This window comes from Anolis carolinensis, chromosome 4 (genome assembly GCF_035594765.1).
Source record: "Anolis carolinensis isolate JA03-04 chromosome 4, rAnoCar3.1.pri, whole genome shotgun sequence".
In the NCBI taxonomy this organism is placed as follows: domain Eukaryota; kingdom Metazoa; phylum Chordata; class Lepidosauria; order Squamata; family Dactyloidae; genus Anolis; species Anolis carolinensis.
In genome coordinates, this window is record NC_085844.1 from 46611722 (window position 1) to 46674657 (window position 62936).

At 40.5% G+C, this 62936-nt stretch overlaps 2 protein-coding genes across 5 annotated transcripts; one reads left to right on the forward strand and one right to left on the reverse strand.

Annotated features, from left to right (window-relative positions):
* Positions 1-264: 264 nt before the first annotated feature.
* Positions 265-29988, reverse strand: tgs1 (trimethylguanosine synthase 1). Of its 2 annotated transcripts, none has more exons than XM_062980355.1 (13): positions 29242-29988; positions 18280-18344; positions 17547-17734; positions 15688-16513; positions 15118-15217; positions 14576-14662; positions 12676-12850; positions 9380-9710; positions 8942-9109; positions 8117-8260; positions 7561-7779; positions 6582-6658; positions 265-550 (listed from the first exon to the last, which is right to left on the reverse strand). In XM_062980355.1, exons 3-13 carry the CDS (start codon positions 17604-17606, stop codon positions 434-436), a joined length of 2304 nt encoding a protein of 767 aa, XP_062836425.1. In that variant the 5' UTR covers positions 17607-17734; positions 18280-18344; positions 29242-29988; the 3' UTR covers positions 265-433. The 2 variants fall into 2 exon arrangements, with proteins under 2 accessions (XP_062836425.1, XP_062836424.1); XM_062980354.1 differs by lacking the exon at positions 29242-29988 and adding an exon at positions 21380-21729.
* A 90-nt stretch (positions 29989-30078) lies between these two features.
* On the forward strand, positions 30079-47331 carry LOC100557438 (monoacylglycerol/Diacylglycerol O-acyltransferase). Of its 3 annotated transcripts, none has more exons than XM_008116180.3 (7): positions 30079-30286; positions 32759-33147; positions 35972-36136; positions 38926-39119; positions 41040-41100; positions 41655-41794; positions 43809-47331. In XM_008116180.3, exons 2-7 carry the CDS (start codon positions 32826-32828, stop codon positions 43908-43910), a joined length of 984 nt encoding a protein of 327 aa, XP_008114387.1. In that variant the 5' UTR covers positions 30079-30286; positions 32759-32825; the 3' UTR covers positions 43911-47331. The 3 variants fall into 3 exon arrangements, with proteins under 3 accessions (XP_008114387.1, XP_062836426.1, XP_008114386.1); XM_008116179.3 differs by lacking the exon at positions 30079-30286 and adding an exon at positions 30374-30520; XM_062980356.1 differs by lacking the exons at positions 30079-30286; positions 41040-41100; positions 43809-47331 and adding an exon at positions 30364-30520 and having other exon boundaries at positions 41655-41793.
* Positions 47332-62936: the final 15605 nt, after the last annotated feature.

Here is a 62936-nt window from a genome sequence, read left to right on the forward strand (position 1 = left end):
TTAGTTAGTATTCCCTTTCCTTTAATCTTATCTCTCATGAATTCCACTCTACTGAAACATATTCTACTTTTTAAAAATAGCCAAAAATAGAATTTAATGTTAATACATTCCACTTTTTAAAAGCCAAAATCAGAATCTAAAGTATCTATTGTTGCCATAGATAAGCCAATCTCTCAATTTAAGAAACATTTCAAAATGCAGACTCTACTTATAAACCAAAGTCTATTTATGTCTTTACCACTTCACTGAACACCACAGAAAATATGTGTTATTATAAAACGTTTTATTGGCATTGCAACAAATATTCCAAAACCATCTATTTTTTTAAAAAAAATATGACAGCCATTGATTTTAGAAACAGATGAAGAGATAAAACTCAGAATTTTCAGATCATCAATTTTGCATTGATAAGTGGTTCATTTATGCAAACCCATCATGATGCATTTTGTCTGATCAGGTTTCCAAAATAAGCAGTTATGGTCTTCAACCTGTTGTTCAGAAAATTTTGTTCTATTTCAACTTTGCCTCCTGGTCCAGCTAAGGAAGTCACCTGAAAAGTAAAATAGGCAGTAATAAACACACATATATTTTTAAAATCCCAATGTAATATCTAACCATATTATGCTATATTTGAGAGAAAGGCACAGCTGTAATAATAAACAACACCCTAAATTAGTGTTTACTGTTTGGTGAGAAAAGTTTTTTAAAACTCATGTTACTCTTTCCACCAGCAGTATTATACAGGCAGCCCCTGAGTTACAAACATCTGACTTAACTCACAGTTAAGAACCGGGGGGGGGGGGGGGTGAGACAACAGGAAATGAGAGAAATCTACTCCTAAGAAGGGAAATTCACTCACTGAAGAGTTATCATGGAGAAAAGATGCTGCCAGTGAAGCTTTATCCCCAATCTCCTGTCCACAAAGTCTCCACTGATTAATATTTAAATTATCCATTAATAACCTATAATAATTTTGCTGGATCAGACCAATGGTCCATATAGTCCAGCCTTCCCTTGGCAAGCATGTTAATGCTCCTCCAGTAGTGCACAGGGATGCGGACTCTTGTAATAGAGACAATCTGTAGCTATTGCAGTTAGTACCATGTAACAGCATGATCTCTCATGAATATACATTTACAGTTGTCCAGATTTGCAGCCATCTTATTACTTATATATTTATTTATTTAAATATTTATATCTTGCTTTTCTCCCATGGGTGGGACTCAAAGCGGCAAGCAATAATTAAAATGACAAAAATTACATGACACAATAGAAAATAAAACCAATAAACAGATAACAGTTACATAAACCATAGACAACTAAGTTCATAAATACAGTAGAGTCTCACTTATCCAAGCCTCGCTTATCCAAGCCCCTGGATTATCCAAGCCATTTTTGCAGTCAATGTTTTCAATATATCATGATATTTTGGTGCTAAATTCGTAAATACAGTAATTACAACACAACATTACTGCGTATAGAACTACTTTTTCTGTCAAATTTGTTGTATAACATGATGTTTTGGTGTTTAATTTGTAAAATCATAACCTAATTTGATGTTTAATAGGCTTTTCCTTAATCTCTCCTTATTATTCAAGATATTCGCTTATCCAAGGTTCTGCCGGCCCGTTTAGCTTGGATAAGTGAGACTCTACTGTATAACAGGTTCCACTACAATTCCCTGGGCCTCAGTCCACTGAAGTAATCTATAAGAATTTATATTAAAAATCCTAAAGCTCTGTATGCTTAGGCTGTGTATACGTTGTCAGGTCCGAGATAGCCTTAACAAATATGCCTTAGCCATTGCAGCCTGATCATTTCCTATTATGGGATATCGGGAAAGGCCTGCTTCCCTAGGAAGGCTTTGACCTGTGCTCGAAAGGCTAGTAAAGAGGGGATACTTAGGTTAATAACTTCCAGTTTCAATTCAAAACTGTTGCAGTCTATTTAAAGTCCTGGTCATGACAGAAGGAGCCACATTTCCTCAGTCATGTGTGTTCATCTTGTATATGCAAGGCAGCTATTTTTACATAAAAATGACTTGCTGATTAAGAAAACATCCTTAATATAAAAGTTGCCTTTGAAAAGATATCAACTTATTTTCCAAAAAAGAAGGAATAGTAATTTAGATGGTCTTGCAATCTACAAGCATATTTCAAAAGATTTAAAAAATATATGCCATTCAATAATTATTTCCAGGGAAGTTTATTTAAAAAGAAATAATGAAAGGATATTTTAATATTGCATTCATATTAGCATAAAGGATTTAATTTGATGACTGTTTAGTTTTTAATCACTGACAGTAAGACTGATTTATTTAAATAGTTAAAGAAAATATTACATATCTATTTGTCATTAGTCGCAGAGAAAGAACCACAAGTCTTGCCTAAACAAACTCTACTAATGTTTCTATTTAGGAATTGAACTGGTTAGACTAGATATATTCCACAACTACAATGCGACTTTATTTTATTTACCTTGCCTGCACTGATAGTACCTGGTAGCATCTGTACACACTGGTTCTGCAAAGAGCAGGGATGGCTTATGTTGACTGCTATATTTAAATCAGTTATCAGTTCCTACCTATTGTATATCAAACCATCTCTACTTTCTTTGTTTTCCTTTGAAACTTCAGCTGCAAAAACACTAGTTCAAACACATTTCACTTCCTCTATTTTTAAGCTATTAATAAATACTCTTCACTTACTGTAAAAAAGGAGGAAGTAAAGTAGGATTAATAATTTAAGAGATGAACCTCTTGTATGCCAAAGTGAAATTAGACAGTCACCCAAAGCTCCCTTTCTTTTAAAATGTGTTCACAAATAAAATAAAATGTTTTGAATGGGGAAAAAAACATTGAACAAAAAGAAAACAAACTGGGAATCACAAATCAGGAGCTGATTATAAAGGCAGCAAAATTACATTACTATATGAAGGTAATGCACATCCGTGGAGTTTCTAAGAGCAATACCATAGAGACATGGGTTGGATCTTTCAGTTATAACTTTATGTTCACCAAAGATCAATCCAGGCCTAAGAGATCCAAAGCCTATAGAAAGGCTTGGACAGATTAGGACTGAACTAGGCAGCTGAAAGAGCCAGAGCAAAACAGGTGAGTCAATTTCTTTGCTTTCACTCTATTTCTGCCCCATCATCTCTTTTCAACTTGTTTTCTCTTCATCTACCAGTCTTTCGGTGAGGGGACCTGAACTGATAAGTGCACAAGAAGTCTAAAATTGGGCAGAGGACCCATAGTATTAAGCTGACTGCCATCCTTGCTATGAACTTTAAGAGGACATTGAAAAGTAATGAATTTTTCTCATCCCAGCTCTTCAGATTCTTGCCAGATAAGAGAAAAGCTCTCCAGTAAGATGGCAGGGAGGCAGAATACTGTTTAAGAAATTGCTATCTTATCTATACCATGCAAAATCACTGCTCAGCAGTTTCAGCTTCTGTGTATGTGAAAATGACAGGGAGCCACGACCCAAATATAGAATGTTTTTTTTTTTTTTTGGCAACTATGCTTCTCAGTTTACTGAACTTTGACAGTGAATCAGGGGAATAACTGTATTGCACAAGTCTTAACACTAATGGTTTTTTTCCCCTGAAACTGCATTTACTCAGTTCCTGTCCACTGCAATGTATTTCCATTCACTTGGTCCAGTATGCTCTTATTTAAAGTAGATGGTACAAAAATTAACATATGGTTTGAAATATACAGGAACAGGAATACTGTGCTAATAATGGGATTATAATTACAGACATACTTAGGTACAGTCTAGTCCACTACTGTCACGCTGTCTATATATGGAGGTTAATGGCACCTGTTCCTCACTGCCAACCCTTTATATGCAAGTAAGCAATAGTTTTGTAGGGGGAATAAAAGGTCATGACTCCACTTCATAGAATAATACAGTTGGAAGACACCTCATGGGCCATCCAGTCCAACCCCCTGCAAGAAGCAGGAAAATCACATTCAAAGCACCCCCAACAGATGGCCATCCAGCCTCTGTTTAAAAGCCTCCAAAGAAGGAGCCTCCACCACAGTCCGGGGGAGAGAGTTCCACTGCCGAACAGCCTTCACAGTGAGGAAGTTCTTCCTGATGATCAGGTGGAATCTCCTTTCCTGTAGTTTGAAGCCATTGTTCTGCATCCTAGTCTCCAGGGCAGCTGCAAACAAGCTTGCTCCCTCCTCCCTATGACTTCCCTTCACATACTTATACATGGCTATCATGTCTCCTCTCAGCCTTCTCTTCTGCAGGCTAAACATGCCCAGCTCTTTAAGCCGCTCCTCATAGGGCTTGTTCTCCAGACCCTTAATCATTTTAGTCACCTTCCTCTGGACACTTTCCAGCTTGTCAACATCTCCCTTCAACTGCGGTGCCCAGAATTGGACACAGTATTCTAGGTGTGGCCTGACCAAGGCAGAATAGAGGGGTAGCATGACTCCCCTGGATCTAGATGCTATACTCCTATTTATGCAGGCCAAAATCCCATTGGCTTTTTTCACCGCCATATCACATTGTAGGCTCATGTTTAACTTGTTGTTCACAGGGACTCCAAGATCTTTTTCACACAAACTGCTATCGAGCCAGGCGTCTCCCATTCTGTATCTTTGCATTTCATTTTTTTCTGCCTAAGTGAAGTATCTTGCATTTGTCCCTGTTGAACTTTATTTTGTTAGTTTCGGCTCATCTCTCTAATCTGTTAAGATCATTTTTAATTCTGCTCGTCTTCTGGAGTGTTAGCTATCCCTCCCAATTTGGTGTTGTCTGCAAACTTGCCTTCTAACACCTTTATGGTGTTTGTTTTGCTGTCTGTGCCTCTGTTCAGAAGATTTTACCTCACTCTCTCCCTGTGAACATTGGATTTTGAAAAGGTTGGCTTGTTGTGGAAACAAGGATTCTTGATAAAGCTTAAGTTTAGATACTTTCCCCCATGATAACTCTTTCAGGAATAAATTTCCTTCCTGAGGGGTAGATTTCTCTCACTTCTTGTTGTTTCACCCTCTTTCCTAACTAGGAATTGTTTGTAAGTTGGATGTTTGTAATTCGGGGACAGCCTGTATTTATTTTTGCCTGCGCCACAATTGGAAAGATCACTGGGGCCCCATCTACTCTAGGCAGGTCAGTTCAGTGTAAAACTGTCCATACATGTTAAAATCTGGGCCAGTATCCACCTGGATTGGAACCACACTGGCTCCACTAAACTATTAGATTGTGCCACAAGTTCCTGCAGCCACTCCCTACCAACCAAGTGCCTGGCTGTCACCTGTCATGTCTGTTGATGCCAGAACAGGGCAGCTGCCCAGTGAAACCTTTTCCAGGGAGTTAGCTATGTCAAGAAAAAAACACAAACCACCCAGAAAATAAAAAGACTCTATTAGTGTGTCTGAACCTGAGACTCCAGACTCCAACCTTGTTCTCCAGACCCTTGATCATCTTAGTTGCCCTCCTCTGGACACATTCCAGCTTGTCAACATCCTCCTTAAATTGCGGTGCCCAGAACTGGACACAGTATTCCAGGTGTGGTCTGACCAAGGCAGAATAGAGGGGCAGCATGACTTCCGTGGATCTAGACACTATACTTCTATTGATGCAGGCCAAAATCCCATTGGCTTTTTTAGCTGCCACATCACATTGTAGGCAATGTTTAACTTGTCCACGAGGACTCCAAGGCCTTTTTCACACATACTGCTGTTGAGCCAGGCGTCCCCCATTCTGTATCTTTGCATTCCATTTTTTTCTCCTAAGTGCAGTATCTTGCATTTGTCCCTGTTGAACTTTGTTTTGTCAGTTTCAACCCACCTTTCTAGTCTGTAAAGATTCCATGTCTTTCCTTTGTTCCAGGATATTTCTTACAGCATATAGGCACAGAAGGACACACACAATTTCGCATTCCCATTGTTCACATAGAGTGCCATAGGCAGAAATTGGTGATAGGGGCAATATATTATTCAGTGCATGGATAGCCCATGCTGCTTCTGTGGGGAACAGATTCTATTTAGTCCATAAACCTCTCAGAATTTAAAAGGAAAACTATTTTGTTCCCTTGCCACTTGCCATAACATTCACTGTCTTTCCGCCCCCATCCCAATAAGAGTTTTTATTCTTCATCTGAACCAAAAATTGTGGTTCTGTGAGTATGCACATTTTCAAGACCATAAGGCAACCCAATCCAAGTTAATGTAAGCATGTGAACCAATTTTCATTTAAACCGAACTTGCACAATATACAGTGCTACTGCATCTCCTTCGTAATCTAAATCAGGACTATAAAGATAATGCAAAAGTTTTCTCATCTCTGACTAGAAAGAGTATTAACACATCAAGATATACAATCGGAAAATGGCAAACTGCCATGAGATCTTTCACATTTCAGCATGTTTTGAAATTTCAATTGGAATTTTAAAAAAGTTCTAAATGATTAAACATTTTCATTACTTGACTATATACAAACTGTTGGAAGTTTGTCACAGCTATATCTACCTCTAAATTAAGACCAGCAGGCAGAAATGAGTTTTGAACTAAAGAATCAGTATTGTTATCACTATGCTACACTACATCTTAAATTACAACTCACCTGATCTATGTCTGCATTGCGGGGAAGAAAATACACAATGTTGTTGGTAATCTTTTGTGACAGCTTGAAAACTTCGAATGTACAGAGAGGTTAAGGAAGAAAAAATACATATTGCTTCAATACTTTAAATAACATAGGAATAGGGACTCATTTACAAGGCTGGTTCCATGTTTCTCTGCCAACTTCCTGTTGGTCCAATGATATTGGGTGCATGAACAAAACAAAAGACTCATCATTATGAACCTGGAGAGAATAATTATTAATATGCTATATATAGGCTGAGTATCCCTTTTCTGAAATACTTGGGACTGGAAGTATTCCATATTTTGGAATTTTTAAGGTGATATTTGAATGCTTGTTCATACATCTTCAAAATATCTTGAACTTCCTAGGTAGTTCTTCCTAAGATTCATTTGTCAAAGAAGACAACTTGCCTCAGAGTTTATTCATAATCAAATACTGTATCTCTGGGTAATAATAAAATCTTTAAAGAATAAAAAGAGCTTATTTTATAAGAAATGGCCCGTTACTTTGTTATGAGAGAACATATCGAACAGGAGGCTGAAAATGAAAAATACCTGTATACCAGCCCCATAATCCTTTCAACTATCCAAATCTTAAACCTGACCTCATCTAAGCATTTTTTATGTTTTCAGTAACAATGACAAATAGAAGCCAAGACTATTTTTTCAGAACAACTTGGCAACCTGCAATTCCAAACTGAGACGAACAGTTAAAACTGAAAAGATGTTGTAGGCAAGAATTCCCAGAATACATAATATACATATCAGGCATGGGCAAACTTCGGCCCTCAAGGTGTTTTGGACTTCAGCTCCCACAATTTGAATATTTAGTCATAGGAATGGTAGAAGTTGAAGACCAAAACACTTGGAGAGTCGAAGTTTGCCCACCTCTGATATATAATGTTAACTTTCTTTTTGTAAAAAATGACCAGTTACTGCTTAACTTGGAAAAGGATATCCATCAGGACAAATCATTGTTTGAACATCAAAAACTTCAGCAGTGGTATATTCAGGGCCACCCCATGGAGGACTCAGAAACACAATGTCTCCTTTTAAACTGGATGCAAGCTTCATGAAATCCCCACATATAAATTCTATTTGGTCAGCCACTCCATACACTTCCGCATTATTGTGCGCGAGACGGATCTTCACAGGATCAATATCAATAGCAATTACTGAAAAGCAAAGCATTTTAAGCACAGAAAGACAAAGACAGACAGAACAAGCTAGGTCAGGGACAGGGAATGTAGTGAAAAATTAATACTAACTCTAAAGACAAACAAAACTTACTTAGCTTTAACCACTGAGTTTTCTTTGCATATGTATAGTTATCTGACTAATTTACAATGTAAATTCAAAGCTAAATTTAGGGAGGTTTTATTTTTTAAAAAATAATTTATATAGTAGCAATCTTTAACTATAATCCATGTTTTTTCACAACAGATTTAGCAAAATGAAGAAAAAATAGAAAAGAAATTAAGGGAGAGGAAAAAAAATAAGGACAATTTTTACCTCTTTTTCCTGCAAGGGCAAACTGAATTGAATTTCCTCCCACACCACAAAATGCATCCACTATGATATCAGACTTGAAGGACTGCCTTACACGGTCTGCAATATGCTCTGCAATTTTCTCAGGTGTAACAGAAAACCATCCCTCTGATTAAAAACAACAACAGTTTGTCAGATTTTTAAGTTAAAAAAAGAACAAAAAAAATCAAAAAGCAGAATGTTAAAACATGTACAGCCTATTTCAAGCCATGCCCTGAATACATCTTGACATGTTCTGTTGATAAGAAATAGCAATTCAAATTATTGGTTAGTAGGGATTACTATCATATCCTTCTTATTGGTTAATTGCTGTTATTGTGTGAATACTATATACATCCACACCTTTTTAACAATGGAACAAAGGCTGTGGAATATATGCTCCTTGAGATACTTTTCTTAACACAGATCCTATCATTCCACACCACTGGCTATGTTGGCTATGATGGGAGCTGTAGTTTAATAATGTGTGAATGGATCCTGGTTTTGAACCAACTAAGGGTTGTTCAGTTTGCAATCAGGATCCCGGGGTCAGATATCAGAATAAGTTATACCTTCTTGATTACTTTTACCTCTATCCTAAAGCAGGAGCAGATAGGCAACATGCATTAGGGCACTGTTAAATTACAGTAAACTAACACAATCTTAGCTATTGTGATGTATTAACACGGCCAATGACTAACATCATGGAACAATGTATGCCTATAAATACTTGATAGCCAAATTTGTTAATCATTTCAAGATAATGTAGGTTTTAATTCATAGGTCTGGCTATTACTATTATGAACCTACCTCTGTCTAAGTGAATCCCTTCATCAAACCGAGAAAACAGCCTGTACCTCTGTGCCCAGTATTTAGCCAATTCTGGATCGGCAGCTATTTCAGGGGGCAGGGACGGTACACTTCTATTTTCCTTCTTGTTCTTTCTATTTTTCTTCTTTTTCATAGGTTTTACTTCACCTGCATGAAGAAAACCCCAATGCCTCAGAAGATAATCACTTTTGAAATAACTTAAAACGTTTCATCTAGAACAGTTCTCATTTTTATCTTGTCTTCAACAAATTTATCTTCTTCATTCACTTTTAGTACATCAAGTAATTTTGGGATGGTTGTCTTGGATGTTACAATCTCACAATAAATATAAACAACAATTTTTCCTTCACAAAATGTATGTTTTATGAGTATGCATAAAATAGTACATACAATTTATTTTAAAATCTTATCTCCCACCTTCTGTTTCCATCTGGAGATAGTCTGGAATATCCAAGGGAAGCAGCTCTCTTCCCAAAGAACATGGTTCTTTTTCCACCTCTTCAACAGGCACTTCAGAATTACAGTCCCTTGCTGCTATTATCAGCTTCTCCTCTTCAATGCTGTTTCCTTTATGTCTACTAGAATTTGAATCAGGGAGAACCAGTTCATAGTTTTGGACATCTGGATTATTTTGTGAGCAAACAGAATTTTCCTGTTCTTCTGAATCACTACTAGTGGAAGCATGAACTGTTTTGTCTTGAGATGTCTCTTCCTGAGGTTCATTTACTTGCTTCAAGAACCTTTCGACCTAGAGGACCAAGCATTTTGAAACCCACATTTGAACAAAAAAAATTACAAAATACAGAAAATACTCTCTTGCTACTTCCATTTTAAAATAATATAAACTTAATTTTGTGGTCAAAGTACTTTTAAAATGTAAACTATATTCCTGCAATCAGGATCACCCAGGCACTTATGTACACCACCCTCATATCAAATGGGCCACTTCTTCTCATTTTCAGTATGGCAATAATTTTCTGTATCTCTAAATTGTTGGAAAATGTTTATTATAGTGCTTCTGACAGTTTGACATTATGATTTGAATTAGAAGCCTTAGCAATGACAAGACAGGTAAAATAATGGTTTTGCATGTGGTTCTTGGATATATATCTTGCAAGTTTTTCCATTTTTAATAAAAAATATCAGGGCATGAACATGAGACAGTCATATAAAAAACCACATCAAATCACCTTTGATAATGGATATATGCTTATATGTTTATAAGTGGGACCTATAACAAAATGTTGCCCCTGTTCAGAACTCCAGTCACTCTTTTCAATACATGCTCACACACAGTCCTCTATTTCCTTACCAAAAGTCAGCCGTTAGTTCTCACTGGCCTCCTCCCTTAGAGCAGCATTACTCGAAGTGGTGATCTAAGCTCCAGTACTGGTCCCTGAGACATTAGCTTTCAGTTCACATAGAGTATTCACTAATGGCACTACCTTTTTATGGTGGGAGGGCTGCATTCTTCTTCGAGAAATCAGATTAAATTCACTAGAGAGCCAGTGGCCAGCAGCAGTAGTGGACAGAATGATGGTGATACTGGCAAAGGATCTGTCAGAGCTAACAGCAGTGGATCCATAGCTAACATTTGTTGCTACTGTGCAGGAGGAGGCACAATAACCCCTATGAGACGACAATTCAAAAAATAGTGCCAGCATGTCAGAGGGTACTGAGTAGCCTACTGGGATATAGCAGACAGAAGGCAACAGTAATGCTGTAACAAATGCTGCAACTGGACTTAACTGAAAGGATGTCAAACCATTAATATGCAAAGCCTTTACTGTGTAGATCAGTGGTTCCCAACATTTGGTCCTCCAGGTGTTTTGGACTTCAGCTCCCACAATTCCTAACAGCTGGTAAACTGGCTGGGATTTCTGGGAGCTGAAATTCAAAATAACTAGAGGACCAAAAATTGGGAACCACTGATGTAGATGATGAAAGAGTATATATCACCCTTAAAGAAATGGAACTGATTTGTGTCCTGATATGTAATTTGTACTAACAACAACAAGGTGTAATCAGGACAGATTACAGAGAAACAGAATAGTTTCCAATTCACAAGAGCATAAAGCAAGAGCTGCATTTTATCACTTTATCTGTTTAACTTGTACACTGAACATATCATGCCATAAATAAAGCAGAGTTAGACTAAGAGGAAGGAAGTGTGAACCTTGGAGGAAGGGGTATAAGCAATATAAGATTCTGATGACACCATATTATTAGCATAAAATTGCAAAGACTTGGAATGATTACTGAAGAAACTCATGGAAGAGATGGCAAATGCAAGTTTACTGCTGAACAAAAAAAAAATGACCACAGATTATTTATGTAACGTTAAAGTTACGTAAAATGAATACACTGAAATACTTCAAGATTTTCTAAACCTTGGCTCAGTCACTTGCTAGGATTTGGAAGGGTAGTTATAAACTAGACATGATTCTGAATAGTAAAGATATATCACTGAATACTAAAGTTATAATAGTCCAATTTCTATGTATGATCATGAAGGCTGGACAGGGAAAAAAGCTGATAGGAGGAAAATCAACTTCTTTGAAACATACGGGAGAAGAGTGCCACAGACATCATGAACTGCTAAAAAGACAAATAAATGGGTCCTAGAGCAAATCAAGTCCTAGGGGCCAACATGATTAAATTGAGACTGTTGTACTTTGGATATGAGAATACAGCAATGCTCAGTGAGTAGAGGGAAGTAGGAAAAGGGGAAGATCACATTTCAAATAGATAATTAGAGAAGCCACTGAGTCTGCAAGATGTAAACTGCAGCTATTAATGATAGGCTGACTTGGAGGTCTCTCCTTTGTAGAGTTGTCATTCATTGAAAATTATTTGATGGCAACTAGTAACAACTACAGAAAGTTCCTAGGAAAGAAAAAATGTAGTTAAAGGGCATGGAAGCATTACCTAATGTACTTTCCTAGATATTTGCCAACTTTGGAGTGACCAATACTGCCCTCTTCTGCAGAACTAGTGCAAAATCCAAACAAAGTTCATGTTTTGATTATCAAAAGTAGAAACTGGTAAGGAGAGTCCTTTTCTCACAGCACTACTTTCATCTATGTAAGTATCCCTGCTGGAACAGGAATGCAATGACTGCATATTTTCTGAATACTGCAGACACCTCTGGTAAATTTATATCAGTTAATTCTTCTAGTATAGAAGAACACCCTATCTGTAGTTACCTCTGATTTGTGGGACTATTAATGCCTAATATGTTCAGGCTGCATACTCTCTTATGGTATAACACCATATGGCTAAATGTCTCCCATTTAGTGAGTCATTTTTAATTGTGTAGTGTAGGTATGTTTTGTAATATCTTGTGTTTTACCTATTGTATTTTTTATTATACTTTTTCTTACGGGGGTTGTTTTATTACATAACTGGTTTAAAATGTTAGTTGCCATGAGATATGGATGCCGAAGAAGCATAGAATACACATTTTATGTACATACAGAAGCAGTATGAACCCAATGCTATTTAAGAACCATTAGATACACAGACGTCTGTCATCTCAGACGACATATGCTAGAAAGTGACTTTTTTCTAGGTAGATCTGCAGTCCGAGGGAAACATGAAAGTTAGCAAATATCTGACACCATGAAAGAGCTGTCTAGAAAACAATAAGAAAAGGAAAACTTGCTACACTTTCTATCGAGTCTATTAATTTATGACAGACAAGCAACCATTACCTTATTCAAAGTTTCACTTGTCTTAAATACTCCCACTTCAGGTTCTTCTGTAAAAAAGATATGCTTATTTTTGGTCTTGATTGTTCTCCGCATATCCAATAACTTTGATTTAAATTTCATGTTTCGATTGAGATGAGTCACTCTTCTTTCACTGAAACCAGGAATTTCTCTGTATCTGGAAGAAAAACACACTTAACATTTCACCCCGTTTTTCAATATGGGAAACAATTTGTACATACTTAAGGGAAAAGATTTACGTGACATTTTGTGTTCTACACTTGAGAGCCTCCACAAAAATGGGTCCAAGCAAGAGTTTTATTTCAGGAACCATCTTTAGTTTTAAATTGGAGTAATTAACTAGGTCAGGTTCGAAACCCATTTTTCTGCCTCAGAACTCTCCAGGCTGCTAAAAATGCCAAAATTCAGAAGTAACAATTGCAAACCACTTCTAGTTTTGACAAATGATGCAGTGCTCACTCTTAGACAATCTGTTCAGAAATTAGATTTTGAAGACATGTTACAGTTTTGGGGGAAGCCATATTCTGTTATTAACTTTTTGGTTTAATCTTAAACTTTAAAGGAGATACTAAGTTAGACTGCACTCTTTCTTATGAATAAATAAACTGAAACATCCAAAAAAATGGAGGTCAACAATGCTGATTTATGCAAGTAAAGCTATCCTAAGAATGAATATATGATTGTATAATAATACATACTGTTAAGATTAACAAGGAAAAAAACACTGAATGCCTGTGATGATAATGGACACCTGAAGACAAACAATATATACATTAAGATGATTAAAGATACCCAATATAATATAATAATAATAATAAATTTATTTTTGTATGCTGCCTCCATCTCCCCAGCAGGGGACTCGGGGCGGCTCACACAGGGAACAAGCCCAATATAATCACATAAAATCATAGAATAACAATTTAGACATCAGACAACACAATTGAAAAACAATTTAAACAGATCATACCCAAGGGACAGAACTCTATACAGGTACAAGTGACAGTCCTGAATGAAATGTTTGTATGATGTCTTAACAGAAATTATGGAATTATCAGTAACTTACTGATGAGGAGGATGGATAAAAGGCTATGTTTAGAAAGATCACAGAATAGGAAACAACTGCATGGGACATCCAAGAAAAGCACAGTCATACACCCTTGACAGATGGCTATCTAACTTCTGTTTTAAAGCCTCCAAAAGATCATGCTTCCACGTGTGTTTATTATTACCAAGACAAAGAGCAGAATAGAGAGCTAATCTTCCTATGAAATATGCTTATGAAAGTGAACATAAAGAAATCTATGTGATGTAAATATCTGTAATGCATGAGGCCCTACAGGCAATGTAATGGAATTTAATTAAGCTAAGTGCCCTGTTTGTTTTCCCCTCCTAAAATAAACATTATGTTTATATATTTAGAAATGACTACAAATGGAGCTGGGGTAGTTGATGATAAAAAAAAAAACAGCATGCACCCCAGGTCACAGTGCAAGGTTTGCTTTGATATATTTGTGGTGTACCAAAAAGATTTAATGAGCTTTCTACCAATTCTTTTTTTCCAAAAGGGGTGACTTTCATCCCAAATCAATCCTTAATCCCATCTCTACAAACTACTGTAAGTTATTCTTGTTTATACTGAACCCACATATTTTCCTGCTTCTTGGCAGGGGGTTGGACTGGATGGCCCGTGAGGTCTCTTCCAACTCTATGATTCTATATCTCTGCACATATAATACTTTTTATAAGCAATTAAAAAAAATTATCAAAAAATTTTCTGGAGAAATTGAACCCTACGTTCATTTTAACACATAGGAAAGGTTAAATGATACATTAAAAACAATGAATATTTTTTAGTGAAAGCATAGTTTACTTCACCTACTACCTTTGTCCTGTGCCACGCTTGAGCCCCAAGAAACCAAAAACTTCATCAGGATCTGCCTGAGCATCTTCTTCAGCGTCTAATTCATGGCTTGAAAGAAATCACAACCCTTGAATTATAATTCGTAGCAAGATGAGGGGAAAAAACAGTGAATTTCATTGCCTCATTTATTCTTTGATTTAAGGGTAAACAATATTAAATAATTATTAAAAAGCTAAATGCATAGAAAAAACTCTTTTCAAGTTCTTCAGTATTATCTTTAACATCATCTCAAATAATGGTCTTTTCTTTAGATATTATTTTGATATCTATCTTCTGATGTTCAGTTAATTGGCCACAGATCCTTTAATCTCAAAAAGCAAGGCTTTGGAACAGTTTTGATTATGCTTTTTAAGCTATAGAGTATAAATTATGGATAGAACCTAAAACATGCTGTAGTCTTGTAAATGAAAGCAAACTATTTTCTGTATAAACAGGGTCAGTAGGCATGCCGTGGGAGGAAAAAACCCAGATATTAAAAACGTAAGATGAAACTGATAACTTGCCTTCTCTTTAATCTGACAGGTTTCTGTTCAGGTGGCTGTTCATCACCATCACTGTTATTATGCGATGATCCCCCACCTCCTGTGGAATGCACCTGTGAAGCTGAAATGGAAACAGAACATGATAATGTATTTTGCTCGAGAAATAATCATAGGCCTCATCTACACTGCCATTATTAACGCAGACTGAACTGCATTATATGGTCATATAATTCAATTCAATACAGTTAACCTGCATTATAAAGATAATGCTGATGGGGACACAGAAACATTATTTCTAAGCTTTTTTTCTGCTTGAAAATGGCCCAATCCAATTAATTGGCCACTGCAAGGTAATTCCACCTCCGGCATCCACCTATCAAGTCTGAGTTTAAGCAATACATTTTACTCATCAGAGCTTCAAGCAAATTTTCTTGTTGCTCTGTCACTGATATGTGTTCTGTTGTCATCTCTGATCTGAATGAATCTTTTACAAAAAAATGTGAATTTCCATAGATTTGGCTTTTCATCTGAGGGAAAATTTCAAAGGTATATGAAAGAGTATAAGGGAAAGTTTGATACTGGTATACCAACCTGCTGGGTTTGAACATCCATATTCAGAAGTCGTATTTTCTTCTTTTGGTCCCTCATCAGATTTCTTAGACTGGCTAGAATCACAAGGACAATGCCTTTCCATGTTTGTTAAATAGAGTCCTTGACTATCATTGCTATCAACCATCGTTTCCGATTTGCTATCTTCTGCTTCTTCTGAGTTCAAATTTATTTTATTGATTTCTGTAAGAATATCAATATTACACTGATTGTCGTTTTTAATGGGATTACATTCACAGCTGGCAACAGAAGCAAGAGGACAGAAATTTGAGTCCGGAACTTCTCTGTACTCATCATCTATTTCAATATTCTGTGTTTTTTCTTCCTTTGTTTCTAGGTTACCTTTATTTATTTTTGGACTACTATGTGCCACATCAACAGTCCAACCTTGATTTGCCCAGTACTGAAACTGTTCCCAGTAATACCAGTACAGTTCATTATAATGCTGCTGCCATTTTTCCTTCATTTCAGGATTATCCCAAGGTTCGCTAATAGATAAAAGCTCAGAATCTACATCCTCCTGTTTTTCCTGCCAACTTTTCCAAAGAAGTCCTTCTCCATATTCGCCCCAATATATTTCCCATTTCTCATTCATCTCATCAAGTTTGACTTCTCCATTTTCACATTGTTCATCAACTTCCTTGTTAATTAAGGATGGGTCATCAGCTAGAGAGTGGCTGTCTTCAGTCTCATGATCCTCTTCCAAAGTATCCTTCATTATTTCAAGAATATCTTTTTGCAGCATGTTTTTTTTCTTCTTCTTTTTCTTCATTACTTTGTTATTCCTTTTATAAGTATTCCCAGATCGCTGAAAAAGATTAATACATGAATTTGTGCATAGAACATAACAAGTTGTGATGCAACAGAACGGCTTCATTCATTTCATAGAGGTTCACAGCACTGCTAGATTGTTAACACAAACAGGTGATCACAATATCACGCGAGTCTCATCATCTGAAACTTGATACAATCTTAATTGAGCAGCCCAGTATGATTTCCTTCTTGGCTATGTTTCCATTCAAACATTTAATTTTAGATGTCATTGCACAGTATGGATGGAAATCACACATTTCAAAAATAGCAGCCCTGGCCAGAATTGAGGAAGGCTGAGAGCTATGGCCGAACAAAATCTGGAGGGCCATGATTCCCACTGGAAGTAACACTGTGTGGAGGCTCTTTCAGAAATAGTAAGACTAATAATAAGAAAATGTGACAGAAAGTATGGTTTCTGTGATTTACCGAGTAGCACAATATACTAATCCTATGAAATGTTCTAAATTCTCTAGAATAGATTTTGAAAGCATGTTCTATGATATTTAGAAAGGTCTCAGCCCTTTTGAAGTGACAAATTAATTTAGTCAGTAAAAACCATGGCAAACAAACAAAATTCTGTGCGGCTTTTGAAATTGTGTTTATTAATTAATTCTTAATTGTCACCAAATTAACCCACCATTTCACTCTCATTTAGAATATCTTAAAGGATACTGCATTTAAAAAATAATGTCAGTAGTCTTTCATTGTTTAAACTCCTCATTAACCCATGGGGAAAAACTCTCATCTATAGTTCTCTGTCACGCCAGAAGCTTTCATACAGAATTTATGAACTCACATAAAAGTTGTAAAAGCCATTCCACAAATTTGGGGGGGGGGGGGGCAATTTTCTCTCTGGGTTGCCTGTGCAAAAAATCAGTGTGAATTCGCAAGATCATCACAATTAAGCACAATAAAAATACAAAGGATCTGCCAGGCCTTGTTTTGTAACTGCTCAAGGTTATTTTTAACTTCTAAAATGTAAAAATACCACAGACACATAGCAGCATAAAAATAAGCAGAGTTTTTACCATAATAGTCTTATGGACTGCTGCTCCACCAAATTGTAAAGGCAAACCCATACTCTTCATAAGTTCCGTTTCTGAATCTAGTTCAATGTCTTCAACCTCAGGGACACGGCTGTCTGATGGTAAGTCAGCAGTATTAAAAATATCATGTTTTTGTTCTTTTTCCTCATCTTCAGATACTTGATCTTCCCCTGTTAATACAACAAGTTGGAGTTACATTTTAATATAAATTTTAATTTATTAGAAGGTTCTGGTGCAGATAAACAATACCAGGATTTCTTTTCTCAGAAAGCACTCTAGCAGTAATTTTTAAAAAGTTTGTAAAAATCTCATTTGAGCATGCCAATATACAATTAATGCATAATGAACATTTTCCATACTGTGTTTAAACCTAGATTAACTTACCGGTAATTATTTTAAAACTAAGTATTTTGAAAACCTTGGGTATCATTTGAAAATAATTGCAAGGATAGTATCAAATACTGAGCCTTTACTTGCTCTGCTCTAGAGAGGAACTGCAGAACTTGCTTTTTATAACAGCAAAGGACTGAGCATGGGGTGAAATTCCTAAAACTAACAAAAACACCTAATGGATTTAAATCTGTCAAAGGAAACCAATGTTGCATAGAGGATTTAAAAATATGCATGTAAAAACAGATATTAAAAGTATAGTGATGCTACGGTAACAGATCATATGGCTGCAAAATATTTATTTAAAATCCCAGGCACAACCTACCTGTGCTGTTTTCCTCCTCTTTGACATAAAATCCTTTTAAACCTAACTTATACAGTTTTCGATCCCTGGAATAAAATGCAAATATATTTATATAAATGTTATATAATAATGAAATACTAGTCTTTTCCACACTAGTGTTATATATATTTTTATACTGTCATTTTAGCATTCTCTTAGTTCTTCATTACAGGACCCTCATGAATAATCTTTGGAATAAATAAAATGTATCTTTTCTAAAGAAAAAAAGAAAGGTCTGCTAAATTTAGAAAATGAATGAAGTACAGCCACTAAATAAGATAATAATGTCCTACTAGTAACTTCAATTCCAAAACAAAGACTAGGAAGAGAAACACATCACTTAGAATTCTTTGGTAGCCCCCTCCCCTTGTTTGAAAATACAAATATCATAAAGATACAGATAAGATGCCAGATAAATATATGAGTAGACTATCTGAAGGTTATGCCACCATCACTTAAATAAACATGAAGCAAAATCTTCTTACAAGTACTATAATTACCCAAACTTTGGAGAACACATGAAATCTTTGGTAAAGGTCTCACAGCCCTTCAGACGGGTACAGGTAGAGATGCCTTGCTGATAAATTATGAGATCCTTTAAAGCAGTGGTTCTTTACTGCCTGATGCCAAACATTGTAACAGATGAATATATGTGACCACTGGATAAAGCTATTTCTTTTTCTCCCAGAAACTCACTACAGTTTAGCAACCAGTAAAGGTAATGGTTCGGCAACAGCACTTCCCTCCCAATTCCTCAAAACATAGAGGGAAACTTCAGGTTTTCAGAGCAAGTTAGCAAGGCAGATCCTAAAATGCACTTTCCTACTTTCATCTTGGATTCAGATGTAGCTGAACTGAACTCTCACTGGAACCAATGGAACTTAGGCCAGATCTAAACAAACAAGTTCACCCGCTGGATTCTATGTGGGTAAATATTATGAAATTCATAGGGATATAATAAGTCAACAAGTGACTTGAACAGAGACAACAATACATATGACATGCTGTGTATACATGCAGCAGATCCTATGAATAGCTCCCAGAATTTCCATATTCTATACCAATATGAATGTATTAGTTGCCAACCACTAGACTGATGGGATATTTCACATTAGGAATTCCAATTCCACTTCAATGACATGGTGATTCCTATGGAGTTTGGTGTTGTACTACTAATCTCTGGCAAAGAAGTATAAATAACCTCTTAAACTGTAAATCTGAGGATTCAACACAGGAGTAAAATTGGAATCATAGCACTATAAGTGTGAGATGAATAAAAGGTCGTGATCCCTATTGTACATCAATTGGAGGCCCTAGCCACTGCACTGTGACAGTTTTATTCTTCTTTTATCATAAGACTGTAACTGTATAGCATTCAAACGCGTGATAGACCCTTGCTGCAGAGCAACTACAAATCCCAAAATTCCATTGGATTTTGCTATAACAGTAAAAATGGAATCATAGCTCTATAACTGCAGTGTTAAAAGAAAAGGGCCTGCAAAACAACTATGAATCTTATCACTCTACATCAGACATGGGCAAACTTCGGTTCTCCAGGTGTTTTGGATTTCAACTCCCACAATTCCTAACAGCCTTTCCTGCTCTACACTGTTATTGTGCTCTTTTTCCATTTAATAATCCTGTGTCATACTTGGAATGTAGTTTACTAAGAGCCAAGTGTTCTTTGGCTGATAACACTATACAAACTGATTTCTTTTTCTGGTCTGAAAGTGTTATTTCCTATTTAATTGTGTAGTACTTACTTTGAAAGGAGTTGTTATACTCCAGAAACGTAAGTTTCTGTGGCTGTCACAAACTAGGTTTAATTGTTTGAGATACTCATTGAAAAACTAGCAAAATGTGCTGCAGAGTGTACCACAATAAGAAAGATTTTGCAGTATAATACATTTTCCCATGTTTTATATGACAGAGCCCATTAGGAAATGACATTTATAACCCAGGAACAAAAATCGTGTTACATAGTATAGTTCTAAATGTGCTTCCCAAACTGCAAATCCCAACATCCCATATGATGCTGCTATGGGAGTGGAACCACAGCACCAAAACAGTGTAATTTAGGCAAATTGAAAAAAATGAAATGCAAAGATACAGAATGGGGGACGCCTTGCTTGACAGCAGTACGTATGAAAAAGATCTTGGAGTCCTCATGGACAACATGTTAAACATGAGCCAACTATGTGATGTGGCGGCTAAGCCAATGGGATTTTGGCCTGCATAAAGAGGAGAATAGTGTCTAGATCCTACCCGTCTATTCTGCCTTGGTCAGACCACATCTGGAATACTGTGTCCAATTCTGGGCACCACAATTGAAGGGAGGATGTTGACAAGCTGGAACGTGTCCAGAGGACGACGACTAAAATGATCAAGAGTCTGGCCATGTTTAGCTTGCAGAAGAGAAGGCTGAGAGGAGACATGATAGCCATGTATAAATATGTGAGGGGAAGTCATAGGGAGGAGGGTGTAAGCTTGTTTTCTGCTGCCCTGCACACTAGGATGCGGAATAATGGCTTCGAACTATAGGAAATGAGATTCAGCAAAACACTAGGAAGAACGTCCTAACTGTGAGAGCTGTTCAGCAGTGGAACTCTCTGCCCGGGTGTGTGGAGGCTCCTTCTTTGGAGGCTTTTAATAGAGACTGAATGGCCATCTGCCGGGGGTGCTTTGAATGCGATTTTCCCACTTCTTGACAGGGGGTTCGATTGGATGGCCCATGGGGTCTCTTCCAACTCTATTATTTTAATGTGAAGGGGGGTGGGGTGGGGGTAAGCATAGTCCCTCATTGCAGAGTAACTTTCCACAATGCATGGTGATAGTGCTGTTATTTCACTTTAGCTGCCATGGCAACCTCCTGTGAAATTCTGAGGTTTGTAGTTTTAAGGTGGTCCAGGAATTCCAGAAGGTGCGAATTCCAAACACACTTTCTAAACTGCAAACCCCCGGATTCCACAGAATGTCACCATGGTGCCTAAAGCGGAACCATGGCGCTGTAAAGAGTGCGTAAAACAGGCCGCGATTAGAGAGTCATGTCGGTGAAGGAAACGCCGAGGCTTTCCCGACTCACTCAACGAACGCCCGGCTGCAGAAGCAGAGGATGCTGTGACCGCTCTTCTCGGAGTCTTTGCCTTCTTCTTCCTCGTCGTTCCTCAGAAAAAGCAGCATCTTGGCCACCAGCAGGCTTTGCGGCACTTCGCGGAGCATCGCGGCCTCGCAGAGAGCTTTTTTCTTCTGTCGAGAGACCCCTTCGCGCCTCAGGAAGGAGCTCCAGGAGAGGGCACTTCCGGCGGAAGTGGGTCCGTGCGCGTTACATCCTGAGAGGCGGGCTTCTGAAAGCGACGTTGAGGGCTCTGAAAAGTCTTCCCGTGGCCTTCCCGTGTTTTTCTTCTCTCTCCTCCGCATAAGTGTCAGTGGAGTAGTAAGCCCTGTGCCATTTTCTAGAAAGGGGGTTTCATGGCCGGGGAACCGTCTCCTTTCCCCCTGGAATGGCTCATAAACTATTATTAGGTTGGGTTGCTGTGAGTTTTCCGTGCCGTATGGCCAGGTTCCAGAAGCATTCTTTCCTGCCGTTTCGCCCACACCTATGGCAGGCATCCTCAAAGGTTGTGAGGTCAGTTGGAAACTAAGTGAGGTTTATCTGTGGAAGGTCCCATGTGGGAGAAAGAACTCTTGCCTGTTGGAGGTAGGTGTGAATGTTGCAATTGGCCACCTTGGTCAGCATTTAATGGCCTTGCAGATTCAAAGCCTGGCTGCTTCTTGCCTGATTAAATTCTTTGTTGGGAGGTATTAGCTGACCCGGATTGTTTCTTTTCTGGAATTCATCTGTTTTTGAGTGTTGTTCTTTATTTACCGGCCTGGTTTTAGAATTTTTAAAGACAGGTAACTAGATTTTGTTCATTTTCATGACTTCCTCTTTCTGTTGAAATTGTCCACTTGCTTGTGGATTTCAGTGGCTTCTCTGTGTAGTCTGATATGGTGGTTGTTAGAGTGGTCCAGCATTTCTGTGTTCTCAAATAATATATTGTGTCCCTGGAACCTCATCACACTAGAGTTTGGATCCACTTTATACAACTCAGCCAGATAGGTCCTGGGCCTCACCAAACTACAAATCCCAGAATTTTGCAGGAGCCAGAAACTGGTTTTAAAGTGGATTCATGCTCTAGTGTGATGATTTGATTGATTGATTTAGGCGATCCCTCGTCGTTCGAGGACGATGGTCTTCCAACCTTGGTATCTTGGGCGTGTGTTCTTAGGTGACTGAAGAGACCGATTCTTGACCCGCATATTCTCCCGCAGTGAGGACATCGGTTTCCAGGTGGAAGGCGGTCCCGGTCGGGGTTAGCTTGACGCTCCTTCCTCTTGGCACGTTTCTCCCTTAAGCCCTCCGTTCGTGCCTCTTCAAACTCCGCAGCACTGCTGGTCACAGCTGACCTCCAATTAGAGCGCTCAAGGGCCAGGGCTTCCCAGTTCTCAGTGTCTATGCCACAGTTTTTAAGGTTGGCTTTGAGCCCATCTTTAAATCTCTTTTCCTGCCCTCCAACATTCCGTTTCCCATTCTTGAGTTCAGAGTAGAGGAGCTGCTTTGGGAGACGGTGATCGGGCATTCGGACAACGTGGCCAGTCCAACGGAGTTGATGGCGTAAGAGCATCGCTTCAATGCTGGTGGTCTTTGCTTCCTCAAGCACGCTGACATTTGTCCGCCTGTCTTCCCAAGAGATTTGCAGGATTTTCCTGAGACAACGCTGATGGAAACGCTCCAGGGGTTTGGTGTGACGTCTGTACACAGGCCACGTTTCGCAGGCATAGAGCAGGGTTGGGAGGACAATGGCTTTATAAACAAGCACCTTGGTCTCTCTACGGATGTCCCGGTCATCAAACACTCTCTGCTTCATACGGAAAAATGCTGCACTCGCAGAGCTCAGGCGGTGTTGTATTTCAGTGTCGATGTTGACTTTTGTGGAGAGGTGGCTACCAAGGTAGCGGAAATGGTCAACATTTTCTAATGTTGCACCGTTAAGCTGTATTCCTGGCTTTGCAGAGGGATTAGCTGGTGCCTGTTGGAAGAGCACTTTGGTTTTCTCGATGTTCAGTGAGAGGCCGAGCTTCTCGTATGCTTCTGCGAAGGTGTTTAGAGTGGCTTGTAGGTCTTCTTCTGAACGCGCACAGACTACGTTGTCATCAGCATATTGGAGTTCTATAACAGATGTTGTGGTGACCTTGGTTTTGGCTCTCAGTCTGCTGAGGTTAAATAGCTTGCCATCTGTCCGATAGATGATTTCCACTCCGGTGGGAAGCTTCCCATCAACAAGGTGAAGTATCATAGCGATGAAGATGGAAAATAAGGTGGGGGCAATAACACATCCCTGCTTGACACCTGATTCAACCTTAAATGGGTCACTTTGGGAGCCGTTGCTGTCCAAGACTGTTGCCATCATGTCATCATGGAGGAGCCGCAGGATGTTCACAAATTTGTCAGGGCACCCGATTTTTTGGAGGATGGTCCAGAGAGCGCTGCGATTCACTGTGTCGAATGCCTTTGCAAGGTCAATGAATGCCATGTACAGAGGTTGGTTTTGTTCCCTGCATTTTTCTTGGAGCTGTCGAGCAGTGAAGATCATGTCCACTGTTCCTCTGGAGGGGCGGAAGCCATTCTGGGATTCTGGGAGGGTGTCTTCTGAGACAGGGAGAAGGCGGTTTGCAAGGATTCTTGCGAGGATTTTCCCGGCGGAGGTTAGAAGGGAGATACCACGATAGTTCCCGCAGTCTGTTCTGTCCCCTTTCTTGAAAAGGGTGATGATGGTGGCATCCTTGAAGTCTGCTGGGATTTTCTCGGTCATCCACACCTTTTCAATGAGCTGGTGGAGTTGTTGCATCAGCTCAGGTCCACCCTCTTTGAAGATTTCAGCGGGAATCCCATCAGGTCCGCTAGCTTTGTTGTTTTTTTGTTGGCTGATGGCATTGCTGACTTCTTCCAAACTAGGCAGTGCTGCAAGCTCATCCCTGGTTTGTTGTTGCGGGATTTGTGAGAGGGTCTCTTCGGCCACATTGGAGCTGCGATTCAGCAGGTTCTGGTAGTGCTCTTTCCAACGTAGTGCAATTGATGTTTTGTCCTTCAGAATTTTGGTTCCATCTGATGAGCGTAGGGGCTGTATGCCATGGTTTCTTGGTCCATAAATGATCTTTGTGGCTTTGAAAAATCCCTGAGCGTCATGGGTATCTGCAAGGTGTTGGATTTCTTCAGCCTTCTTTGTCCACCAGATGTTCTTGAGTTCTCTGGTCCTTCTTTGGACCTCAGCTTTTGCACTGGCATAGATCTTTTTCTTGGCAGCACAGTTGGTGTCTCTCTGCCATGTTTGGAAGGCTTTCCTTTTGTTATCAATCAGCTGTTGGATCTCTTTGTCGTTATCATCAAACCAGTCTTGATGTTTCTTAGTTAGGTATCCAATGCTTTCTTCGCAGGCTGTGATGATGGAGGTCTTCAGTTTGTTCCAATGTTCCTCAACATTTTCGGGGTGTTCTGTGGGTAGATGATCTTTGAGTGTTGTTTGGAGAAGGGCTCGTTTGGAGGGCTCCTGAAGGGCTTGGGTGTTCATTTTTCGCCTTGTTTTTCTTCCTTGGAGTCTGCGTTTGGGGACGATCTTGATAGCCATCGTGGATCGGATTAGCCTGTGGTCTGTCCAGCAGTCATCAGTACCTGTCATGGCTCTTGTGAGAAGCACATCGCGGCGGTCTCTGGCACGTGTGATAACATAGTCCAGGAGGTGCCAATGCTTTGACCGAGGGTGCTTCCATGATGTCTTGAGCTTGTTTTTCTGGCGGAAGAGCGTGTTGGTGATGACAAGGTTGTGCTCTCCGCATTTGGTGAGAAGCAAGATGCCATTCGAGTTGCTGTTTCCGACCCCGTCTTTTCCTATGATCCCTGGCCACAGGTCAGAGTCCCTTCCGACTCTTGCGTTAAAGTCCCCCAGGAGGATGATTTTGTCCTCCTTAGGTATCTCCGATAGGATGGTATCCAGCTGACAGTAAAATTTTTCCTTGATGTCTTCGTCAGCATCTAGAGTTGGTGCATAGGCGCATATGATGGTTGCCTGTTGGTTTTTGGCAAGGTTAATTCGGAGGGTTGAAAGTCGTTCGTTGATGCCAGTGGGTGCTTCAGTCAGGTGCTTCACCAGGTCGTTTCTGATAGCAAAGCCAACTCCGTGTATTCTTCTTCGCTCTTCTTCAGGTAGTCCCTTCCAGAAGAAGGTGTAGCCTCCCTTTTCTTCCTTCAGCTGCCCCTCTCCTGCTCTCCGGGTCTCCTGAAGGGCTGCTATGTCGATCTTGAAGCGTCCCAGCTCTCTTGCAATGAGAGCAGTCCTGCGTTCGGGGCGCTCGCTGTCAGTGTTATCTAACAATGTCCGTACGTTCCATGTTCCAAAGTTCATTTTTCTTTTTTGGCCGCAGAGTGGTGACCCCTCTGGACGCGGCAGTCCAGTCAGGGTAGGAGAGGCAGACTATGTTTAGGGCACCTTTTCTAGCCCCTTCCCCGTGTGGGGTGAGCAGAGCGGATCCTAAAAAGGGCTGCTCAGTCATGGATACAGCTGCCGGACTACTCAACTGCCTTGGTCCTTGAGGTAGAACGACTGAGTCCATATCCACCGCCCATGTGCCAGTCTGTGACTAGGGGCTTCCAGATTTCACAGTCCTGCCCCCGTCGCCACTCGCTGATCGCCATGGGACTTTTGTAGGTTTGTTTTTATTTTTGTTGGAAGACGCCTGTGCGTGATTTTTTTTAATGTGTGGAGGTCGGTGCACGGCCGGTCAACACACAGTCTTCACAGAGTGAGGTTCCAGCAGTGGTGTGGTTAACACAACGACAGTGGCTTCTCAGTCTGTTGCAGCCTTCTTCCGCCTTCACAGCCGTTGTAACATGTACCATGTTATCCTCCGCCTGCTCCGCCGTTGAGGTCTTTGGGTCTTCGGATTGTGCTTGGTCTGGAACCTCCCCTGCGGCCACTCCTGGGAGTGCATCACTCCAGTGCCCACAGGTTCATCGGAACACGCAAGCCCCCTCACCACGGCAAGGTGACAATCCATCGAGGGGGATGAATTCATCTAGTGTGATGAAGCACCAGGTTGGTCCATGAAGTGCTCTGCTATGGCTGACTTCTCTGGTTGAGTTAGTCTGCAGTGTCTTTCATGTTCCTTGATTTGAGTCTGAGCATTTCTGCGTTTGGTGATCCCTATGTAGACTTACCCACAGCTGCATGGTATACGGTAGACTCCTTCAGAGGTGAGAGGATCCCTCTTGTCCTTTGCTGAACAAAGCATTTGTTGGATTTTCTTAGTAGGTCTGTAGATAGTTATAGACTGTGTTTCTTCACATAAACTCCACTTGCCTAGTTTCTAACAAACCTCACAACCTCTGAGGAAGCCTGCCAGAGATGTGGGCAGAACGTCAGGAGAGAATGCTTCTGGAACATGGCCATATAGCCCGGAAAGTTGACTGAATTCTACACTAAGATTGCTGCAGTTAGAGGTCACTTCAATCACTATGACTCAGTGCAGTAGGATCGTCGGAGTTGTTGTTTTAAAAGGACTTTCGCCTTCTCTGCTAAAAGGACTGGTGCCTCACCACCAAACTATAAATCCATTTCAGTCATTAGTTTCACAGTGTCAATTCACCCAGCGGCACAGGTCCAATCTGTCTGTCAGCCCTAGCTCATGCAGGGACATGAGGGAAGCCCCCTACAGTATGGTAACACATCCGACTATCTCCTGGGCAACATCTTTGAAGACTGGCCGATTCTTTCACACCAGAAGCGACATGCCTCAATTCACTTCTGACTTCTTCATTCACGCAGTCGTTTCCGACTCTTTGTGACCTCATGGACCAGTCCACGCCAGAGTTTCCTGTCGGCTGTCGCCGCCCCCCAGTTCCTTCAAGGTCAAGCCACTTCTGACACGAATTTTTAAAATCCTGGTTCTGCAAAAAATCTTTAATTTTTTTTTTAAAAAAACTTTTTTAAAAGTCTGTGCTAGAGTATGAAGATCTAACTGAAATTCAGTACATCTCTGCTTTATATATGAGATTTGAATCTATGCCATGGAATGATTTAAAATATTTGGGGTTTTCTTTTTTGTGTTAAAGAGTGCTTAATCTGCAACTTGCTTGTCACATATTCCTTTGTTTCCAGAAATGCTTTTCCAAATGTTGCAGAATATATGAGGATTGTTTATGGTAAGGTAAAAACACAATTATTTTATGTCTTGCAGAATTAACCCATAGGGCCTAAATGCCTTAAAGGCATCCAATCCCATCTGAGCTGGAAAGCTGAGCAGGGTCAGCCCTAGCACATGCTTGGGTTAGATACAAATACAAAGTACTGCAGGCTATATTTCAGAAGAAGAAACTGGCAAAACCACCTCTATGTATTCCTTGCCTAAGAAAACTATGAAATATATTGGGATTGCCGTAAGTTGACTTATAGTGACAGTATCACAGGTTTTTGGGGGAGCTGAGAATATGTGAGTTACGCAAGGTCACCCAGTGGGTTTCCCTGGCCAAATGGTGAATTGAATCCTGGTCTCCAGAGACATTGTCCAATGCTCACTCAAACCACTGCACAAAGCTGGCTTGCCTATTCTAGTACCTCTTAGTATTATCCAGCATTTAAAAATACTTCTATTCTAGTGTGTACTGTGATGAGATATAAATGAGAAAAATGAATAGTTGACTGATTTGCAAGTCCTACTATGAGAAAATTGAAGAAAAGTTAGTTTTGTTTCGGTTATTCATGAGATTTGCATATTGCATGTCATAACATCAGAATCTCCAGCAAGCACACAATGTTTTAAAAGTTAGAACAATTGAGATAAAAATAGAACATATCAAAAGAAGGGCTACAAGGCAAAGCTTTATTTAATTGTTGTGCCATAATAAAGCATATTTTGCACATTTACTTTGTTCAAATGTCTTCTGTATACACACGAAAAGTTAACAATAATAATTAAATCAATTATGAGGCTGCAAAACAGCAAAGTGTTTGAGGGAGGAAAATCAAAAGGTGTGTGAATTTTTCTGCAAGGTAATAGAAAAGGTGGGGGAAGACTTAGGGTGTATTTACACTGTAGAATTAGTGCAGTTTGACACCACTTTAACTGCCGTGACTCAATGTTATGAAATTGTGAGAGTTGTAGTTTTACAAGATCTTTAGCTTTCTCTGCCTAAGAGTGGTGGTGCTCCACCAAACTACAACCAAGAATTCCATAGCCATGAGTTATGGCTATGAAAGTTGTGTCAGACTGTAGTAATTCTACAGTGTAGATGAAACCCTAAATGTTAGTGTTTCTAATCTGAGTTGAATCGTCAGATTTACTCCACAGTAAAACAGAACAGGATTTTTAGCTAGCCAATATATATGAATTTGTGCAATTTAATAGAAGAAAATCTTAAATTCTGGATAAGTACATAGAGGGGATAATGATATTTCAAGTGATATGGCCTTAAATGTTAAACAAGACTTGGTAAAAACCCAGGAAAGCATCACACAAAGATCATAACATGGGTTAACTGCCCCCTCTCAGTTATTAAAACTGCAGTTTTAAACCTGTTTGTAAAGGCAGTGCCACATAAATAGCAACAGTAGAAGTATTGCATGACCAGAACATAGATTTGGGACAAGCTATCTACCCAAGTTAAATCAAGTGAAGCTATTAAAAGGCTGCACAGTTGCTCCAGCCTTTAATGACACCAGCTGGATTATTGTGCTTCCCAAGCTTGTAAACTTGGACCTTTAGGGCAGGATGGGGAAACCTTTGGCTCTTCACATGTTATCAGCATAGGCCAAAGCAAGGCATGATGGGAGTTGCAACTCAGCAACATGTGGAGACCCCAAATTGCCAATCTGTGTTTGTAATTTCCATCCCGAATGGGATAAATTCATTTACCTGGTTGGATGGACCACTTTCTTCTTTCACCTTGGTTATAAGACTCCTTGAGGAACCTTGGTGGCGAAGTGTGTTAAAGTACTGAGCTGCTGAACTTGCAGACCAAAAGGTCCCAGGTTCAATCCCCAGGAGCGGCATGAGCGGCCGCTGTTAGCTCCAGCTTCTGCCAACCTAGCAGTTCGAAAACATGCCAATGTGAGTAGATCAATAGGTACCGCTCCGGCGGGAAGGTAACGGCGCTCCATGCAGTCATGCCGGCCACATGACCTTGGAGGTGTCTATGGACAACGCCGGCTCTTCGGCTTAGAGATGGAGATGAGCACCAACCCCCAGAGTCAGACATGACTGGACTTAACGTCAGGGGAAACCTTTACCTTTTTATAAGACTCCTCAACTCCTCACTTTCAGCCATCATTCTTGACTAGTGGTTTTCAAAAGGTGGTCTCCACATGTTCATGGTGATTCTCATTTGCCAAAGGGATAGGACAGGGCCACGATCCAGAAGCATTCTCTCCTGAAGTTTTGCCCACATCTATGGCAGGCATCCTCAAGAGGTTGTGAGGTATATTGATACGACATCATTTCCCCTTTTCAATAAGGTTATGATTGCCATTGATTTCCAAAAGGTTATTGCCCCAGAGAGTGGGGGCAGAAATTCCTAAAATCTTCTTCTCCCCTCACTCCTCCTCTTGTCCTTCTTCCTCCCGCGATGATGGAATAGTGCGGGTTGGAGAGCTCCCTTCCGACATCTGTCGGGGTCTGGATGAGTTCAGCCAGAATCACATGACCCCGAAGGCAGGCGAGAGCGGGCCAGCCCTCCCCTCCTCCTCTTCGTCTCCTCCCCCTCCTCCTCCACCTTGACGGTGCGCGGCGTCTCCCTGCATTGCGGCTCGCCGGCTCCTTGCCTCGGAGGGAGCCCGGCCCGAGGAGCCTTGCCTTCGCCGGGGCACTTCCTCCTGCGGGGGCGGCAGGAGACTCTCCGGCGCCCGAGGGTGGCATGCAAATAGCTCTGGGATGGAGCGACAGGACCCGAAAGGCGAGCAAGGTGAAGGCAGAAAGAAAGAAAGAAAGCCGGCGAGGGTGCGAGTGGGGCTCAGCCTGCCTTACATAAGGCAGGGAGGGAGACATAGCCTTGTGCATCAGGAGGGGGTGGGGGAGGCCAAGGCCAAGGCGGCATGACCCCGGGAGAAAGAGGCGGTGGGGAAGCCCGCCGATGGAGAGGCCAGAGTGCGCCCAGGAAGGCACGGCGCCGCTCCCTTTGGCCCAGTGCGACGCCTCTGTGAGTACGGCTGGGAGGAGGGAGCTGTCCAAGGAGAGGGGCCCCAAGAGTTCATCTACACCCGTGATTCTCAAGCTATGTGTCCCCAGGTGTTTTGGCCTACAACTCCTAGAAATCCCAGCCAGTCTACTATTTTTTCTCTCTTTCGTGTCAGGAGCAACCGGAGTTGCTTCTGAAGTCTGCAAGGACGTTGCCCAGGGGACGCCCGGATGTTTTTGATGGTTTTACCATCCTTGTGGGAGGCTTCTCTCATGTCCCCGCATGGAGCTGGAGCTGATAGAGGGAGCTCATCCGCGCTCTCCCCAGGTGGGATTCGAACCTGTCAGCTTTCAGGTCAGCAACCCAACCTTCAAGTCACAAGGCTTTTATCCCCCAGGCCACCAGAGGCTCCAGCCAGTCTACCAGCTGTTAGGATTTCTGGGAGTTGAAGGCCAAAACATCTGAGAACCCAAAGGTTGAGAACCTCTGAGCTACACCTTGGAAGTGATGCCCCTTTGGCACCACTTTAGCTGCCCTGGCTCAAGGACATGGCAACATCTGAGTCTCCTTTAAGAAGGGAATAAAATGTCATCATAGTCATCCATGGGAGTTGTAGTTTGATCAAGACTTTAGCCTTGTCTGCCAAAGAATACTCAGGCCTCACCGAACTACACATCCCAGGATTCCATTCCAACAAGGGAAATGTTGACAAGTTGGAATATGTCCAGAGGAGGGCGACTAAAACGATCCAGGGTCTGGAGAACAAGCCCTGTGAAGAGCAGCTTAAAGAGCTGGACATGTTTAGCCTGCAGAAGACAAGGCTGAGAGGAGATATAATAGCAATGTATAAATATGTGAGGAGAAGTCATGGGGAGGAGGAAGCAAGTTTGTTTTCTGCTGCCCTGGAGATTAGGACGCAGAACAATGGCTTCAAATTACAGGAAAGGAGATCCCACCTGAACATCAGGAAGAACTTCCTCACTGTGAGAGAGGGCTGTTCAGCAGTGGAACTCACTGCCCCGGAATGTGATGGAGGCTCCTTCTTTGGAGGCTTTTAAACAGAGGCTGGATGGCCATCTGTCGAAAGTTCTTTGAATGCAATCTGCTTGTTTCTTGGCAAGGGGTTGGACTGGATGGTCCACGAGGTCTCTTCTAACTGTATGATTCTATAATTCTAAGGCACATTAAACACTGTAAACCAGACACAGGCAAACTTCATCCCTCTGGGTGTTTTGGACTTTAACTCCCACAATTCCCAACAGCTGGTAGGCTGTTAGGAATTGTGGGAGTTAAAGTCCAAAACACCCAGAGGGATGAAGTTTGCTTATGTCTGGTTTATAGTGTTTAATGTGCCTTAGAGTTGAAGTCCAAAACACCCAGAGGGATGAAGTTTGCAATGCCTGCTGTAGACTGAACTGCAGTCAATCTACAGTGTTGATCTTGGGGAAAGAAAGTCCCCTTTCTAGAGGAAGCTAGAAGCATCTACCCTGCTTATAAGGCTTTTCTCCTACTCTGCCAAAAAGTGTCAACAAACTACAACTCTAAGGATTCCATAGCCCTTGAGCTGTGTTAGAGTGGTTTCAAACTGCATTCATTCTACAGTGCACCCCAAGTTCCTGGCTTCTAAAGAAAATGACTTTCTTTCCCGAAGTCAGGGTACATTGACGCTCTAGAATCAATGCAGTTTAGCACTGTTTTCATTGCCATGGCTCAATTCTGTGGAATCCTGGGAGTTGTAGTAAAGGAATCAGCACAGAAGGAAAAAGGCCTTGTGAAAGGACAACTTCCAGAATTCCAGAACATTGAGCATAGGCTTTTTCCACACAGCTGAATAAAATCTCACATTATCCACTTTAAAATGGAATATATGGCAGTGTGGAGTCAGATAACCCTGTTCAAAGCAAATATTATTGGATTTTCTGCCTTGATATTCTGGGTTATATAGCTGTGTGGAAGGGCCACTTGGCAATGGAAATGATGTTATACTATATTGATTCTACAGTGTCAATGTACCCAGGGACGTGGGAGTTTTGGGCAAGATTAGATATGTTTTTCTAAATCTGATGTGTGGTTTACATGAATTTTAGTTCAGTTGTGTATTAACTTAATTTACTTATGTGTAATGTTAATTGTGTTTTGATGCTATGCTTTTATTTGTATTTAATCTTGGAAGCTAGCCATCTTGAGGTCATTCACTCCCAGATAGTGTGATACTTTATAATTATACTTCAATAAACAAATTGCATTTTTTACATTTAGGGGCAGCATTAAGAAACTGCGCCTCCTACTGAGACCACTTTGCCGACTCTTTCGCTGCAAGCAGAAGATGAACACCATAAACATATTTTATTCTTCCTGCCAGGAAAATCTGACCTGGCTAATGGACCTATTGAAAAAATGGATGCATCCAAACCATTACCTGGACTATTTCTCAGACTATATAATCCTCTTCCTTGGGGTATTAACCCCATTTGTACTTTTGTTCTCACCCGTTTTAGTCGTTCTTGGCTGTATTTACCTTTCAAATGTTATCCTGCATATTTACAAGAGAAAGATGAATTTAAATGGAGATTATCTCAGCAAAATGTGGGACAATGGAAGAAGGTCGGTGGCTTCTGTCTGGGACATTTATGGCAAAGTGTGGCATGGTAAGTGTCATTTTTCTTCCTTTTGGAAGAAAAGAGCACATGGATGCATTAGATTTGGCTCACCTATGTAGATTAAACCTTTGTTTTAAGTCCCATGAAGGTCAATATCAGTCATAAAACCTGGCATTTTTATCATGCAGTTAAACTATGCATAGGACTTATCTCAGCAATCTGGATGATATACCATTATTATTCTCCTATTGCCAAAGGGGTGCTGAAACACAATGCCTCATAGGCTGCAGTTCCCCACTGAATCTAGCTTACCTTTTAGACATTAATAGCTTTCTTAGATTGCAATTCAGTGGCAACAACTTTCATTGAATCAGATGCAAGGAATGAAACTGCCAGTGGGGTTGTGGCTGCTGAGGTGTGAACTGGGAAGGTACTTCCTAGCTGATTGATGGTATCTTTGCTCATAAATATGTATAACTTTAATCATAAATATAGAATATCATTCTATTTCAGGTTCTACCCAGGGATACAAAATTGCTAAGCTATCCACATTCCTGAGTTCCTTATTTCATCAAGTTGTCATTACAAAAATCAGTAATGGGAAAGGCCCATTACACAGTAATGTACCAATTCACATAAATGAAAATCTTTAATTATTATCTTTCTCATAATATATTTTTCTTGCTAGCCAATATAATTTTGGATTATTGTTGTGTTCATGATTGATGCTTAATGTTGCCTAGTTCACCTTGGGCTTTGGAGTGATTATAATGCATTTGCAGGTACCAGTGTTACTTAGAGGTCCTCATACTATTTTTACGTTGCTCTGCACCAGTCCACTGGTGGGCTGCAAGACCTAAAATAAGGTCCGTGAGACATGTGGGGAAAATCAGCTCTAGATGATTAAATATGGTTTTCTATGAGCGAGCAGATGGTGACTACTGGATAGCATATGTTCTGTATCAGAAACTAGAGCTCATGTGGTTTATCCAATACAGTTTTCTGAATTAGCTCCCCAGATAACCAAACCAAATCTAATGTTGACTAAAAACTGATTTGTAACCCTTTTGGTACTAATGTTGGAGAGTGATCCCTGGTCAAAGTGGTCCTCCGTCAAGTGGTCTCCAGTAAAAAAAAAAAGATTGGGAGCCACTGCTCTGCTGCCTGCCTGCAGAGATACAGCTATTACATTACATCAAGTAATAAAGTTGACATATTCTTGGGTGTTAGTTTTTAACAGAAAAATAACATGGAAAGCACAGATTTAGTTTGATATACTGCAAAAAGAACAGTTCAACATACTTTAGCAAACATTTATTAAAAACTTCACAAGTTCATATGTGAAATAATATAACCAGGTCAGTTAAAGAAAAGCCAAGTAAAGAAACATATTTTGCATCTTTTAGAGGCCACTTGAAGGTTCTTCCAAAATGCATTCTGGGATCATGATAATGTGTTCTTTCCCCTGCCTCTATTTTTGTCATGATTTGTATTTTGGTAAACAAACATGTAGTATTTGCTTAAAAAAAATGTTGGAGATAGCTGGTCCACAAGCTGATCTGCTCTTTCCCTTTCTCTTTGTTTTGCTATCCACACTTGCTTAGTAAGAAATTCTAAAAGAATTTATGTTGCCTCTTGTTGGATTACTTAGAGTTAGACTGGCTAGAGAAGAATCCTATTTTTCTCCATTCAAGCTTTATTACATTCTTTTCTGCAGACACATTGTTGCAACCTGCCACTGAAAGACTGTTTTGTTTTATTTTGTTTTGTTTTGCCAATGCCCATGATGCAGAATCACTAGACAGGGAGACAGAAGGCAAGGAGAAAAAGAGAGATAGCCAGCTATAAAGATATTGTAAGAGGTTTTGTAAGCTGGAATATGTCTGTGTTATTTTAAGAATACTGTAACATTAAGAATTGTAATGTATGAAACAGATGTTAATTGTGTAGTTCCAGTCTACAGGAAATCCCCAAGTAACAAACATCCAACTTACATATAACTCATAGTTAAGAAGGGGTGTGTGTGAGAGCGAGAAATCTACTCCTAGGAAGGGAAATTCACTCCTGAAAGAGCTATCATGGGGAAAATGTGTCTTCACTGAAGCTTTGTCACCAATCCCCAGTTCCAGAACAACCCAACATTTTCAAAATCCAATTGTGACAGGGACATAAAGTGAGGCGAAATCTTCTAAATGGGCACAGACAGCAAAACAAACATGTGTTCATTAATCCTTATGATATCCAAAACAAAAACAAAATGGCTGGAGTTAGATTTTTAAAAAAATTACCTGTGCTTACATACAAATTCAACTTAAAAACAAATGTACAGAACTTTTCTTGTTCGTAACCTGGGGACTGCTTGTATCTGCAGTTGAAGTTGCATTCAGATGGAAAATTGAATGCCACTGCAGCTTGTTTTGGGAAATGAGTATTAGTCATATATCAGTCTTGAAATGTTATTAAGAAAACAATCCTGGGCTGACTTTATTTACCAGCCAATGTAAGTACTGTACTTTAATTCTTGTAAAAAGAGAAAGAAACCAATTCTTTCGCTGGTAAAAACTTAGTTCTTTTAAAAGTCCTGGCCCTTGTACAAGAGGTTTATTTATATATGATAATTGGATTCCTAAGTTTGAGAAGCAGGCTGTTGGGCTGTAATGAGTATGGGGCTCATGAGGACCATGGATCTTGATCTGCTAAATGACTAAAGAATGAAGATCTCCATCAGTGTTACAATGTTTTGTATGGAAAATACAGACATTTAAATATAATTAGAAGTATTTGTCCATTCTTGACTATGGCAACTGCTATTTCTTCTGTTTCTTCCTTTTAACTTTTAAGCTTTGCTAACACTCTTCTGTTCTTTGAACAGGTTATGAGGTGCATGGGATGGATAAACTACCAGAAGGACCAGGACTTGTTGTATTTTACCACGGAGCCTTTCCTCTAGACTATTATTACTTCGTATGTAGACTCTATTTACAGACGGGCAGATTCTGCCGCACAGTGGTTGATTATCATTTTTCCAAAATAATAGGTAAATTCTTGTGAGTGTGTACCACATTGTAAATATTTGAAATGTATATTGTAATTACAGTGTCATAATATCATATATGTTATATGTTAATCTGTGTCCTAATTACAATTATTTATGTGTGGATTCATCATTTAACAATTGACTTAGTGGGGCTGCTGGTTGTTGGTATGTGTTTTTAAACTGACGGTCATAGCATTGTTATAGCAATCCTTTTATCAGATTTTCTTGGCAACGTTTCTTTCTAGCAGGCTTATCTGAATACATCCTAGCTCACCTGCTCTTCCTTCCAAGCACTAATCAGGTCTGGCCTTTCTTCCCAGCTGAAACTAAACAGCTTTTTGTGCCTTTCTTCAAGTGTTTAGGTTCTTCTTGTTGGACTAATCAATAGGATTCAGACATGAAAGTCTTTGCATTGGGAAAGGCATCCTTTCCTTAGGCTGTGTCTACACTTACTCAGTTAATCCAGGATAAACTTGCTCCTTAGCTGCCCTGATGCATTCCAGAGGCACCCAAATCTTTTTGGCCATTCACGTGGCTGTTTGGACTGAAGGCATTTTGGGACTACTACTGCAACAAATAGCTTCCTGCCGGAGACTTTCTAGCAGTGTCACATTTCACGTGGCTGGGTGCCTTGGTGTGATGTTACCAGCAAGCCTCTGGCAAGTGACTACAGTACTTGTGGATAGTGATGCAGCAATAAACTCATTTGAGGTGGGGACAGTGGATAAGGCCAGATTCAGCTGTTCACATATTTGAAGTGCCACAGCTTCCAGGAAGCTCTGGAGTGAATCCTGTTTCCTCTTAAGGCACCTTAACAGCTGGAAGTGGTGCATCTGCAGTGAATCCAGCTGTATGTTGTCTAGATTCCTTGCAGTAACTGAGAGGTAAGTCCACATTATTTTGACTATGTAGCCACAACCTTTGGGATATGCCAATTGAATGCAAATTTCGGCCTTCCCAAGTATTCCAAATATTCAGTCACATCTCCAAATTTGTCACAGTTGCCAATGCTTTTACCATCTCTGCCAAGGTTTTAGTTGATTTCAGCATTTATCTAGTTTAATTTAGTCATGTCAGGAATAACTTGAAAAACTGCAAGTTGCTTCTGGTGTGAGAGAATTGGCCATCTGCAAGAATATTGCCCAGGGGATGCCTGGATGTTTTACCATCCTGTGGGAGGTTCCTCTCGTGTACCTGCATGGGAAGCTGGAGCTGACAGACAAGAGCTCACCCCACTCCTTGGATTTGAACTGCTGGTCTTTCGGTCAGCAGTCCTGCCATCACAAGGGTTTAACCCATTGTGCCACCAGGGGCTCCAGAATTTATCTAGTGATATTATTGATGTATCCAAGTGACTGGATTTGTTTGTAAGTTTTATGAGTCTCTAGAAGAGCTGTCACAGCTCTTTTGTGTAGCTAGATTTTTTCTGAATGATTCAGAATCTCCACTCCCAGGGCCATCACTGCTTTGTCTTTTTTCAGGTTTCTTCATTCAGTGCCTGTTCATCTCATCTTTTGTTTAAACACTCTTTCTCCTGTATCTCTGTATTTCAGAGCTCTCTACCAACTTTTATTATCTATTCAGTCAGGAGCCCCCAGATGGCGTAGTGGACTAAGTGACTCGAAGGTTGGGTTGCTGACCTGAAAGCTGCCAGGTTCGAATCCCACCCGGGGAGAGTGCGGATGAGCTCCCTCTTTCAGCTCCAGCTCCATGCGGGGACATGAGAGAAGCCTCCCACAAGGATGGTAAAAACATCAAAACATCCGGGCGTCCCCTGGGCAACGTCCTTGCAGACGGCCAATTCTCTCACTCCAGAAGCAACTCAAGTTGCTCTTGACACGAAAAAAAAATTCTATTCAGTCAAGGACAGTGTGCGTTTTAAGGTACAGGACTGCCCCCTTGTGATCAAATGCAGCAAGACTTGTTACGTTTGGATTGCAATGAAGGAACATAACAGAATTTTTTTTCTGTTTCCCACATACTTTGGCTTCTTAAAATTATTTTTATAGGCAGTACCTGTTGAAAAGGCACACAGAACTGCCACCCACATGAAAAGCATTTTATGTGAAGGAAAAAAAAGATTTTAGCATTCAGATTCGTCTATCAGTCTTGAATACTTAAAGATGGCATGGGTCTTCCTAACTTAATTTTATTTAAAGTGATTTCACTCAGTTTGTTATTGACTGAAATACTGATCCATTAAAATTAATGGTTAAAGAAGTGTTTCAGTGTGGAAGATGGTGTAGAAATAATATCCATAAAAAGGGAACTATGACTACTGTAGTTTCATCCTTTTTCTGTCTACGACTGATTGCTGTCCCTCTGACATTTGCAGTCGTGACTTTTGCAGATTTGGTTACTCATGGCTTTGATTTTAAAAGTTCTCTCCAGGATTCTCTAGGTCCTCCAGTGTGACTTTATGGTCAATTTCTTCCAGTCATGCTGGATCACCTAGAGATTTCTTCTCTAGGAATCTCTAGATCTCCCGTGCAATTCTATATTCATCTTCCAGTAGAAGTTCACCATTGAGTTGTGCTGGAAGATCTAGAAATCTCTAGAGAGGTATTCTCTCAGGTAAAAATAGCTATTTCTCTATTCACGTTTTTTCAATTTTGTAGGGGCTGGAAAATGTGGAGGGACCACTGTTTCTGCATTCATAGTGAATACATACTTGCAGCTGAGCTTCTTTATGCATCAGAGAGATGCTTTTTTAACACTCAAAATACAGAGAATACAGCTCTTATACAGACTGTTTTGTATAACTGCTTGGCATGTGGTATCTGTTACAGGTATAAAGCTGTTTTATGATGTACAGGGCCTTACACATGATGGAAGAGTGGAATGTGTTGAAATTCTTAAAAAAGGATACTTACTAGGAGTCTTACCAGGCGGAGCCCGTGAAGCGCTCTTTAGCGACGAGAACTATGGTCTCTTATGGGGCAGGCGCACAGGTTTTGCTCACGTAGCCAGAGATGCAAAAGTGGTGAGTAACCTGGTGCATTTAAAAGCTCTGTGGTATATTCAGATGGATATCTATTTGCAGTAGCTCAGTTTTTTAAAAACTGTAATAAAACCAGTTAGGCTCCAGCCCTTTCCCCAAGCCTTGTGTACAAATTTCTATGGAGAGTTTTGAAAAGTTCTGAGATGGGCTCTCTCACCTGCTGATATTTCTGCATGAAATTATTAGAGAGAGAGGACCTGTAATTTTTAAATGAGACATTAAACTTCATTGCTTTGTGAGCAAGAAAAGGACTTAATCTTTTTGCTGTTTAAGCAAAAAGAGTCTGCCCTTTTAATAGCAACTAACACGGTTCCTTAACCATTGGCCATGGTGGCATATTGCATTATTTTTATGCTGTATGGGATGTTGTGTTGTGATTTTGTTTTATTAAGGTACAGTGTGTGTGTGTTATTTTAAATTAAAACCTATGATAGCTAGAGAAATGTATTTCAAGGAGGGTATATGAGCTATAATAAAATAATGGGAGAGATAACATATGATTAATTCTCTCCCACTGAAATATTTAGACTTCTCAGCTAAAGAACTGTAGTGCCTTAGCAAAGTACATAGCACAGGATGTTGTCATGGCCATTAAAGTGGAATTGTAGTATTACAACTGTGTTATGTGACAAGATTCATGGTGAATGGCCAATAGACATGCTCCAGAAGCTTGGGGGACACTATTGGATATTTTTGGGCCAAAAGAATACTCCTCCCTCCATATTTGGAGTCATATCTGGATCCCTAGAGGTTCCATTAAAACAGACTTGTCTATGGTTACTATACAAGCATCTTACTCAAAGTAAAAGAAAATGCTAGTGATATCTTAAGATGTTCACCATATTTAACCATGTGAATGTAAACAATAAGTTTTATTATTTCAATTGACAGCAACAAAGGATGAATCTACAGTGTAGAATTAATGCAGTATGACACCACTTTAACTGCCATGGCTCAAGGGTATGGTACCAAGGAATTTGTAGTTTAGTAAAGCACTAGCACCCTTTGGCAAGGAAGGCTAAAGATGTAAAACTTCACCTCCCAGGATTCCATAGCATTAAGCTATGGCAATTACAGTGATGTCAAACTGTATCAATTCTATTGTGTAGATGCACTCTTAGGTTACGGTCAGCCAAGTAACATGATTGTTGTGTTTGGACAGGAATATTATATATCAGATTACAGGAATGAGCCTCAAACTTTTGTAATTCCTCCACATCTATCACCTCCTGGTTTTGCTCCTGTTTTTAATTAACAACTGTATGGCATTTTGCTCTGGACCAGGTTTAGTTAATTTTGACTGTGGTTTATGGAAACATTTTGCCTAGACATATTATGTATTTCTACTTAGACCTTTAACCTAAATCTTCAGTGATGGTTTCAGACTTTGGTCTTTAAACTGGTTTATTTTAATAAAAAGTAATTAAGAAGATTAACCAAGTTATAGAATTTAGATATCAATGGGAATCCCCAGAGTGCCATTTGTGTTTTGCATGTGTATTTATGTCCTGTGAGATGCAGAGATACTCAGCATAGGATACACTTCTTTATGCTTGAGCTGTTTCAGCAACTTCTGAGCTTTTCCAGATAGATCTGAAAGATGATTTCCTTCTCTAGTCTGCAGGTGATACTTAAATGTCAGTTTTAGGAAATGAAATTGGAATGTTGATTGTAAAATATTATAAACCTAGATATACTGATGTATTTTGTTAGAAATTGGTTTTTCAAAGGTAGCTTCTTCCATAAAGATAAAACATCCTTTGTATGCATAGATATGACATCCATGACATAACATCATCTATATTCCTTAAGGATCTTCAGTTATTTTTAATGCAAGATCTTTAAATAATGAAGGCTGAAATAGTACCCTAATTATGGCTACTTTTCTCCCACCTTTCTCAGCCTGTCATCCCTATTTTTACAAAAAATCTACGTGAAGGATACAGAACACTTGGAAAAATATGTAAGATTCCCCTTGCATCTTCCCATATGCTTATGCCTTTGTGGTAAACACATTACACAGAAAGAAATCCCTCCCAATTTCAGTTCAACTTCTGTGTAAATGTGTTTAGAATTTTGGTCCTGGAAACTTTGTTGGTATCCTTAAGTTTCTGCTTCCATGCATCCTTCTCCTTTTCCTCCCTGTTTCTTTGCTTGTGCTTTTTCTGGCCTGTCTTATCCTCTGTCTTTGTTCTTGTTTTATTTGGGTGGTTCTTCAGTGTCTTTGAATTTCTTTAGGTGTCCAGTTGTGTTGGGTCCTTGGTTGGTTGATGCAGAACTATTTGGACTGCAATCTATCCTACATTTATATACACAGTAGCCCATTAAAAACAATGAAATGTCAACATTTGTAATTATGCATTCGGTTAATTCCCTGGTATTTATAGTGCATGACAATTTATGCAAATGTTTGTGCACAGTTCCTTGCTGCATGACATTTGTTCATTTAACATCAGAGCTACTTCTAGTTCCTAAAAGTTTGTCAGATCCTGAACATGTTTTCAATTTTGTACACAGGGCCTTTCAAATGGCTATATGAACGTACCCGATGGCCAATTGTTCCTGTATATGGAGGGTTTCCAGTCAAATTTTGTACATACATAGGAGATCCCATTCCTTATGATCCAAATATAACAGCTGAAGAGCTGGCTGAAAAGGTAAATTTGATGTGCCGTTGTAACCTATACTATCTGTATTCTTAGTTGCAATGCATTTGCACTGGAACTTTTGAAGAGGAAGAATGGTAAAGTTCTGGTCTTACAGGTGTTTTAGGTGCTAAAATTTTATATGATGATGAGATGTCATACCCTATAAGTGGATGACAATTATTCTATGTGTGTGCTCCTTTCAAGCATGCATCTATCTTGTAGAATTAACATGCGTTGGAGACCATTTTGACTGCCATGGCTTAATTGTAGGAAGAGTAGTTTTAGAAGGCGGATTTCTCTGCTAAATAGTATTGTTACCTCATCAAACTAAAACTTCTATGATTCCATAGCATTGAGCCATGGCCATTAAACTGGTGTCAAACTGCATTGATTTTACACAGTAGACCTTGTTGAGATGTGCGTTAGCATTCATGGGGCATTATTTATTGCCCATATTCAGTGTAATCTTGATTAAATATTCTTCCAAAAAGCAAGAAACTAGATTGCAATGGACATACCTGATCTTACTTAATTTTAGAAAATCAGTATGGGGAAACAATTGGGACGTAACACTGATTTCCACATATGGCTAGGAGATAACTTTGCCTGAAAACCTGGAGAGCCAATGCCAGTCAGAACTAACAAGACTGGGCTGGATGGACCAATGAGTTGACCCAACATAAGGCATCTCTCTATGGGCACATTTACACTGACCACTTAGGTCAGTTTGGAACTTGTGTGGAAGAAAACGTTTTCGCTGTGCGTGTGATTAGACTGACATGTCTCAAACAGGTTTGAGATCTGGAGGGCGATTTTATTGATCATTGATTCTGGCCTCAAACCAGTTCCAGAAGTCACAGTATTTTTCCTCCTACTTGCAGGTGAGATGCCCACAAGAATTCTTGGGGCATTATTTGTCCCAAGGGACAAGTTAGCTTCTTGCCTAGCCCAGCACGCTTGGAGTGGTTTTTGGCAGTTCTTTGCTCTTGCCTTCTGAATTTTAGTGGGTGTCAACAATGTGCTTCACATTTTGTGGAGTCAGTTTTGCCATGTGATGTGGTTTACATTTGGGGCGAATTGACTCACATTAAGGGGTTTAACTCGGGCTTTCTCTAACTTGGCTTAATCCACTTTAAACCATTAATTTGTGCTATAGTTCTTTTTGTCAGCATGTGTATTCTAGCTCCTGCAGCTTGGAGTCAATCTGAAACTGCATTCAGTGTAGATGTGCCCTGTGTATTTAGTATTTAGTCTTCAGTCCTAGATCTGTTTATCTAAACTTAGTGGAACTCAATGAGTCAACTTATATCTATATCTAAAATTCAGAAGGCAAGAACAAAGAACCTGACAAATAACTTCAGTGGCCGGAGGTTATGGATATCTGTAAATGGTGCTTGCTGCAAGTTTTTTTTAAATTGTTTTATTTGATATGTTAATTTGGTTTTTATATTAGGATATGATGTTTTAATCTGATTATGTATTGCGGTCGGATGTATCTGTATGAATTTTATATGTCGTACGCCGCTTTGAATTCCGCCCACTGAAGAAAAGCGGGATAGAAATAAATACTACTACTACTAATAATAAAATATCTAGCAAGCGTTCACAGAGAGGACTTTTGCATCAGTATCGTCCCACTCTTTATAATCTGTCCTTTAGACTGCATAATTGTAAAAACCTTAATTGGTTTTCGGGAGAGTTATTGCCCCCTGTTGGTCCCAGCTCTTCTCTGTGTGTGACAACTGAGAAGAGGGAAACCTTTCCCAAAGTCAAGTCACCCAAGTGGCTGGACAAAAAATCCCATTATCCCCATATGCCAATTTTCTTCTACATTTGTTTGTTTTTGAGGAAAGGAACTAAATTCTGCCGCTAAAAATAAACAAATCAGAACAATTTTTTTCTTATTTCAAACTTGTGTTGGCATTGGAAATACATAATAAAAATGCTGGTCAAATATTTTTCTAGGATAATATGAAGAAAAAATAATATGTTCCTTTTTCCCCTCCCTTAATCTCTCTTTTAGACAAAGGCTGCAATGAGAGAACTCAGAGATATGCACCAGAAAGTACCAGGTAGCATACTAAAAGCCCTTTTGGAAAGGTTTGGTAAACATCCAGTTGATTAATATCTTGAAAGGAAGGTTTCTTCTAGTTTTTTTCATCTCTAGAAAAAGTCAACTCCGTGGTTTCTTTGCACTAAAAACAAAACTATACATAGCTAATTTAGAAGCACTTATACAACTAAACTCCTACTCAACCTTGTTCTAAAGAATGGACAAAAATGTGACTAGACTCACTCTGAGGGAGTATCATCAAAGCCGAATAATTTACTTTGAGCATTAAGTATGCTGTTCTGTTTTGTATTAATTAGCAGTCTTGTGTATTTATTACTCTCCTATTCCGTAATTAAGCCTTTATTGCTTATATCATCTTCCCTCTTTGATGATGAAACATGAAATGGTAGGGACTACATCTTTCACTACCAAACAAGATATTCCAGCACACAGATACTGTCTCACTCCAGGAATTAATGGAAAAACTCAGAAGGGAAGGATGGTTGCCGTATAGGGTGTAGATGGAGAAACCTTGTTGAATTAATGTACTTGACTCATTGATACAGCCTGTTGAGAATTCATTTGACTTTGTGAAGCTGCAATATAGAGGATGCATAACACGTATTTTGAGGTCTAATACCCTAGAGTCATCAGATCCCATCTAATCTTAAACACTAAAGAGGATCAGCCCTGGTTAATCAATGGATGGGAGACTTCAAATGAATGCCAGGTGCTGGAGGCTATATTTCAGAGAAAAACATTGGCAAAAACAGCCTAAGAAAACCCTGTGAAAATCATGAAATCACCATGAGTTGATAGGTGATTTGTGGACACATACACATATATAAGATATACCTTGGTTGTATTTGTTCATGCCTGGATGCCCACTTCCAACAGTGGTGATAGTTGAATCTCTGCTCGGCACCATGATTTTTATCTTTCAAGATTCCTCAGGCCTCCTCCTCCTCATTATTTATATCCTGCTTTTCTCACTCAGAAATAAATAAATAAAGTGACTTCCAGTAAAACTGATACAATACAATTTTTTAAATCTCCTATACTATTAAACACCAAATGAAATCACTGTATGGTATCATCTAGGAATTTAGAATGCAATTCTGCAATATGTACTATATTTCACTGTGTAATAGTTGCACTTTTAAATCCCTTCTTTTAGGGAAAAAGGGGATGCGACTATTACGTGGTGAAAAAATGTCAATCTATGGCACCCCACTAGGGGCAGCCAAGCAAAACCCCATAAATGAAAGAGGGGGAGAGGGGGGAGGTACGTGGGCAAGTGAAGTTTCACTTGCCCGCACACCTACTCCTCCCTTCCAGCTATGAGGCCTCACTTGCTCACCTGTGTGACTGCCCCCTCCCTTCCAGCCACGGAGCTTCACAAAGTGTCAGCTGAACAAAGCCCCATAGCTGGAAGGAGGAGGGCACATGGATGAGGGAATTAATCTGGGTACTTTGGGACAATGAATCAAGGCTGCAACTGTCAAGGACAGAACGCCACAAGATTCAAGATAACAGAGTTTATTGGATTACAGAACTCAAAAATGCCCGTAAAATACAAGGGCCAGGCAGTATTAGCCTTTAGGAGCAAAAAGGGACAAGGAAAAACGTTCAAAAGATAAACCGGATTAAACCGGAGTTTAATCCGGGTAAAAACAAACTGCTTGCTTCAGCCTAGGGATAAACAAAACAAAAGCCGAGGAACAAAAGATACAAAAGAATGCAACTAATTGGCAGCAGATTCCTCTCTGCTGCCAACACTGTGCTTAGAGTAACTTGCGTCGCTCCCACACACACAGCAGACAGGATTTCCAACACGAACAGATCAGCCAAGGATTGTAGCAGTAGAGTAGACCCAGTTCCTTTCCGTAGATCAAAGCCAGAAGCAGACGTTTGTAGTTTCCAAGTCCAAGAAGGGGGAAGTCAAGCCGTGGTCAGTTCAGTCCGAATTTCAAAGCAGGAGATGGCGTCCGTCAAGAAGACGACGGAAGGTCAAGCTAATAAGAGTAAGCACAGGTTTGCACAAACAAATGCCCACACAATTCCTCCCGCCGTCTGACCCTGAATTCCAAAACAACTTACGTATCAGCACACGAAAACACACCAGTCTTCAGGAAAGCGTCCCACACAGATCCCAAGCGTTCGTCCAGATTACCTTGCCCAACGCAATTTGCAATTGCTCCCAAGCCCCATTTTATGCCAGTTACAAATCCTCATCACTGTCAGCTGTCCTCCTTAACCCGGGCGTTTCCTCATCACTTTCCTCATCAGAGCTGGAACACCTCTGACTACGCCCCACAGCATCTCCAGCTGTGGATCCCGTCCCATCCCTCCAGCTTGACCATGGGTCTAATCCTGAAGGTCCCCATTCATCTTCTATCCCATCATGGCCAGTGGCACCCAATTCCTCCCTCACCCGAGTCCAATCCATCTCATCCTCCTCCGAGCTAACCAGCCCCTCCTCCATTCTCTCCGTAAACCCCTCAAAAGACTCTTCGTCAGATGGTGCTGCAAAAATGTCTCGCAGTCTTTTTCTTTCTCGCTCCTCGAGAGTATCTGACTCTCGAGGAGTCTTACGCCCACGTCTGTCAGTAACAGAGCCATGAGGCTCAATCATAACAGCAACAATTATACAGTGAAAGCAAAAATACCCAAAAAAAGATTTTTGGGGGGTGGGGGAAAAGGGGTTGTGACTATTATGCAGTGGAAACGATTACATGGTGAAATATTGTACTTTGTCAAATGAGGCATTGGAAGCATTTAAAATCTAGCTGTATTAAGGGTTGGATGAGGACCAGTAAATATCAAAATTCAGACAAGATAGAGGCATTATTATTATTATCTACCCCTATTATCAACTTTTTATATTTATTCCCCACCCCCACCCCCAGATGGGATTCAAGGTAGCTCACAATAATGCGAAATAAAAGAATATGAAAGGATCATGTTTGTAGATTGAAGATGTTCATTTTTTTCATGTTTATCATTTATAACTGTGACTCCATTGTGAATATGCAATGCCCAAAAAACAATGTCTCCTGGTATTTCACAGCTGAGGGCATTATAGCTGAAGGATTGCTCTTTTCTACATGAACCCTTCACCCCATGCCCGATGGACACAGCTTTTCTAGTAGTGAGTCTTTCCTAGAGAGGCTTGTTTGCTACCTATTTTTATACCTCTCAAGCACTTGACAAATACTTTTTTTTAAAAGGCATTTAAAATTATGTTATGGTTTTATATGATGTGGATTTTATTGTTTGGCCTCAGTTGTAAATTGGTTTGTTAATGCTAAGTTTCATTTCCTCTGTTACCTATTTTTAAGGTGAGCTATTGTTTTATTCTGTTGCTGTATGTTATTGTTATTACTGTAATTTATTGCCTTTACTCCCTCTAAGCAAACAAGAGAATTTTTGTTACAAGGGACTCTGTAAATTATATGTATGTATAAACAATTAAAGTCACTTTTTCAGGTAAGCGTCATGTGTGCTCATTCTGCAGTTGAATTCCATCTAGGTCTGCAATCCTAAATAATATTCTCACCAAGTCATTATCTAGTGGTTATATCATGATACAGGATTAATTATCACATCCTTATGCTAATGTTTAATGTGATTGAACTGGTAATCATAGAATTGGGAGGGAACAAGTCAACCAGTTCAACTCCTTGTTCATTGCAGGATTTCTCATGCAAGATGAAGCAACAACATCCATGACTTTTTTTTTTACCAAACCTTTGGGAAAGTATATTCAGTGAAACAGCTTATTGCATTTCCAAGGCAATTCATTCCACTGCTGAACAACTAGCTGTCTTTTTTCTAGTCCTATCTGCTAGAGCAACTGAAAGCACCTCTATCTTCTGAACGATTTCCCTATATCCGAAATCACAAAGTTGTGAACTGTGCTACAAGGAGTGAGTCATAGCTGCTGTAGCAGTCCTATTGCCTTGTCTTCCAAATAAAACATGTCTTTCAACACACACCTTTCCCAACTCCCATATAACTGCATGACATCCTTTGTTCACTTCTCTAATCTTCACTGCATGGCCAGGTCTCTGTATTTCCTCCCACACATACTGTCTAGGACAGGGGTCCCCAAACTTTTTAAACAGGGGGCCAGTTCACGATACTTCGGACTGTTGGAGGGCCGGACTATAGTTGGCCACTGAGCAATTAATAATAATAATAATAATAATAATAATAATAATAATAATAATAATGATAATAATAAAAAAGAGGGTTGGAAGAGACCCTTTGGACCATTGAGTCCAATCCCCTTCTGCCTTCTGCACAAGCAAAGCATCCCTGACAGATGGCCACCCAGCTTCAATGTTAATAATAACAACAACAACAACAACAACAACAATAATAAAGAGGGTTGGAAGAGACCCCTTGGATCATTTAGCCCAACCTTCTTTTGCCCTTGTGCCGTGGGGGCCGGATAAATGGCTTCGACGGGCCGCATCCGGCCCCCGGGCCTTAGTTTGGGGACCCCTGGTCTAGGACATCCACTTTTAATTAAGCTGCAACACACTTGATGCTGAAAGTGTTCTTGGTAGATTTAGCAGAGGTTCTCGGAGCCTATAGCTTCTCCAGGAAATTTTGTTCTAGTGAGAGGTAGTCTAGTGCCTGTGAACTGAGCAATATTATTCACATGCATGTATCAAAATAAATAATATAGTCACGATCCCGTTATCCTAAAAATATAATTTGGTCCTCAGGGTACTTCAACTAGATAGATCTATCAAATAGCAGATCAAAATATTTTTTAGCTGAAGCAAAAAGATATCTGGGGTCTCAGCATAGCTCTTCAGGATGGGAACAAAAAATCGAGTAAAGAGAAAAGAGTTAGTTTTGTAGTCCGCAATGAGAGTTCTTTGGAGACAGTGATTTATAGGATTTCACAGGCCTTACTTCACCGCATATGCTTAGTTCTGAATTCATTAATTAAAGCAAACATAGGGAAGCTGTCCCAGTTTTTTGGGATGAACTGATCCAACCTGTTATTAAAATGATGAAAGCTTCAAATTTGTCAGTCAGAGATAACTTTGTGTTCATGTCTATGATAATTAGTTTTAGTAAATGAAAGACAGTCTTGATTAGGTTTCAGCTGTGTGCATTTCCAGGAAAATAATTATCTTGTGGGTGTCTGGAACATATCGCATTTATTTAAAAGTGATATGGAGAGAGGGAGGTGGACTTTCCAGCACTGATTCATGAATTTCCCTCTAGAGCTTTATTTAAAAAAAGTTTGGGGCTTGGATCCAGAGAACCCTTGAGACGGTGGCCGATAAAGTGCTAAAATTGGTGTGGGGCTAATGTAGGATACAATATTATAGAAATGATAGGATTAGATTGTGTAATCCACTTAAATATGCATGGCTACAATTGAGACTTCTCCAGTTAAATAAACACTCACTAGCCTATCCCACAGGCTAGATTTCTTTAGATTTCACCCTGGCTAGATGGTAATAACCAGGAATGGATATTTTTGCCTTTCTGTCTGAAGCCCTTCCAGCTTCTTCTGGATAACAGGAAGAAATTTCAAGGGCTAATTTTGTTCAGTTGCAGGGCCGTCCTTCCTATTTTAAGCATCATCGTAATTTCACTGAACAGCTTCTTTGCCCAATGGAATGTACCACTTGATGGGAGCAACATTCACATATAGCATTATACATAGTAGCAGTTTGCCGTAGCTGGCTATCCTGGAATCATGATTGGTTAAATGAGGGCTAACAAGCTGAAGCTTAATCCAGACAAGACAGAGGTCCTCTTGATCAGTTGTGGGGCCGATCGGGGTATAAGGTGGCCACCTGTGCTCGATGTGTTACACTCCCCCTGAGGACATAGATCTGCAGTCTGGGGATCCTCTAGGACTCAGTGCTGACGCTTGATGCTCAGGGGTTAGTGGTGACTGTCCTTTGCATGGCTAAAACTTGAGCGCCATCTGCGACCATACCTTGAGAAGCCTGTCTTGGCCACGGTGGTCCATGCTAGATTGGATTACTGCAATGCACTCTACAAGGGGCTGCCTTCGAAGACGGCCTGAAAACTGCAACTAGTGCAAAGGTCAGCAGCCAAGTTGTTAACTGGAGCTAGTTACAGGGAGCGGACAACGCCTCCACTGGCTGCGATAAATTTCCAGTCCCAATTCAAAGTGCAGGTTATTACCTATAAAGCCCCAAATGGTTTGGGTCTATACCTTCATGACCGTATCTCCCTCTTTGAACTGTTGCAAGCTCTAAGATCTGCGGGGAAGGCCCTTCTCTCACCCCCACCTCCATCACAAGCACGGTTGGTTGGGATGAGAGAGGGGCCTTCTCGGTGGTGCCCCCCCAGCTCTGGAACTCTCAAGGAGATTAGAGTACCCCCACTCTGTCCACTTTCTGCAAAGACTTGAAAACTTGGATGTTCCAAAGTGATTATGAATAACAGTTTAGCTCCCGATTATGGCAGCCCAGCCCTAATTTATTGGTTTGATCTTCCTGCACTGTAGTTCCAGCCCTGGCCCTATTGTTTTGCATTTTGCACAAGCCTTGGTCTTCCCTCTCAAATCTGAACATGCCCACTTTCTCTAGTTACTGGTTGTGATGCTGATGATGTATTTTATGATGTTGTTACTTTTCTGGTTTTAATGTTTACATTATATTGTTTATTTTTATATGTTTTTAATTATGTAACTTTGAATTGCATGTTTTATGCTGGGCTTGGTCCCCATGGAAGCCACCCCAAGTCCCTTCAAGAAGATGGTGGCGGGTTATAAGAATAAAGTTTTCATCAGCAGCAGTAGCATCATTATCATCATCATCATCATCATCATTCCCTTATCCCACCATACATCAATATCACAAGGTCATGTATTAGCCCAAGGGTGAGAAAAGAGCAAAAGAGAAAATGAACGAGGTGGAGAATGGAGGTAGCAACACCAAGAAAGATGGAACCTAATGAGAGATAGTAAAGAGGGATGGAGACAGTCCAGGAAAGTACAAAGTTCTTTCGAGCTTCAAGTGGGTCAATTTGCTTGTTCAGAGTGGAACTGCTTCATCTTACCAAGAACAAAGAAAAGGAAAATCTGCTCAACATAATTAACAAATCACCTGAGAGATTAATCTAAACTTATTTTACTTATCTCCTCCTCTGGGGAACCAGCTGTACCAGAGCAAGAAACAAGAGATGAGAAGTACAAGCAAATGATTACTGAAAAGGAGTTACACCTGCCAAGAACTGCCATTTAGCATGTCAACTATTGGCTTGCATTTCAATACTCCTGGTCTCAAAGGAATTCTCTTTGAACTGACATAATCTTGCATAAGTAAGTAATTCTTTGAAATAACTGGGAAGTCTATCAAACAAATACTAGCTTTGTACCTGTTTTATGTCTCTTTCTGTCTCTGGAATGGAAGATGGGCAGTTTGATATTCTTCCTTTAGGGAGCTGCTGACAATGATACCATTCTCCAGCTCTAATCAGAAAACCTCCCAAGAAGTCTGTCTGGGACTAATTCAATTAGATAGTCCACTCTAACTAACAATGAGCAATTAGAGGGTTTTTTTTAGACAGGCAAGCGCTGCTAGAAAATAACCTGCCCATATTTTTTTCACAGCAATGTGGGAAAATGTGGGTGGGTTTAAATTGTTATTGTTTACCCCCACATTGATTACTTTGATGAAAATTGAGAGCAGCTGTGAAAGACTTTAGGCTTAACCTTCAGACAGGGATAACCGCCCCCCCTTCCCAATCTTGTAATGAGGACAAGATGTATCATTTTGGGAGATATTCTTCTCCGATGATTCAGGAAAAAAGGCTTACCAGATCTTGTTGTAAATGGTTTCTGGATTAGGACCCTTTGAGTGGTAAAAGGAGCCACAATCAGCCACTACAGTACCCAATCGAATAGCTGCAGGATTCAGTCCTCTGAGTAGGTTTAGCTGAAATGTTTAGCATTCAACAGAATGAAAAACTAGGAGACATGAAAACTCATGTTTTAAATACACACATGTATTCTAAAACTCCATTAATTTAGACCAGTGTTTCTCAAACTGTGCTCCTCCAGGTATTTTGGACTTCGTCTCCCAGAAATCCCAGCCAGCCTCCCATCTGTTAGGCATTGTAGGAGTTAAAATCCAAATATCTGGAGTACAGTTTGGGAAACTGTTTTAGACATGGGGGACTAATAACAAATCTCACTATCAGTTTAATGATAAGTATGCGTGTGTGTGTCTGTGTGATATATATATATATATATATATATATATATATATATATATATATATTACACAAAGTTCAGGACATATCCCCTATGGCCATATTATACTTATTAGATCTTGAGATCAATAAAAATATTTCAGTACTCATGAAATTAGGGGGCGGGAAATCATTTAGAAAGTGTTTCTGAAATTGGATGGGGTTCATATTGTAACTATAATGAGTTAACTACCTTTTTGTTACTTTTCGTTGAGTAATTAATTGTGCCAATGGGAAAATTTCAGGGGCTGCTTTCTCCCTCATTATTAGAGCTATTGGCATGAAACTTGCTATGATTATAAAACACATTTACCACTGTTAGCCCATCAAATTTCAGAACATTTGACCCATCCATGGATTTTTGGAGAATTTTCAAAGCTTTTACAAGCAGCTTTAAAAAATACAAGAACTATCTCCTTAAATTTTCTATTGAATGACACAAGATAACAGGGGATCATCCCCCGCAACCTTTCAGAAATATTCATACATCTACTGATTTTTGAGAATCTTTTAAAGTTTTGACAAAAATGTTTTTTTGGAAAACTGATTAGAGTTTTCCAATGGTGAGCAGAATTCTGGGAAGTGTAGTTTAGGGCAGGGCCTTTTGAATTCTCTGCCATAGGGCTCATTGCCTTCCCAAACTACACTTCCCCGAATTCTGTACTCTTTCAGGCTCTTTCCCAGCTCACTCAGCTTATTCTGTCCTGCTGCTTTCCTCTCCTTTCTTCCTTGCTTGTGCTAAAAATGAAACTGTTCTTAAACAAAACTCAACCCACTTGTAATTAGATGTTTCAACAGCAGAGGGAGCTCCCAATCCATAGTACAGAAAGTTCCAACTCTTCAGCAAACTCATTCTTGCACCAAACTCATGAGAAGCAAAAGACTGCTTCCTGAAGGTTAGAGTCTGGAGTCTCAGGTTCAGACACACTAGTAGAGTATTTTATTTTCTGGATGGTTTGTGTTTTTTTCTTGACATAGCTAACTCCCTGGAAAAGATTTCACTGGGCAGCTGCCCTGTTCTGGCATCAACAGACATGACAGGTGACAGCCAGGCACTTGGTTGGTAGGGAGGGGCTGCAGGAACTTGTGGCACAATGTGATAGTTCAGTGGAGCCAGTTTGGTCCCAATCCAGGTGGATACTGGCCCAGATTTTAACATGTATGGACAGTTTTACACTGAACTAACCTGCCTAGAGTAGATGGGGCCCCAGTGATCTTTCCAACTGTGGCACAGGCAAAATTAAATACAGGCTGTCCCCGAATTACAAACATCCAACTTACAAACAATTCTTAGTTAGGAAAGAGGGTGAAACAACAAGAAGTGAGAGAAATCTACCCCTCAGAAAGGAAGTTTATTCCTGAAAGCGTTATCACGGGGAAAAGTGTCTAAACTGAAGCTTTATCAAGAATCCTCGTTTCCACAACAAGCCAAATTTTTCGAAATCCAATGAGCACAGGGAGAGAGTGAGGTAAAACCTTCTGAACAGAGGCACAGACAGCAAAATAAACACCATAAAGGTGTTAGAAGGGTTAGAAGGCATGATCATCAAGTTTGCCGACGACACCAAATTGGGAGGGATAGCTCCAGAAGACAGGAGCAAAATTCAAAATGATCTTAACAGATTAGAGAGATGGGACGAAACTAACAAAATGAAGTTCAACAGGGACAAATGCAAGATATTTCACTTAGGCAGAAAAAAATGAAATGCAAAGATACAGAATGGGGGACGCCTGGCTCAATAGCTCAATGTAAAAAAGATCTTGGAGTCCCCGTAGACAACAAGTTAAACATGGGCCTACAATGTGATGCAGCGGCGAAAAAAGCCAATGGGATTTTGGCTTGCATAAAAAGGGGTATAGAGTCTAGATGTAGGGAAGTTACGCTACCCCTCCATTCTGCCTTGGTCAGATCACACCTGGAATACTGTGTTAAATTGTGGGCACTGCAGTTGAAGGGAGATGTTGACAAGCTGGAAAGAGGACAACTAAAATGATCAAGGGAGAACAAGCCCTATGAGGAGCAGCTTAAAGAGCTGGGCATGTTTAGCCTGCAGAAGAGAAGGCTGAGAGGAGACATGATAGTCATGTATAAATATGTGAGGGGAAGTCATAGGGAGGAGGGAGCAAGCTTGTTTTCTGCTGCCCTGGAGACTAGGATGCAGAACAATGGCTTCAAACTTCAGTAAAGGAGATTCCATCAGAACAGCAGGAAGAACTTCGTCACTGTGAGAGTTGTTTGGCAGTGGAACTCTCTGCCCCGGAGTGTGGTGGAGGCTCCTTCTTTGGAGGCTTTTAAGCTGAGGCTGGATGGCCATCTGTCGGGGGTGCTTTGAACGTGATTTTCCTGCTTCTTGCAGGGGTTTGAACTGGATGGCCTGTGAGGTCTCTTCCAACTCTATGATTCTAACCTTTCCCTATGCTATCCAAAGCTTTATATATCACACACACACACATACACACACACACATATATATATACAGTAGAGTCTCACTTATCCAACACTCACTTATCCAACGCTCTGGATTATCCAACGAATTTTTGTAATCAATGTTTTCAATATATCATGATATTTTGATGCTAAATTTGTAAATACAGTAATTACTACAAAGCATTACTGCATATTGAACTACTATTTCTGTCAAATTTGTTGTATAACATGATGTTTTGGTGTTTAATTTGTAAATCATAACCTAATTTGATGTTTAATAGGCTTTTTAAAAATCCTTATTATCCAACATATTCACTTATCCAACATTCTGCCGGCCCGTTTATGTTGGATAAGTGAGACTCTACTGTATGTGTGTGTGTGTATATATATATATATATATATATATATATATATATATATATGTGTGTGTGTGTGTGTGTGTGTGTGTGTGTGTGTGTGTGTGCGCGCGCGTGCGTACTGGAGTTACACTTAAAAATGTACCTGTTCTGACTTACATGCAAATTCAACTTAAGAACAAACCTAGAAAACCTAGAAATTAATGGATAAGCATGAATTGAACTCAACAAGGCATCCACTGCTGGATCCAATTTATAATATCCAATAATAATAATAATAATAATAATGATAATAATAATAATAATACACACAAAGGGTCAGAAAAATTCTCAAAAGCAAGCTCAATGGAGGCAACACCATCAAGGCCATAAACACCTGGGCCATACCTGTCATAAGATATACTGCTGGCATTATAAACTGGACAAAGGCGGAACTGGACAATTTGGACAGAAAAACAAGAAAACTCATGACCATTCATCATTCACTGCACCCTCGCAGTGATGTTGACTGGCTATATCTGCCTAGAAGATCAGGGGGCAGAGGACTCTTACAAGTAAAACAAGCAGTCAAAGAAGAAGAACATGCCCTGGCAGAATATGTAAAGCAAAGTGAAGAACCTGCTTTGATTGAAGTCAAAAATCAGAAACTCCTCAAAGCACAGCAGACAAAAAACCAGTACAAGAAAGCCACACTACAAACTAGAGCTGACAGCTGGCACAACAAAACATTGCATGGAAAGTTCCTTGACAAAATTGAAGGAAAAGCTGATAAGGAGAAGACCTGGCTATGGCTCACGAATGGGACCCTGAAGAAGGAGACAGAAGGCCTGATCCTTGCAGCCCAGGAGCAAGCTATCAGAACAAATGCAATTAAGACCAAGATCGAAAAAAATCAGCTGATGACCCAAAATGCAGACTGTGCAAGGAAACTGATGAAACCATTGATCATATCCTCAGCTGCTGTAAGAAAATTGCACAGACAGACTACAAACAGAGGCACAACTATGTGGCCCAAATGATTCATTGGAACTTATGCCTCAAGTACCACCTCCCAGCAGCAAAGAACTGGTGGGATCACAAACCTGCAAAAGTATTGGAAAATGAGCACGCAAAGATACTGTGGGACTTCCGAATCCAGACTGACAAAGTTCTGGAACACAACACACCAGACATCACAGTTGTGGAAAAGAAAAAGGTTTGGATCATTGATGTCGCCATCCCAGGTGACAGTCGCATTGACGAAAAACAACAGGAAAAACTCAGCCGCTATCAGGACCTCAAGATTGAACTTCAAAGACTATGGCAGAAACCAGTGCAGGTGGTCCCGATGGTGATGGACACATTGGGTGCGGTGCCAAAAGATCTCAGCCGGCATTTGGAAACAATAGACACTGACAAAATTACCATCTGCCAACTCTAAAAGGCCACCCTGCATGAATCATCCAAAAATACATCACACAGTCCTAGACACTTGGGAAGTGTTCGATTTGTGATTTTGTGATACGAAATCCAGCATATCTATCTTGTTTGCTGTGTCATACAATATAATAACAACAACAACAACAACAACAACAACACTTTATTTATATTCCTCCCTATCTCCCCAAGGGGACTCAGGGCAGATCACAGTACACATACATGGCAAACATTCGATTCCATTTGGACAGACAGAGCAGAACAGAATAGACAGAAGGGAGGCATGTTGTGTTTGAAGTCCTGCTTCTAAAAAAGGATTTATATTTAGAGCTTCTTTCAATTAAGTAATTCAAGGATTTCAAATCCTGGTATTTTTAGCCATGGGAATGGATGCCTTGGCAGCTCTAAATCTGGATATCAGCTCATGATCAAATCAGCCCTGAATTTGTTAATGAACAAAAGAAGATAATATCTGGATTGCATTCTTCTTCTGAAGCAAAGGAATATTGCATCAGAAGGATTAAGTTCAACCTAAAAGAGATTATGTTAGGAAATTATGGTATGTTTAACATGCAATATTTGTAATAGTAGTTACCACTGTTCTTCAGCATGTGGTTCTTCATTGGTATCTTCTGGGAGGTTCCCAATTTTACCACACATAAAATAGAATGCTATGGCTATTTTGTAGGCTTGTGCAATTCATCTAAACCAAGATCTGTTTCTGCTATCAAAATTTCAATGGACTCACGGATCCACGTTTGTTATGAACCACCCAAAAATTGCCACTGTCCAGAAAATTGTTTTCGATCCGCACCAAAAAATGCAGCAAGATCCGTCCCATTGGCAGCAATGGGAGAGGGCTTCCTGGTCCCCCCTTCCCATCATTTTCAGGGCTATCGGGATGAAAATGGCCAAACTGGGAGGACACATTTACCACTGTTAGCCCACCAATTTTCATAACATTTGGGTCACCCTCTCATTTTTACAAAATTATTGTCTTTCTAGATATGAAATCTCATTGAAAATTCCCAAAAAGGTATCCCTGATGGGAAACATTACTAGAATTCCTGATACTGTTGAGAGAGACATCCAAAAATCTATGCATTTCCACCTCCTCCCAAAAAAGTTAATAGTGGTTTTTTTTTGGATTCACATGACACTGCAGAATTTCTGGTGGCCAAGGAAAACTCTTATTATTATAATTTAATAATAATTTTAATATTATTAAACTTAAAATTAAAATTTAGACATGGCCTTAAACCTTAAACTGTGAGCAAAGGAGAGAAAATAGAAAAATGTGACAGTTAAGAAAAAAGGAATTAATGTAAAACATGAATTCAGCTCAACAAGGTGTCACAAAAAGGAGGTTTATTTGCTCCGCTAAATAAATAAAAGATTTTGAGTGCTGGAATTTTTCGTGATAAGAAAGTCACAGAATGGGTTTTATTCTAGATTCTGTATACAATGTCTTCATATGATGCATTTGATACACGTTGACAAGTACTGTGCCCTGGTTGCCCTAATTTCTGATATCAACTCAGCCTTGAATTTACAGTTGTGCAAAAGAAGATAAGATTTGCATTGTTCTTCTGAAAGAAATAAAGGAATATTACATCAGAAGAACTATGGTAAATCCAACCTAAGAGATTATGTGGGTAAATTATGTTCACCTTGCAATATCTTTCCCAGAACTTCTGACATAGCTGCGATTGTTTGCCTCAGCTTATCCTATAGTTTATCATTGGCATCTTCTGGGAGGTGCCCAATCTCACCACAATGCCCTACCTATGTTGACCACAGATAGGGGACAATATGATATCATTAGAATCCCTAACCCTGTTGTGGGATACATAATGAAACCCCCCATTCTCTGACAAGTTTAACAAGCCAAGTACTGTGGTAGACTACTGACAAAAATTAGAAATTGTAATTTCAATTGGCATCTTTGGGTCTCCGTGCTAATCTTTCCATCTGAGGAATCTGCAGGCCTCTGAAGGAACAAGGGCCTGGCTCACCAGAGAGTTCAGGCTACCTGACCCAGCTGCTCTGACTCTGGAAGTCTGTGACTTAAAAACAGGGCCAGTCCTAGGTAATTTTCAAGTGTAAGCGAACAGAATTTTGGCACCCCCCCCCCAACTGATCACTGAAAAATAAAAGCGTTGGATAAGCGAAAATGTTGGATAATAAGGAGGGATTTTTTTTGTGTCAGGAGCGACTTGAGAAACTGCAAGTCACTTCTGGAGTGAGAGAATTGGCCGTCTGCAAGGACGTTGCCCAGGGGATGCCCGGATGTTTTGATGTTTTACCATCCTTGTGGGAGGCTTCTCTCATGTCCCCGCACAGAGCTGGAGCTGATAAGGGAGCTCATCCGTGCTCTCCCCGGGTGGGATTCAAACCTGGCAGCTTGCAGATCAGCAACCCAACCTTCAAGTCACAAGGCTTTATCCCAATACTCCACCAGGGGCTCCTATAAGGAGGGATTAAGGAAAAGCCTATTAAATATCAAATTACATTATGATTTTACAAATTAAGCATCAAAACATCATGCTTTACAACAAATCAACAGAAAAAGCAGTTCAATACATGGTAATGTTATGTAGAAATTACTGTATTTGTGAATTTAGCACCAAACATTGAACTGGGATATAGGGCAGTGTGGACTCAGATAACCCAGTTCAAAGCAGATATTTTGGGTTATTCTGCTTTGATATTCTGGGTTATATGGCTGTGTGGAATAGCCCTGGGGGTCCTTAGGAATGCATAGGAATTAAAAGGCTACCAAAAGGTAATCTAGCCCCCAGTATTTTAAAAAACTCTAAAATCAGGTCAGTAAATAAAGAACAACATTTTGTAAACAGGGGAAATCCAGACAGGAAACAAGCAGGGCCAGCTAATACCTCCAAACCAAGGATGCCCCCAGGGAGGAAGCAGCCAGGATTTGAAGCTGCAAGGCCATTACAAGCTAATCAAGATGGCCAATGGCAAAATCCACACCTGTCTCCAGCAGACAAGAGTTCTTTCTTTCTCCCACCCTGGACATCATTCTACAGATATGTAAACCTCACTTGCCTTGATTCCAACAGACCTCACAACATCTCAGGATTCCTGCCATAGGTGTGGGTTAAGAGACGAGAGTGAAGACAGCGAGGGCAGTCCGCCACTTCCCAAAAATGCACCTGCTTGATTATTGGGGGGCAGGGCTGAGATGAGAAGGGGGGCGAAGCCCAGAAGACGCTGAGGCCCTGCACCCTCAGAGGCTGATCCCCATGTGGGGCCCCGCCCCTCCATCCGGGGCATGTCACTCCCCTTTCCAGTCCTGGCGCGGTCCAAGGGAGAAGAAGGTTCGCTCGTTTGGGGTGATCCGGGAGCGTCTTTGTGGGTTTTGCCTCAGACCTGTCCGACTCCCTTCCTCCGCCGTGCACGACTCCTGTGACAAAGAACAGGTGGTGTGGAGGAGGTGCAGGACAGAGGGGAGGGAGGGAGGGCGGAGGACTCTCCAGGACCCAGACCCACGAGGGGGTGGTGTGCATGGCAGGATGGAAGGACGGGAGGGGGCAGGGTGGGGGGATTTGTTTGCTTGCATGCTACCTGCTTGCATGGGGAAATTTGCTCATGCCTGGATCGAATACCGGGCTCCAGGTTCCAATCCCAGCTGGAAGCCGGAGCGGCGCCAGAAGCTTGGACCCATGACATCCCACGGGGTACCATGGGAACCGTAGTTCGGAGTTGGGAGAGGAGGGACTGAAGGGCGGGAGATGGGAATGGCCGGGACTGAGTTGATCTGGAGGGTGGAGAAATACTCCCACTCTATGCTGGGGAAGGAGGATAACAATAATGCCACTGTGTTGTTGAAAGCCTTCATGGCATGAATCATTGGGTTGCTGCGAGTTTTGCAGGCTGTATGGCCACCTTCCCGAAGCCTTCCATTCCAGGTGCCTCAACTGCGCCCCTAGGCATCCCCTAGAGGATGCCGCCTTCAGAAACTGCTTACTTCGCCTAATGGTTGAACCGCCCTTGCTTAAAAAGAAGACTTCTGAGAGGCAGGGTTGCCTCTTTGGGGGAATCACTTCAGTGGTGACATGAAGACAATCGCTGTTTCTTCTGCCTGGCAGAGGGAAAAACCTGCTACCTGCTTCTAACATCTGCCTGCCTCATATATACATTCATATTTAATAATCCCTTTGTAGCCTGCCCAACACCAAAAGGATGTGTTTTCTAGATGAGTGAGAGGGAGCACTGATCTACGGGACAGCCATTCAAGTCATACAGGGCAGAGGGAGATACTAAGGGAGGAGACAAACTGGGTGTCATTAAATGGGAGAGTAAAATAGGATACATATCACTCCAAAATTCTCTCACACATCAAATAACCAGATAGCCAGACTGGCAGGCCTCCCGGGTTGAAAATGCTGCTATTATAATGCCAGAAAATGGAAAAAACGTGCTATCCAGGACTTCATTCTGGAGAAGCATGTTTTTTTGTGTCAGGAGCGACTTGAAAAACTGCAAGTTGCTTATGGTGTGAGAGAATTGGCAGTCTGCAAGGACGTTGCCCAGGGGATGCCTGGATGTTTTACCATCCTGTGGGAGGCTTCTCTCTTGTCCCTGCATTGGGAGCTGGAGCTGACAGAAGAAGCTCACCTGCTCTCCCCGGGTTTGAACCACTGACCTGTCGGTCAGCAGTCCTGCCGGCACAAGGGTTTAATCCATTGCACCAGTGGGGGCTCCAGAAGCATGCTGACCTGGCCTGTATTACAGAGACCTGGTTGGATGAGATTGGGAGAGGGGATGTTAATATATTTCAGCTCAGCACAGCAAGTTTTTCTGTAGAACAGCAAGCAAGAGCTGGGGGGCAGGGAGGCGGAGTGGCAGTGGTGTACTGTGGATCTTTCTCCCTGACTAGGTGCCTCACTTCACAGTCAATGAAGTCTGAATGTGTATATCTAAAGGTGGGTAGCCAGGATAAAATGGGGATTCTGTTGGTGTGTTGCCTGCCCACTGTTCTACAGTATCCCTTCTTGAACTAGCTGAGGTGATCATGGTGTTGGCGTTGGAGTATCAACAACTAATAGTTTTGGAAGACTTCGACATCTATGAAGAGACTTCCCTGTTGGGAGTGGCTCAAGACTTCATGAAAATAGTATCTGGTTCTACTCATGCTGCTGGGCACACTTTGGCACTAGTTTTCTTTGTGGGATGGGATGATTCTGACCGTGATGTAGACAAACTTTATACACTTCTGTTGTCATAGACATCATTACCTGGTCTTGTGAGTTTAAATCTGACTGGGACTGAAAAACTCCACAGGGATGTGGGGACTGATTAACAGTGCACCCCAGGAAACTGATGCATCTGGATAGATTCCTGATAGCTCTTGGGGACTTTCCTATCACTTTAGCTCGTGATTCCATCAAAGCCCTGGCTGAACTCTGAAATGGAGAAATGGCCAGGATAGTAGACACAGTACCTCCTGAGTGTCTCCTCTTTTGGAGTGGGGTCAAATCAGCCCCTTATTTTCCAATGAGTTGGTGACGATGAGATGAGTGAATGAGATGGCGATTAGAGCAATGTTGGTGGAAGACTCGAAGCAAATCTAAATGAGCATGAGCTATGTATTATTTGAAGGCCTACTCTGTGGCAATGAGGGCAGTAAGGAATTTTTTCTTCATCTGCAAAGAACTGCCCAATGGAGCTGTTTCAAGTGGTCAGAAGGCTATTACACATTGATCCTTAAGGGGAAAATGCTGACCACAAAACAGCCCGCTGTGAAGAATTTGCACAGCATTTTGCAGATAAAGTTGCTTAGATCCACTCTGACTTGAATGCTGTTACTGATACAGTTCCAGGGGATGTAACTGTGGCTCCTGCTTGTTCAGTGTTGATGAAAACTTTTCAGTTTGTGCAACCTGAGGGATCCCTGGAATGGTAAGAGCTACCAGATGTGTTCTAGATTCTTGTCATTCTAGCTGATCAAACAAGCCAGAGGGGAATTGACAGAGAAGGTGAAGGATGTGGTGAATGCCTCCTCGGACCAAGGCAGAATTACAACCTGCCCAACGGAGGCAATTGTGAGGTCCATACTAAAAAAAAAAAAAAATCCCTGAACTCCTCCATTATAGAAACTGTTGGTCAGTGTCCAATCTTCCCTTTTTGATCAAGTTCAAAATGGTATTATGCCAGTTCAAAAGAGCACAATGAATATTTAGAAGCTAGATATGCTAGATCAGGGGTCCTCAAACCTTTTAAGTGGAGGGCCGACTCACAGTCCCGCAGACTGTTGGGGGGCCAGACTACGATGAAATAGTCCAAAATTAGGATTGTTGTTGTTGTGTGCCTTCAAGTAGTTTCAGACGTAGGTCAACCCTAAGTCTAAAGTTTAGCACAGGGGCCAGGGAAATGACCTTGGAGGGCTGCATCCGGCCCACGGGCCTTAGTTTGGAGACCCCTGATCTAGATGGTCTCATAAGACCATAGGTAAGCAAAGAGACCTTCAAAGACCAACTAGATCAGGGGTCCCCAAACAAAGGCCCGGGGGCCGGATGTGGCCCTCCAAGGTTATTTACCTAGCCCCTGCCCTCAGTTTTATAATATAATATTTTACATCATTTTAAATAATATAATATATTGTATATACATATA

Bases quoted from the DNA above. Each gene is read 5' to 3' on its own strand.
- tgs1 (XM_062980354.1), bottom strand. From the start codon at position 21,714: ATGCGGAGGAGAGAGAAGAAAAACACGGGAAGGCCACGGGAAGACTTT. The intron at 18,345-21,379 runs GTGAGTCGGGAA...ATTTTATTCCAG, and splicing joins TGCAGCCGGGCGTTCGTTGA to GGATCGAAAACTGTATAAGT. The intron at 9,711-12,675 runs GTAATGGTTGCT...TTGGTCCTCTAG, and splicing joins CAAGTGAAACTTTGAATAAG to GTCGAAAGGTTCTTGAAGCA.
- LOC100557438 (XM_008116179.3), top strand. From the start codon at position 30,417: ATGACCCCGGGAGAAAGAGGCGGTGGGGAAGCCCGCCGATGGAGAGGC. The intron at 41,101-41,654 runs GTAAGATTCCCC...TTTTGTACACAG, and splicing joins CAGAACACTTGGAAAAATAT to GGCCTTTCAAATGGCTATAT. The intron at 41,795-43,808 runs GTAAATTTGATG...TCTCTCTTTTAG, and splicing joins CTGAAGAGCTGGCTGAAAAG to ACAAAGGCTGCAATGAGAGA.